This window comes from Muntiacus reevesi, chromosome 2, assembly GCF_963930625.1.
Source record: "Muntiacus reevesi chromosome 2, mMunRee1.1, whole genome shotgun sequence".
In the NCBI taxonomy this organism is placed as follows: Eukaryota; Metazoa; Chordata; class Mammalia; order Artiodactyla; family Cervidae; genus Muntiacus; species Muntiacus reevesi.
In genome coordinates, this window is record NC_089250.1 from 53456032 (window position 1) to 53525639 (window position 69608).

The 69608-nt window shown below is 54.4% G+C and overlaps 3 protein-coding genes across 7 annotated transcripts in view; 1 reads left to right on the top strand and 2 right to left on the bottom strand.

Annotated features, from left to right (window-relative positions):
• Nucleotides 1–2259: 2259 nt before the first annotated feature.
• Nucleotides 2260–39140, bottom strand: OSBPL2 (oxysterol binding protein like 2). Of its 2 annotated transcripts, XM_065921662.1 has the most exons (14): nt 39037–39140; nt 20568–20738; nt 17171–17315; nt 15433–15508; nt 15150–15284; nt 14445–14542; nt 11931–12113; nt 10296–10403; nt 9443–9532; nt 7949–8072; nt 6575–6703; nt 5189–5312; nt 4530–4620; nt 2260–4302 (listed from the first exon to the last, which is right to left on the bottom strand). In XM_065921662.1, exons 2-14 carry the CDS (start codon nt 20602–20604, stop codon nt 4200–4202), a joined length of 1443 nt encoding a protein of 480 aa, XP_065777734.1. In that variant the 5' UTR covers nt 20605–20738; nt 39037–39140; the 3' UTR covers nt 2260–4199. The 2 variants fall into 2 exon arrangements, with proteins under 2 accessions (XP_065777734.1, XP_065777735.1); XM_065921663.1 differs by lacking the exon at nt 15150–15284.
• A 15941-nt stretch (nt 39141–55081) lies between these two features.
• HRH3 (histamine receptor H3) lies at nt 55082–58514 on the top strand. The gene is made up of 3 exons (XM_065919691.1): nt 55082–55337; nt 56370–56536; nt 57585–58514. Exons 1-3 carry the CDS (start codon nt 55082–55084, stop codon nt 58512–58514), a joined length of 1353 nt encoding a protein of 450 aa, XP_065775763.1.
• A 10122-nt stretch (nt 58515–68636) lies between these two features.
• The window catches only part of MTG2 (mitochondrial ribosome associated GTPase 2), a 6797-nt gene continuing 5825 nt past the window's right edge, over nt 68637–69608 (bottom strand). For all 4 annotated transcript variants that reach the window (XM_065921665.1, XM_065921667.1, XM_065921664.1 and 1 more), the window contains exon 7: nt 68637–69262. In XM_065921665.1, the coding sequence (XP_065777737.1) occupies nt 68868–69262 (395 nt within the window). In that variant the 3' untranslated portion in view covers nt 68637–68867. The remainder of the gene's footprint in view (nt 69263–69608) is intronic.

Sequence of the window (69608 nt, forward strand, 5' to 3'; positions counted from 1 at the left end):
CCTTCTGGAAAACACACAGCCAGTGGGCACCTAGAGCAGCGGTCGGGCACAGGGGCCGCCAAGTCAAGCTGGCTGACACCGTGTTCTGGGTATTTCACTGCTTCTGGCAATGGGCTCCAGTCCCCGGAGAACCCAGACCCCTTCCTTCATCTTGCGTGCCTGAGCCCCCTCTTCACTTTAACAAGCAGTTTTCTGAAACAATCTGTTTGCTGGGCCAGTCCTACAGGACTACAGTCCAAATGTCTGTCGCCTGGTCTCCAGGACACGTCCACAGCCAATTTGCAGTCCTTTCCAGAGAGGCCAGAGCAGCAGACAGTGAAGAAGTGTTCAGTCCAAAACAAATGTCAGCTGCCGCCCTTTGCTATGAATCTCTACTCAAAACCAGGGTTTAACATCTATCTCCACTGACCTGTCCAGTCCTCCCCCAAATCTGCGAATGACTGATTCCATCTACGTGGACGAACACTGACAGTTACTACATATTATAAAATTATGACAATAAAGCCACCTCATTATGTGTTTCTTGCCTGACCTTTTCCTGCTGCACGGATAGGATGAACTGTTCCTGCAGTGATGGAGGGAGGACCCTGTCTGCGTGTTGTCACCTTCTGCAGAGACCAGGGAGCCCTTCGCCATGCCTCTGGTCCAGGACAGCCAGTTCAGAGAGGGAGAGGAACAGGGCCTCCAGTCAAGGGCTGACTGTCCAGGAAACTTGTGCCAGGAAATTTTGAAATGGTGTCTTCACTTTGTGAAACCCTCATGCTGAGAACACACAGGATAGTGAAGCCCAAATGTGACGAGGATTGAGGGAAAGGCTGCCTGATGTCCTGCAGGGGGTTACAGGCCCTTCTGTCAAGGGACCTGATCTTCATGCTCACTTTGGACACAGGAAGGTCCTTCGGAAGATGAAACCAGATCCTGCAGGGACTTTCTGTTGACTAGACTCTCCTGTGGCGTTGACAGTTCCCCACAGGGCACAAGGCTTCACTGAGCCGCTCCTCCCCTCCTGGCACAAGGGTCGACAGGATGCGAGGGCTATCCTCGCTTCTGATTTTTGGAAGCTTGTTAGCATTGTAAATGGCAACCCACGGCTCCTGCGTCCACAAAGTGTCAGACAGGACTGAAGTGACTTAACATTAAAATTGTAAATGATGTCTTCTTGGTGGATGCTCGAGGCAAACTTGTTCTCCTCCCAGGAGCAGGTGTCCTGAAAGAAAGCCACCTGCTGCAGCAACCTGAGGGGCTGCCTGGCTGGAAGATTCTGGGCCTTTCTCTCATTCTGTTCTGATTTCCTAGCCACGGGGCCTGACAAGGACCCAGCAGCAGATGGCGATGCCTTTGGCTGGACACCTCCACACTCACTGCAACAGCTGGCCAGCATCATCAGCAAGGGCTGTCTGGACACCCAAAGGCCATCAGCGCTGGGCTCGGTGCTTCTCCCCAAGTGCTGAGCAGGAGGTTCCTTCCAGGAGCCCCAGCATCATCTCTGGGGACAAGGTCTGAAAGGGAGATGCTGCTAAGAACACGGTCAGAGCTGATCCTCGGGGCCCTGCTGGTGCCATTGCCAGCTCCGTTTACTTGGGGAGGCTGTGATGACACCTGGTCATGTGTGGCCAATGCCCTGCACAGACCTGTGAGCCTATGAAGGAGCAGAGGTCAGTCTGCCACCTTAGTTTTCCCCTCACAGAGCCACCATGCTGTGGGGTGGAGGGGCCTGGCCTTCACGGAAGCCTGCAGTGCCTATGAGGGTTGGGCCTGCTTCTCTGACGCCTTCTTGTGACTGGGGGGCCACACCTGGTGAGGAGCCTGCCAGTGCTGGGGCGGCCCTGACCCTTGACCCCACCAGGGAGAGCAGCACCCCACCTGGAGGGGACCAGCCTGTGTGGCGCAGGGACGCAGACACTGCATTGGCCCCAGCCCTAGATGGCCTGTGAAGTCCGGCCAGCTCCAGTGTGCATGCAGCAGGTCCATTGGCCACATGTTGCCTGTGTGGCTGGCTCCCCAGTGGCTCTCAGAACCTTTCATTAAATCAACAGACACAGAACTGAACCTTCAGAGGCAGCAGAATCAAAGCCTGAAGGTCTTTGGGTGAAGTGGGTCCTACTTTTCATCCCACAAGGACATTCCAAGTTACAAGGTTGCTCTGAAAACCACTCAGGCCCTCCATCCAAGCTACAATCACCCACTGGGGGCCCACGACAAGGTCATGCCCTCCACACACCGGTCATGGGGGGGGGGGTCGTCTCTTAAAAGCAAATCCCACGGAAACACTCTTTTATTAAAAAGAGACCCCTGATGTCCCAGTGCATCACAGTGACCAAGCTGAGGGGCAGCTCTGGTGCATGTTGAAAACTTGTGCTGCCCGCGCTTTGGAGTCCCAGGCCATCCTGCCCATTCTCCTTCCACTCGAATCGGGCTTGAAGGAAGCAGCAATGTGGACTACACTGTGGGATCTAACGTTGGGGAGGACCCAGGGATGCAGATTAAAGTGTTGGTCACTCAGTCATGTCCAACTCTGTGCGACCCCACAGACTGTGTAGCCTGCCAGGCTCCTCTGTCCATGGGATTCTCCAGGCAAGAATACCGAAGTGGGTTGCCATTCTCTTCTCCAGAGGATCCTCCTGACCCAGGGACTGAACCTGGGTCTCCTACATTGCAGGCAGATTCTTTGCCATCTGAGTCTGCAGGGAAGTCCCCAGAGATGCAAACCTTGCAGCAAATTACTGGAGTGGTAAGAAACAGAACAATCCGTGAAAGCTGTCAAACTGCCCTAAACACCATTGCTCTAAATGTGTCCCGGGTCCCCCAACCTCACATTCCCCAGAAAAGCAGTTTGTTTTAGTTGCCGGCCCCCACCAGGGATACAGGGCTCCCGATGCTAATGACCAGGTATGTCAGCACCTCCTCTCTGCAAAACTCTGAGACCACACATGCTTGGGGCCTCTGTGTGGTCTGGGGGCCTCTGCATGCTCCAGGGACCTGGCTTGGGTCCCACCAGGCAGATGCCCTGGAATTCGACCGTGGCATCACGCCTCCGGTTTCCAAAGCTACAGAATCAAGCCTTCAGAACAAGGGTTCACTTTTAAAAGTGTTTTAATTACAAATGTGGTTTTGAAGCCAGGACACACAATGCCGACACCCTCTTGCTGAGAACCCACACTGTGTACAGCTGCGTGTGTGTGCATGTATGCACTTGTGCATGTATGCACACGGCAGATTGTCTTCGATTCAAAGAGCTCTGCCACGGCCGGTGGTGTTGGCATCTCTACAGAAAGTAAACAGTCACAGGGTGTAGATGTGTGCGGAGGTGGACACGCACAGCGGTGAGGACACCCCCGAGGCGGGTCACACATGCATGACAGGAACACGAGTGCTGCAGGGACAGGTCGACTGTCGTGCGTGCGGGACTCACTCTGTGTGACGGCATGGCCTGCAGCGAGGGGGAGCCTCAGGGACCAGAGGGCTAGGAGCCATCTGGGAACTACTGGTCAGAGTTTCTGGCCACCCTCGTTGTCATGGTAATACTTCATTTTGGACAGTGTAAAGTGGTGATTAATGCCTATCTTGCTCTTCAGCAAAGTACTATTCAAGTAGTTTGAACTTAAATATTTTCAAAGTAATCTTTACATTATCGAAGATTGATAAAAAATACAAACTCTGACAATTTTTCATTTCATTCAATCGGCTGCTTTGAAAACCTCCACTTCTGTGTTACCGTGATCTAAAAAGCAATTCCTGGCCTGTATAAGGCTCCTGGTGGGACTTTTCTCAAGATCCATCTTTTCCTGTTATTGGTTCAGATTTAAAATACTTTTAGAAACCCTTTGCCGCTGCATTACGAGGAGGAATATGGACCCTTCCCATCAATTCCTTTATTTATAACTTTTTGTAATGAAGAGGGTACTGTACTCTACGCCAGCCCAGCTCGTCCTGTCACATAAAGGGAACTGTAAAGACTGTTCCTTCTCAAACCTTAATGGAAACATGATGATCCCAAGGGAAGTTTTATGAAGAGGCTGCAACAGTAGTAAAATGTTTGGCAATCAAAAGTTAATTAGAATTAAATCCTCAACCAGGGATGGTGCGATCTCCATGAACAGTCATGAGAAAAGCTGGTTTCTGCCGTGGCGGAAGCTCAGAGCAGCCGCTTGACGGAGTCCAGCCTCCGGGTCTCCGGGTCTGGGGGCTGGTCCGGCCTCTCAGTAGATGTCGGGGCAGCCTGAGAAATCCCGCTCGAAGTAGCCCCCCGCGTACAGCCAGTCTGGGGTCCCAGTGTACGGGTTACTGCCTCGGTGAAACCACCTGTGACACAGAGCGAGTGGTCAGGAGGCCGGTGGCCTTTTCTCCGCGTGGGATCATGGCCCCTCCAGTTAGCGCCGTCACCTGACATGTCATCTCACGTGCAGCCCAGGCTGCAAGCCGCAGTCTCATGGGACACGGGGTAGCTTCGCTCAGCCCCTCCTCACTGCCCCCAGGTGGGTTGGTCTATGCCTCCCCCGCCCCATCCCTGTGGCCGCCGGGTGCCTCACCGCGTCTGCCACTCAGCCTCCTCCCGGGCCCGCTCCCTCCGGGCCTCCCTCTGCTTCTCCTCCAGCCGCTCCTTCTCCTGGCTTGCCAGATCTAGGTGCAAGCACGGGGCAGGTCAGGGACCAGGGCAATGGGCAGAGGTGAGGCTGAGAAAGTGGATGAGGGACACCCTCACACCCCTCACCCAACCCCATCCAGGTGGGAAGCCACACACAGGGAACCATAGGCAGTAAGTGTGCGGGAAACCAGACCCAGACACAAGCCCACAGCTAGCCCCAGGCCCCAGGGCAGCCAACGCCCCACAGAGGGGCCGTGGGGTAGGACAGGCATGGGGGGGACCCTCCACACCAGAGACTTTCAAATAACAACTTCTGAAATGTAACCTTACTGTCTGTTGAACCTAGTAAGAAAATAAGGGACTTGTATAATATTTTGTATATATTCTCTTTCATTTCCTTTTTCTAGTAACTTAATCTTATTTTATTTATAAAAGAAGAGGCCTGCAGCAAACTAGTAGCTTTACAACTCTTCCCCCCAGACGGTTTGAGAAGCACGTCGAGAAGATGTGACGTGTGTTCAGTTAATGGGGATGCGTTCCTTTTCCGCACCACCCACGTGGCCAGGGCTGGGTGATCGGTCAGCCCCCCACGCGAACACGCACCCATGTTGCCGTTCTCCATGCCTCGGATGTCAGGGCGTAGCCGGCAGTCGGTGGGGGCCAGGATCTTCTCCATGCCTGTCTCCAGTTCGTTGAGACTCACCGTGAAGCTGGTGAAGTTGTACATCTGGGGGGTAGGCACAGAGTCGTTACTATAAACGATACTCTTTTCCTCACTTGCCTGGGTCTCCTCGGGGGCTCATCCTCCCCACCCCCACAGGAGGCACCCAGACTCTCACTGTGACATCTGACCTGCACGTCTGTCTCCTCATGCCCCAGGGTCCGAGAGGAATCTCTATCTCAACCCCTCCGCGGTGGGGTCTGCCGCCTCCTGACACCCAGACCTGGGGACTTGCCTCCCTCCACCCCCTTCTGCTCTGGCCCCGAAGCCTATCCCCACAAGTGGCTGGAGGGGCCCCTGGCCCCTCAAATGACCCCATGGTTCCCCACGTCATGTACAGTAAGAGAGGAGATTGGACCCTGGCCGCTCCCCTGCCCGAATGCGGTCCTCTGGCCAATGGCCCGAGCTCCCTAGTCCTTGCTCCATGTACCCGTGTCCCCAGGAGGCCCACCTCCAGCCCATCAGACCAATCACTCTGCTGTGTGGGGCCAGGGTCCTCGCCCATCTGTCCTCGGGCTCTACTCCAAGGGACCTGGACCCACCTACTCCAACCCAGTAAACGTTCACTGAACCAAAGAAACGGGTGTGATTTCTAGTTTTTACTGGTTTTGTGTGTGTGTGTGTGTGTGTGTGTGTGTGTGTGTGTGTATGATCCTAAAACAGAAGCTTTTTCTCTATTATTTTATAATTTGTATTCCACTGAAACTGCAGTAATGGCTGTGCTGAGATCATCTATTTATCACTGAATGTTTGTTTCTTTTATTTTGCACAGGTTGTGGCTTTACTTAAAGGATGTGACAAAAAATTTTTCAAAAATCTATGGTACACTGTATATATAAATAATATAAAATTTATAATATATTAAAATGAATTTTAATATACATTTATCATATAATTATTTTTATATATTAAACATTACTGTATGTAATATAATCATTTTACCATAGGTAACAAAATTATAAGTGCAATTTTCCAATTTTATCATAGGTAACAGAATTACAAGTGCAACTTTCCAAAATAAATATCAAAAATGCATTTAAGGACTTAAATTGACAAGTCAGACAAGTTTCTCTTGAAACCAGTTTGGAAACGCTTGTGGTCAGACACAGCCGGCGTAGACACTGAGGGTTCGCAGTGTAGCCGGGTCCTGAGGTGTGTGTGGATGTCTGAGCTGAGTGCTGACGGGTGGGGGTCATAGGGCTCGGAGGGCAGGGAGTCCCGGGGGTGACAGGATGGCGGGGGGCCTGGCTAGGGCCGGGTGCACAGACCTGAGCGGAGTTGGGGGGCCGGGTATTGACTCTCCAGAGTAGCTTGCTGCCTGGAATGACCTGCACCGTTTCCTGAGACTCGGGCACAGTGTCCGCCACATCGCCATCAGCCTTCTCGGGGCCATCGTCCTGAAAGACACAGCACCCACTGCCCCCGGAGCCCTGGCAGACCCTCCCAAGCCCCCGAGAGGGCAGCAGGCACCACGCTCCTGGTAGGGGAGCCCGTGTGGCCTCCTGAGCGTGACTGGATGGGGTGACACCTCCTCAGGCAGCCGAGGGCGCCCCCAAGTGGTCCTCTCCCCACACGCTGCCCTTCTGCACACGTGGTGACTTCAGGTGTCTCAGCATCTCTAGACTAAGCCCTAACTGGGGGTCACATCGCAATAGAAAAGTACAACTGGTACTTCCTTTTCAAAAGCAGTGAGACCTGGAGAAGAAGAGTGGCTTTCAGTTAGCTGTGAGGGAGATACTTAATTATAACGAGCACAGCCTGGCAGTCTTCCCCGCCTGCGGGTTACATGGTGTGGTGCCAGAAGCTAAGTGAAGACACACAGCAGTGGTTTGCACCCCCATGAAATGCTCCCTCCTTGTGACGTCACCCCAAGCGGCAACACAGCCAAGCAAATGCACTAAACATGTCAGTAAACAGATTTAACATCTGCTGTGTGGTCTTCAAACGGAACTTTATTTTTTTTTTTTAGTTTAAAGGAGTATTTTTTAGAAAAGATGTCTAATAGCATCTGTGAAATATTACAATATAAAAAACCAACAGGGATGTCCCAGGCAGTCCAGTGGCTAAGACTCTGAGCTTCCCCTATAGGGGGGACAGGTGTGACCCCTGATTAGGGAACTAAGTTCCCAGACGCCACATGCCTCGTGCCTTGGCCAAAAACAAAACAAGAAACACTAACAATCTCAGCAGAAGTTGAAGATTCTGTTAAATAGATATTGAACACCTCGGGTTTGGTACATTCTAATTTATCATCTAGAAAAACGTTGACACCTCTTTTGAACTACTGCCTCTAGTTTTAGTCTCAAGAAGAACTAGTCTTAAGATAATCAGTATTGGGTTTTATCACCTGGAACTCAGAACTAGAAACGCACTTGCTTGTATACTGGGTCTCAGGTAACAAGGTGCGGGGACAGGAGACGTATCAAGAAATATCCAGAAGGAAATGGAAGCACCTTCTGATCCTGTTGGTAGGGGGGTGGGCAGGGGCACCCCAGCACCCGGCTGCCCAGAAATCAGGCGGACAAGCACTTTCGCTCTGAGAGACAGATTCTGTAATCCATCCCCTCCAGCTGGATCACAAAGGCACTGCCTGGCCAGGCCCCCACACCCTCGCTGGGGACTCCCCCACGGCAGCCCCGTACCGGTTTCGTCTTCCGCAGGGAGTCCCCTCTTCTCTCCTGCTTCCTGAAGGACTCGTACGTGACAGGGTCTATGCCCCACAAGCACTCCGTCCACTTGCCATAGATCATGAAAAGCTTCTTTTTGCTGGAGGGAAAGGGAATTTTTAAAAGCAAGTAACAGTGATCAGCAACCATTCATCCAGACACGCAGCACCCTAACTTGACCCCAAATCAATCCTCATTGTCAGTCTTTTTGTAAACCCCAGGATACTGCTGGTACAAACATGCAGATGGAAAGTTCCATTTCAGTATTGCCACTCACAGCTTTTAGACTAACTCTTCACACTGCTTTGCCAAAGCAGGGAAGAGAAAACAAGGGTACAAGAACCTGAAGGGCTGTGGGAGGCAGCTGGGGTGAGATCAAGTGTGTAACGTAACACCCTATGAGCCTGATTGTCATTTTTTAAATACACTACATCTTTAAGTACCATGTGTCCTGCAGCCCCTTCTCTATATGTTCTATAAACAACCCTCCCCACATTCAGCTGCCGCTGCCTCTTCAGCTCCATAACCTGGAGTCAGACCCCCATCACTTCTGCCCACAGCCTCCAGAGAGGGCGCGCTGCCTGATTCCCAAGGAACGATGCACGCTGTGCCCTGTTCTCCTTTCCCACATCTTCCTGGGTGAGCAGGGAGTTGACCATGTGCTCCTGGAAGGCCGTGCTGGCAGCCGAGGGCCATGCTGGGAGGGCACCTGTGCCTCAGAGGCTGTGCTTGGAGGGTGGCCGGCGGGGACACACGGCTGGTCCTCTCTGTCCAGTTTGGGATGGAAAACCAGAAACTCGGAGCTGGGCTGGTGCAGGTGGGTGTCCACTGCTGCAGTCTGTGTCTGTAGGCCAGCTGACCGTGGTCTCTCTCTGGGCTGACTCTGCAGGGCTGGCCGATGCCAGTGCCCCGAACAGGACTGCTGTCCTGTGAAGCCACACGCCAAGTCCCAACAGATTTCAAGGGGCGAAGTGGTCAGAGTCCTAAGTCTAAAGGTACTTAATGGATTTGAACAGGTGAACGTCTGACACCCAACAGAGTGGGATAGACTTTTACCCACTGCTTTACACTAGGAACTATTTCTACCTGAAAATGTACATATTTTAGGAGCTGAAAGGAGTCTTATGGCTGTTATGTGATCCAAGTTACTTGATGGAAAAAAAAGAGAGAAACTGAGACTCAACACATAGCGTAACTAACCCAAAGCAGGGAAGAATCCCCCAAACTTGTTAAAATACTACTGGTCATTTCTCTGCTCACAGAAACTTGAACAAGTCCCAGATTTCCTGACAGGAACGAAAAAATCATGTGGGAAAGGATGCCCGTAAATGAGTGTTTGGGTTTCGCCTGACAACCATACTGAGCCCAGCAGAGAGAGTGAAACGCGAGGTCAGATTCTAAAACCGTGACTTTTGCAGAAGACGCAGGCACCAACTGGGCCCCTGTGACCCGACCCGCGCAGGAATCTACCTTTTGTCTTGAATGTACCCCTCCACTTTGTGAAGTTCTTTCCCAAACAGTCCACAGGGTTTAAAGTGAAGCACGCACTTATCTCCAGTCCTGCAGGGAAGACAAACACAGGCTTCTGTTGTGGATGGGAAATGTCCAGAAAAGGTGAATCGAGGGGGTAGCGAAAGAGAGAAGGAGAGAGAGATGGAGGTAGAGATAGAGAGGGAGAAACCAAGAGTGAGGGGAAGATGGGGAGATAGCAAGGGAGAGAGGGGAGCAAGCGGAGCTCGTACGAGGGGCTCCCCAGGGCGGGGCAGCATCAGGACTGCATGGACGCCCCAGGGACCTTTCGAGGGGACAGAAAGCTCCAAGTACTGCCTGGTGCTGATGGTTACACAATTCAGTAGATTTACTAAAAATCATTTACATGTCTACTTTAAATGGGTGGATTTTTATGACATGTAAATTGTATCTTAAGAAAGCTGTTAAAAAACAAAGCAAACCAGCCATGAACTTCCAAGAATAAGGCCTGACAGACTGGACAGTGGTCACTGTTTTCACCAAGAAATCACACCATTCTTGAGTGTAGTTTAAAACTTCAAACTAAATCAACCACTGTGACTAAGAACACAGAAGTAACAACACGAGCACTAACGATGACTCTGACCAGTGCCGACCAGAATCAGCTCCAACTGCACCACGTGTGGGTGCCTCGCGGCCAGTGTGGCCCGTCTGGAAGCCGAGCGCACTGGGGACCAGGGAGGGCCCTGGGGAGCTGAGGGCGGCATGAATACACAGCTGAACGCCAGCGGCCGGTGCTCTGGGCGCCCCATCGCCACCCTGACTCGCAGCGTCTCAGCACTGGGCCCATTACCTGTGGTTTAAAATCTCCACTGTCCCATACTGCTCTATCCAGAGCTTGCCGATAATCACGTTGTGGACACAGCACGTAGGGTTGGTCCAGGTGTATGCCTCCTTATGTCTGAAATACGCCAGAGAGCAGAGACACTGCATGACCCCAGAAGCCAAGTCCCAGACAGAATCACACCATAATTGACTGAAAGCTGCAGAAGGGCACAGCACAGCTTTGAACTCCTGAGCAGGGGCTACTTCTTTAGCATTCGTTTGAAATGTCCTTTGTAGTATCAACAAAGCTTTCTATTTAAACGTGGAGACAAGTTAATCAGCAATAAAAGGCTTCGACAAAGGCAAGAGGTTTCCTGTGAAGTCGTCAACAGAACAGCCCCCCTACCCATGCCCGCCCTGCCCTGAAGGAATCACGAGGTCCCTAGCGAGCCTGGGCCTTGGCCTTCTGGGGCCAACTTGAGGTGGGGTGGGTCCTGCGGTGCAAATGCCTTTCCCATCAGTCAGGCCTCTTGCTCCCCAGCTGGGCTTCCCCCAGGAGAAAAGAAACCTCATAAACGGGCAGAGAGTGGAGGGCCAGAGGCTGTGTCAGAGCCACAGTTGAGGGCAAAAACCAGGCCAGGGCACAAGTATTTCATGAGGAACACTGGGAACTTCTTGAATGTCCTGGGAACCCAAAGCGTTCATTGAGCAGGCTTGCAACTCTGCAGCTCCCGGTGCCCCACCCCAGAAAGCCAAGAGCAGGTGACCAGGAGGGGCTGCCCTGGTCTGCCCTGAGATGCAGGGGTCTGGGGTGGAGACCACGCTCCTCTGGCCAGGTGGGGCTCACAGGAAACACAAATGACATCCAAAGCTCCCACGGAGCTGCAGGCAACGAGGCCCGTGCTTCAGGGAGTCAGCTGTGCCTCTTGGCCTGGATCGTCCACAACAGGTTTGCAGTGCCAGGGGGCTGCTAGAGACTCAGTTTCTGCCTGGAGGGTCTTTGATCAATGTCAGATTGGGCATGTCTGGATTTAAAGGTATGCAGTGCATCCTTGAAGACGGCCTCTCCATTCTCCTCCCCTCCTGGAGTTCAGACCCTCGACCACGGCTGGTCTGTGTGACCACAGCACGTGCATGTAGGCTGCGGTCACTTCTGAGGTCAGGTGATAAAGGACACTTCTATCCTGGGGCAACCCTCCTTGGCCCCTAGTTCTGGGGGGTGCCAGCGTCCGGCTGCACAGGTGTACGGAGCAGGGGGGCGGCAAGTAACCCAGGTCTCCACCAGTGGCCGGGGAAGGGACTGCGGGAGCAGAGGCTCGGCCTGGTTGTCTTCAGGGGTTCGTCCAGCCCGCAGCCCGGCTGCACCAGCACAGAACCCCAACAGAGCCCCCACATCATCCCCAAGAGCACGTGAGGACAGGACTGTTTCAGGTTCTGAGCTAGGCTGTCACACAGCAGGGGATGACGACCACGACCAGAGACTGAACTGCAGAGTCCAGGGGAGAACAAACAGGACCCAACCCAATCCTGTAAGGAGCACACCCCCTGCCCAGGAACCACCGCCCCAACGAGGCCTCCAGGCTCCCTGGAGGAGGGCCTGTGCTGCAAGGCTGCCTGCCTGGCAGAACACCATGGCCCCTGCACCGCACAGCTCCCCACTCACTTGAGCAGCTCCAGTGTGATGGTGCCACGGGGCTCTGCCTCCACGCTCTTCCCCCAGAACTTGAGCTTTGGATAGATGGAGCCATGAAACAGGAAGTCCTGGTGGAGGCCCTCCGAGTAGAATGCACTGATTGGGGGGTGGTGGCTGACCTGCTCAGATATGAACCTGAACCCTAAGTCTTCCCTGGGAGCAAAAATGAGGAAAAGAAAGAAAGGGGCGGGAGAGACAGCCAAAGGGCCTTGTGAGTGACAGCAAAGCCCATAAAGTCGGCCCCAAACTCCCGTCCCCAGGGAAGCCCGTAGCTCAGCACCCGCATGTGGGGTGGAGGACCCACAGAGCCCCTGACCCCCACATCTGGGAGGGATGCTGGGATAAGGGGACCACACATGCTGTCACAAGTGGCAGAAACATCCTACACGGCTCTCCAGTGTCACACCTGGCCTAAGGCTGACCACACACATACACGGTGCCCCTGGGGCGATCATCCACACACAGAACAAGCAACTGTGCAGAGAGGCCTCCCGCCCTGGCCCCCTGCCCACCCCGGTGCTCTTAGGACCAGCGACTCAGAGGCCTGACAGCAAACTGTCACCGGAGTTCTCGAGGGATGCCCACTGCCCAGGAAACCCGGAGTAGGACTGTCCAGCCTCCTTTCAAGGCTCCCAGGATGTTTGTGATGAAATGTCTTATGCCCCAAGATATTCCTGGCCAGGAAACAGGATTTTCAGTACACTCTCTTTTTCAATAAAAATGTCAGTTTTTAATTGTTCCAGAACTCTGAATACACCTACAGCTGTAGTCATTAAAAATTATAAAAGCTCAACCACATAATTACTAACTTAACTGGAACCAGAATTTCCAATCATTACAGAGGAAAGAAAGTTGAAAAATTAGATTTTAAAAGGTTGCCTACCAAGGTATGTAATTTACAAAATGAATACTTGTCTAAGAACAGAAAGTGTTATTTTTAGTTATCCATGAGCAAGCTCTAGGGACAAAATGATACTGGTGAGTGGCCAGTTTAGTTACATTGCCCAAACAGGAAGATGGCTGTCTCACACGCGTGGCGCGCGGCAGACACCGGAAGCGTGACTGGGAAGTTGTGGCCTGACACGAGTGTAGAGAGTGTGTCAGTGTTCCCTACCAGTTTGTGAGGCTAGTTCAGCCCTGAACTATGCTCTGAAAGAGACGGACACTGGGCTGTCACTACATTCAGCACCTTGGAGGGCTTGCATGCTTTTAATCCCCCTGCTTACTTTCTGTTGTCTGGAACTCTTAATGTACTATTCTTTGATTTATCTTTTCAGATATTTCAATGATGCTCTTAATATGCACAAATGCCTAAAACTATCTAATGGCTACATAAGGGCAGAGTCTCGAATACTGGACTAGAGTATGCTGACCAGAGGGAGGAAGCTCTTGCTCAAGAGGAATATCTAAGGAACATCTACACGAATTCCAGATACAAGGGTCCCCCTGAGACTGACCCTCAGGCCAGCCTTCCCCTGCCTGGGCTTCAGCTTCCCTATTTCTCCAAGGAGAGGGCTGTGCCTTACAGTCCCTCTAGCTGTGACCTGCCACAGCCCCAGGCCACCTGCTGCACTCCTGTTGTTTACAAGCCTCCTGGCAGCACACAGCATGCCTTCTCCTAACTCATCCAGCTTTCTCGAAGAAAAGGAGATGTGGAGAAGGGGTCCTCCAGCACCCAGAGCCAGCCAGCCTCTAAAGCATACTAAAACCCGGGAGGATCCCCACACAGGTCCTGTGTGCGGAGGGGCCACTGCTGAGCCATCCAGGACGAGCCAGAAACAGTGGAATCTGAAACTGGCATGAATGCTGCCTCCCCACCTGGGAGATGTATGTGCAGGCTGCCTGCGTCACTAAGATGACAACTCCTCCCCGGACGGTCTGAAAGCAGTGCTGTCACACACACCTCCGCACACACAGTAAACTCTGACACATCTGAAGGGCCCATTCTCAGCCGCCTAGCATCCCCACACCCCAGCATCATCTACTCACCGCTGGAAAGACTCAACCATTAACAACACATATGCAGACAAGGACTCAAGAACTACAGCCAGAAGTTTGTGGTTCTTTGAATCCAAGATTAGTCACACAATATACCACTGTTTTATAAAGATGCTGCAAATTACAGTAGGCCTCACAGACATGCCCACACACACAAGCACCCAGCAGCCCTGTACCCCGCCATCCCCTCTCTGTCCCTGAACCTAACCTAAACTACACATTTAGGTTAGGTCCTGAGCCTAAACCACACATCCCGGCCATCCCCTCTCCATTCCTGAACCTAATGCAGTCTTCAGCTTTCAATGCGGTTTCTCACAAGGGTTCTGTTATGCCATTAACACAACACCTCTCTAATGTGAACCATCTTTCCACCCGCAGGAAGCCCCTCAATTCAGTCGCCTGGAGACGTCCATACTGCACAAGGACCCGCCTCACCCGTCACCAGAGTCCTGTTCCCAAGACACGACGAGGGCCCCGTCCGCTTACCTGATGAGCTCATACGTCTCCCCCAGGAGCGGGTTGAAGGGCTTGCCGGTCCTCTCCCACTGAGAAGCCACAGCCGAAACCGCAAAGGCCGCCACAGACTGAAAGCAACCAGAGGCCAGTGAGGGGGTGGTGACCACGAGGACGTGTGAGCCGAGAGCTGGGGTGGCGCCCAGACATAGGCTCGGGGTGACTTCTCGTCTCCCACTGGTAATGCGTGTGAAACCACAGAACTTCTGAGGAAATGCTGTTTATCACCCACCGCTTCCTCAAAGCCACAGAAAGCAGGAACTCTGCCGTCTCCCACCCCAGGTGGGGCCTGCCCTGCAGGCTGTCTATCACACATGTGTGCACACACACACACGCATGCACATGCACACACCTGCATGGGACAGTGGTGCTGAAAGGACCCAAGAGGGGCCAACTGCCAGCCCCACACCCCCCTGCAGCCCCGCATGCCCAACCGACAGGAGGCCAAGACCACACCCATGGAGAATGTGCCTGTGGCAAATGCCTAGGCCGTTGGGCAGGACAGTTCTCCAAAGTCAGTGTAAGCCGCTCCGGCCCTGCTCCCAGATGTCCCACTGCTGAGGGCCTGGGTCCCTGCCCCCACGTGGCCAGTCAGATCAAATCACGTTCTTAACTGCTATGGTCTGCACGCAACCAAGCACAGTGCCAGGTGCCCCCCGAAGTGAGCTTGCCACCCACCTGCATCCTTTCCAGGGACTGGGGCTGGCGGGAGGCTCTGTGAATTAGGTACACATGTTCCATGTACTCTGTGATCCGCTGCAGGAAACTCAGGGGCTCATTGAAGGCTATGGGCATTGTGATCTTGGACAGTTCCTAGGAGGAGCCGGAGAGGACCCGCTCCATTAGCAGCAGGCTCTCCCCACACCGGCCCCTGCTCCGAGCACCACTTCTTGGATTCACAGCCGCCTGCGCCAGAAAAGATGGTGGAGGCCCCGCGGGAAGTCTGGCTGTCTGAACTTACCAAGCCGATGCACTTCTTCAATATGCTCCACACGCTGAAGTCGCTTCTGGTAAACATCGGGGCAGGCAGAGATGTCCTGCAGAGGAGCAACCAGAGCAACACGTGTGTTTCAACAACGTTAGAGTCACTTACAGTGACTTACACTTACACTTTCACCTTTTTTAAGCATTAGGGTTTCTCTATGCTGGCTCACTAGTGGAGGAAAAAAAGACCAGACTGCTGCGGAATTCCCAGGGAAAGCTTTCTGCACTGAATACTGGAGGGCCTCCTATGAAATGATCACGGCCACATGGACGACCTTCCCCCATGGAGCTGGGGAGTCAGGTCACCACACCCCCACCCCAGGGCAGCCGGGCACCAACAGCCAGGAGCAGCTGCAGGACCATGGACAGAGGTCAGACAGGAAGGAGTCCCACTCAGAAAATATCTCAGAAACCAGATCTTAAACCCCTTTGAAGCCTGTGTTTGTCTTTCCTGAGGACCTGTGTGGCCACAACATGACAAGCCCTGGCTGTGAGGGGCCACGAGGAGGGTGGGCAGGGCCCAAGGATGGCCCTGCATGTAGACAGGAGTGAGGGCAGAAGCTGACAAGATGGAGGAGAAGAGGGCCTGGGGCTGAGGCTGGGGCACAGAGCAGACAGAGCCCTAACGAGGGAAAAGTTGGGGCACCTAGGACCCCATGAGGCTGGGACCTCCGACAATGGGCGGGGCTGCCCCCGGGAAGAGGCACAGGTGCAGGTGTCGTCCTTAGAGGAGACCCTTACAGTTCATGGTCCAAACTAACACACTGGAGAAACGGCTGCTGGCACCCTCACTCAGGGCTGTGTGTCTACTGCCTGGGAGCTTTAAGAAGGGGGCAGACCTGTCCAGAAACGGTGGAATCTGGGTGAGAAGCAGGCACAGGAGGTGCCCACAGGAGGCCCGGTGTGGCAGGGACAGGCTGGGACACAGGAGCTGGCAGAGCTGAGGGCATCCAAGACACATCTCCAGAGACCAGCAAGGCAGGCTGGGGGACGGATATGGGAGGAAGAGGGGTGCGGTACCAGGGCCAGCTTGAGCCAGATTCCGGGGTATGGGAGATGGCGGGGGGCTGATGGCTGAGCCCAGGCCATGAGACCAGGCAGGAGGTGCTCTGGCAGCTCAGGTTCCCGCTGGGTCCAGTGCAGGACAGAGACTGGGGTGAAGGTGGGCTCCCTGGGTGGACAGAGGCCACTGCCACCATCCCGGGGGCTCCACATGCTTCTTGTCTGTCCCACCTGAGTCCTCCCTTCTGTTGGTGAACTCGGGTCACTGTCACTGGAGTCTGCTCACGTGAGAACCCAGTGGTGGTTGAGAGAGAATGGAATGTGGTCTCGCTGCACCAAACCACCCTCAGAAACTCTCGGGGTCAGAGGTCAGTGTGTGGAAAGAGAACGCAGGCAGATCTGCATGAAGCCAGCAGGATGGTCTGGTAACAGTGAGGGCAGGCTGTGTGCAAACACCAGGGCGCTCTGGAGCTCAGTCCCGCAACCCGGAGCAGGCACAGCCGCCCCGTCAGCTTATGGATGGGGCTCAAGTTGAAGAAGCACCATCACTGATCTGCAGGGGCCACCCAGAGGCTGGCTGAACAGGCCCTGGATCTGCCCAGTGACACTGGACAGGACGTTTTCAGCTCACAACCTGCACCCGCAGCATATCTGGAGCACGTTGAGTACAGGTGTGCTGGGAGATACTAAGATGTACCCATGGGACAACCTACCTGTGCTTCTGAATCCCATTCTCCTGAGGAGGCCTGTCCCCAACTTTTCCGATCCCATTACTTTTGCTGGTGTCCACATGAATCACGCCAGTGAGTCTCTGATTTGCCTCTGAAAATTCCCCGGAAGAGTTATCAGAGTCAAAGCCTGCGTGAGACAAGCAGAGGGTGACATGGCAGGACGTCACCTCTAAGGATTCTCACTGAAAGCAGAAAACCTGAAGCTCTAAAGTGTTTCTAATGGACACAGTCAGAGAAATTAACTCCACTTGCCAAGAGCTGCAGACAGAGGTGGAGAACGAGGACTGCTCCCGGGGGGCTCCCCAAGGAGGACCCCACCCTGCCACCCACATTGCACGCTCCATGGTCCTTTCCATGTGGGGCAGCCCCAGGGCAATAGGACGGTTTTCCCCCGTGGTCATCAATGACTCATGTCCTCTGGGGTGGTCACACCTAACTCAGGCCACAACATCCTCCTCCCCTGTCCATGTTTGAGGTCAAACTGCATCATGTTCTGAAACACATCTGCTGTAGTATTTCTAAGACTAAGCACCACGCCAACGAACCAGCAGAACCTAGTCAACCTATGAACAATAACCCAAACCGTGGAGGATGGATGTGAACCCAGAGAGTACACGGTACACAGAAAACTTGGAGAAAGTGACCCATGAGGACTAATGTGAAACACAGGTAGCCGTCTCCTGGCCTGTCCAGTCCCCAAGGAAGGAGGTCAAAACCCTGGGCAGACCTCTGGGTCTTCTCCACCAGGAAGGCTTTTTCCGAAGTGATCAGTGACCAGGGACAAGGGAAGTGTGTTTCCTTTTGCTCCAGGGCAAGGGCAAGCCTGGAGGGAGTTGTGGCTTCCAGGTGAGTCATTCCAGCTGGAGCAGGGGCTCCTGACTGCTGACCCCCAGCAGTGAGCCCATGAGGAGCATACGGTGGGCTCCCATAACAGCCCCTCATTTCTGAGTGGAAAGTGGGGCCCAGCATGAAACACCCGGGGGGCTACTGCCACACACAAAATGTAAACCACCTTGCCACTAATAAGCTTCCTTGAGAAAATGCAAAAATACCTTCTTTCACATTCTTCTCTATTGACAGATCCACAAAATGTAGTAGCACTGAAACCAATGACACAATGAATTTGAAAGGATATATTAAAAATGATCAATGCCTTCTGAAATAACCTGTCACCTCTAGTTTTTGCTAACCATCCCCAAAGTGACACCTGCTGATTCCCAGCATAAACGTGGGTCTAAACATAGCCTGAAATGGTTCCAGCTTAGGGATGCTGAGTACACAGGTATCCCTGTATCCCTCAGGGCTGAGAATCTAGGCCACCGTTAAGCAGAAAGTTCATTTAGATCACAGCCCTGGGGTAGGCCCCGGAAAACAAGGCAGCTTCTCCCTCACAAGTGCCTGAAGTCTTGTCTCTGGTGAAGCCAAAGCTCTGTAACAGCTTAATCATCTTAATACACAACGTTTCTTGTTATTACACAAAGAGAAAATATAGAACAGCCAAGGAGCAAGCTGAAAGCATCTATAATCTGGTCACTTAGAGATACCTGTCTTTGACAGGTCAGTCTGACTTTTTAAACAGCCCTTCATCTGTACATATTCTCATGTGCTTTATTTAAAACCTTTCAATTGAAAGGTACTGATTCTTATAGGGAATACCTACCCATTGAAGTCATCCATTCAGTAACTGCTGGGTTTAAATATGTTTTAAACTAGAGTCACAAAAGTTAACACCGACTCTATGACAGGCAAGTACTCACTGGGCATTTCACTGCATTGGGAGACTTCAGATTTTTCATCTTCCTGTTGCTTGTTTGGGAACCAAAGGACTGAGGTGAGAAACTGTTTTCACCGAGAAACCTGCTTCCTCCGCCTCCATCTCACGGACTTGTGGAAGGTCCCGCCGTGCGGAGAGGTGGGGATGGAGTCATACACACATGGCACCCCACACAGCTCAGGGCCTCTCCAGGGAAAGCCCTCAGGAGAGCCAGTTACACTGGTCCCAGTAAGAGGGCACCTCCAGGAGGCTCCTGGGTGAGAGGGCCTCACTGAGGTCAGGCTCTTTTGGTTTCAGACGTGGTGCCTCTGCCAGGGCCAGGCGGACCAAGGGCATGATTCCCCGACAACCAGCCGCTAGGTGGAATGCAGCTGCTAACAATCACTGATAAGCGGGTGGTTGAGCAGACAATACGCTTCCCAGGAAAACCTGTCTACAGGGAACATAATAGCTGTGAAATCTCGGGAGATGACTCAGTGGTTCAGCCTTTAAGGACAGCAAAGGGAGCACAATGCCAGCTCCTCCTGGGGCTTCGGACGAGAGTAAGTCCATCACCTGGGGCTGCTGGCCCGCAACTGCTCCAGCCCTCCCTCAGGAGAAGTACGGCCAATGAACTCAGGCAGCATGGGGCCAGGGCTCCACCAGGGCTCCAGGTGTCCCGGCGGGGACGGCACAGGTGTCTGGGGACAGTGACCACCACCAGGCAAGAGCCTCCCGCCGTGCTGGGTGCCACGCTCTCTCGACACCAACCATGGGGGGCCCCTCTGACAGCACTGCGGAGATTATCACTGAAGGACCTGGAGGTAGTAACATTTCAGAGCTGCTGTTTCTATGTCCCCACATCCGAGAACAGGCCATGGACTAGAAGAGTCCCCTGAAGTCCGTCTCCACCAGTAAGAACCCTCAGCAAGAAAAGCAAAGTGATGCTCCCAGTGCTGACAAGTGGGTGGAGGGCAGTGGGGGCATCTTGAACTTGAATTTGGGGTCCCCTCAGATGACAAGAGGAGGAGGGGCTGCTCTAAGCAAATGTGGCCTGACCCAGCCTGGCCTCTCCTGCCCCCCCAGTCACTCACACACACACACAGAACACCCATTCCCACCATACACTCCTCCCCACTAGCCTGGGTACCAGTGTTCACAATGGTGTTTGAAATGCGAAACAGAACTGAACTTTTTTTTTAGAACTGAACTTTTAACACAGCAAGAGTTGCTGTGGAAGCAGATGATCTACTATTCTTTGGTAGACTTTAAGTGGTACAAAACAAGATACAGTTATAAGACAGGACAGTAAGATTTTGATCATTATAAACAATATAAGGATGCTGACCAACACATTCAGGAGCCAAATAAAAATATTTACATTCCAGGGCAACCTTTTCAAAGACTGAAACACACAGTTGCCCTTTCATGTTATCTCCTGTGGTCCAAAGTGGATGTTTTCCTCCAAATCTGGGCCAGGACAAGTGCTTTTCCTGGGAACATGTCACCCTTTTCTCCACGTGGCTCTCCCAGGCCATCCTCATGTCCCCAGGCTATGTCTGAGGCCGAGGTCTGAGGGCTTCGCACTCATGACCTGGCCTCTGCGCTGGCACCCCCTCTGCTTACCTGTGACGGCATCGAAGAACTCCTCCTCTCCGTTCATCCTTCAGCAGCCAGGCGCCCGCCGCCTGATCTGGAGGGTCCTCTACTCAATCATTGTACTGAATCTACATCTACAGTATAAGAAACTTCACGCTGTGAACTTTTTAAGGTAAAAATCCAACAGACACTGGAGACCTACAGGGGAAAAAATTTTTTTTTGGTGTATTTAGCTTTCAAAGGTTGTATAGTTTAGAAACATTTAAAAATACCCATTCACTATCCTTGAGTTCATCTCGATTACATCTGAGCAAAGTAGTAAAAGGAATGACCTCACACAAGAGGAAACAGTCACATCTGTGTCCATCAGAGGGCACCACTATCTGAAGTTACTTTAAAAGCCACTGTCCGCAGCTGTATAAGGAGCACTGACATGACTAATCTGGGGTCACGTGGACAGTTCGAAAGGCCAATTAGTGAAAGTGAGGCATCCACACATCAAGGCCCCAACACACCTCTGCCACTGCATATCTTCACCAGAAGCTGGAACAAGTGGTTATAAATAATGCAAAGTTCTGTTAAAACATTTATTCCACATTAACCTGAAACCAACTTTCAACTCTGGGGAATTAAGACTGCTGTGTAAGTTCGCTGTCCTCAGCATAAACTGTAATCAACTTAAATTTTTCCAGAATTATTTTAGCTCAATATTTTAGGAGAACTCATGCATATTAACTTCTCCCTTATGAAGGAGTGTTTCATCAATGGCAAGAGACTGTCCCCACAGGTTTGACGTTCTAGGAAAATCAGCAGAGACCCACGGTTCATTCACTGTGTGAGGTGGGCACAGGACAGAGCGCTCCCCTCCAGTTCTGAGAGCAGTTCCAAAGGAACAGACGGTCCCCAGGCCTTGGAGCGGCCACATGGCACCTGGTGTCACCACCAAAGGGTTCATCTCGGGCTCCATCCTGAGCACAGGTGAGCGTCTATGTCATACAACCAACTGAGGTTGGGTTTTCCATCCTTCCTCCGCCCAAAAAGCTCTTTCAGAATTTCCTTTCCTTCCCCACCTTCCTAACCTGCAGGTAGAACCACACCCGGGCAGCTTCAGGAAACACCCATTCCAAGCCTCACTCAGTCATCCATGCTGGTTCTGTTTTCCTTTTGGCAAATTAGAGAAGTTATTGCTCACTTCTGACTCTTCTCTGATGTGACAGGCCCAATCTACAACATCCAGCATCACACTCGGGCTCCAGAAGCCACGAAGCAGAACCAGGGTTCCCTGGAGGAGAAATGGCTGAGTACAGAAGTGGGGTCCCTCTAGAGGCAGCAGGAAGCTGGCAAGACTACTTGAGTCAGGTCAAAAGGTTCAGACGAACCTGCAGAGGCTCCACTGAGACAGCAAGTTCCTGTGAGCCCTGAGAACAGCCAGAGTAGTCACCTCACACATTTAAGTCCCCGGGTTCACCGAGATGCTAAAAAAGAAATCGACTGGTCACTACTGGATGGATGATGACAATACGTTCTTTGAAAACTAGGACATGCAGGAAAGCACAAGCCTTTGAGTTGCCTTCCTGTGCAGGCTCTCTGTCCCACTTTTTAAAGGCGTTCCTGCTGATCCATGAAGGACCGGGCTATGTCCATTCTGTGTGCAATCCTGATGAATTCCCATGTCTGAGGCCATTCCATCACAGACCCACATGGGCTACCTGCCTCCTTCTCGGGGGTCCTGCTAAGAGAATGGACCCTCCTCCAACCTTAACTACCAACAAAAGGAACACAGAGAAGACAGGAACATACCAAACTCCACCAAAGGGACACTGTGGGCAAAATCCAGACCCTGGGAAAGTATACAGGGTGAAACTCAGCTTCTTCAACCAATAAATCACACACACACAAAGTGGCAGGTAAAGGGACACTTCCCTATCTCGAGTGAGATGACAGTTTCATGGGTACAGACAGATGTCAGAACTCATCGTACGCTTTCAATATGTGCAATTTAGGGAACTCCTAGTGGTCCAGTGGTTACTACTCCACACTTGCACGGCTGAGGGTGCGAGTTTATCCCTGCTGGGGGAACTAATATCCTGCAAGCTGTGTAGCGGGGCCAAAAATAAACAAATACTTGCAATTTACTGTATGTTAACTATACCCCCTAGTTCAGTTTAGTTCAGTTTAGTCCCTCAGTCATGTCCGACTCTTTGTGACCCCATGGACTGCCGCACGCTAGGCCTCCCTGTCCATCACTAGCTCCTGGAGTCTACCCAAACTCATGTCCATTGAGTCGGCGATACCATCCAACCATCTTATCCTCTGTCATCCCCTTCTCCTCCTGGCCTTCAGTCTTTCCCAGAACCAGAGTCTTTTCAAATGAGTCAGCTCTTCGCATCAGGTGGCCAAAGTACTGGAGTACTTCAACATCAGTCTTTCCGATGAACACCCAGGACTAATCTCCTTTAGGATGGACTGGTGGGATCTCCTTGCAGTTCAAAGGACTCTCAAGAGTCTTCTCCAACACCACAGTTCAAAAGCATCAATTCTTCGACGCTCAGCTTTCTTTACAGTCCAACTCTCACATCTATACATGACTACTGGAAAAACAACAGCCTTAACTAGACGGACCTTTGTTGACAAAGTAATGTCTCTGTTTTTTAATATGCTGTCTAGGTTGGTCATAACTTTCCTTCCAAGGAGTAAGCGTCTTTTAATTTCATGGCTGCAGTCACCATCTGCAGTGATTTTGGAGCCCAAAAAGTAAAGTCAGCCACTGTTTCCACTGTTTCCCATCTATTTGCCATGAAGTGATGGGACCAGATGCCATGATCTTAGTTTTCTGAATGTTGAGCTTTAAGCCAACTCTTTCACTCTCCTCCTTCACTTTCATCAAGAGGCTCTTTAGTTCTTCTTCACTTTCTGCCATAAGGGTGGTGTCATCTGCATATCTGAGGTTACTGATACTTCTCCCAGCAATCTTGATTTCAGCTTGTCCTTCACCCAGCCCAGCGTTTCTTGTGATGTACTCTGCATATAAGTTAAATAAGCAGGGTGACAATATATAGCCTTGACATACTCCTTTTCGTATTTGGAACCAGTCTGTTGTTCCATGTCCAGTTCTAACTGTTGCTTCCTGACCTGCATACAGATTTCTCAAGAGGCAGGTCAGGTGATCTGGTATTCCCATCTCTTTCAGAATTTTCCACAGTTTATTGTGATCCACACAGTCAAAGGCTTTGGCATAGTCAATAAAGCAGAAATTGATGTTTTTCTGGAACTCTCTTGCTTCTTCGGTGATCCAGAGGATGTTGGCAATTTGATCTCTGGTTCCTCTGTCTTTTCTGAAACCAGCTTGAACATCTGGAAATTCACGGTTCACATATTGCTAAAGCCTGGTTTGGAGAATTTTGAGCATTACTTTTCTAGCATGTGAGATGAGTGCAATTGTGCGGTACTTTGAGCTTTCTTTGGCATTGCCTTTCTATGGGACTGGAATGAAAACTGACCTTTTCCAGTCCTGTGGCCACTGCTGAAGTTTTCCAAACTTGCTGGCATGTTGACTACAGCACTTTCACAGCATCATGTTTTAGGATTTGAAATAGCTCAGCTGGAATTCCATCACCTCCACTAGCTTTGTTGGTAGTGATGCTTCATAAGGCCCACTTGACTTCGCATTCCAGGATGTCTGGCTCTAGGTGAGTGATCACACCATTGCGGTTATCTGGGTCATTAAGATCTTTTTCGTATAGTTCTTCGGTGTATTCTTGTCACCTCTTCTTAATATCTTCTGCTTCTGTTAGGTCCATACCATTTCTGTCCTTTGTTGAGCCCATCTTTGCATGAAATGTTCCCTTAGTATCTCTGATTTTCTTGAAGAGATCTCTAGTCTTTCCCATTCTATTATTTTCCTCTATTTCTTTGCACTGATCACTGAGGAAGGCTTTCTTATCTCTCCTTGCTATTCTTTGGAACTCTGCATTCAAGTGGGTATATCTTTCCTTTTCTCCTTTGCTTTATGCTTCTCTTCTTTTTACAGCTATCTGTAAGGCCTCCTCAGACAGCCATTTTGATTTTTTGCATTTCTTTTTCTTGGGGATGGTCTTGCTCCCTGCCTTCTGTACAATGTCACGAACCTCTGTCCATAGTTCATCAGGCACTCTGTCTATCAGATCTAGTCCCTTAAATCTATTTCTCACTTCCACTGTAATCATAAGGGATTTGGTTTAGGTCATACCTGAATGGTCTAGTGGTTTTCCCTACTTTCTTCAATTTAAGTCTGAATTTGGCAGTAAGGAGTTCATGATCTGAGAGCCACAGTCAGTTCCTGGTCTTGTTTTTGCTGACTGTAGAGAGCTTCTCTATCTTTGGCTGCAAAGAATATAATCAATCTGATTTCAGTGTTGGCCATCTAGTGATGTCCATGTGTAGAGTCTTCTCTTCTGTTGTTGGAAGAGGGTGTTTGCTATGACCAGTGCGTTCTCTTGGCAAAACTCTATTAGCCTTTGCCCTGCTTCATTCTGTACTCTAAGGCCAAATTTGCCTGTTACTCCAGGTGTTTCTTGACTTCCTACTTTTGCATTCCAGTCCCCTATAATGAAAAGGACAGCTTTTTTGGGTGTTAGTTCTAAAAGGTCTTGTAGGTCTTCATAGAACTGTTCAATTTCAGCTTCTTCACACTCCCCCCCAAAAGATACTTAAAGGCACAGATGTCATAACTGCATCTTTTAAACTGCTCTTATCTTTTCAAGCTATGCACTGAAACACATCAGATAGAATAACAGCATGTCTGGGAGTTTCTTCAAAATGACTTGGGGAGAGGCCGGGGTGGTTAAGGGGACGAGATGGGCCAGGAGCTGGTGAACTGCTGGGTATGGGGACAGGCTCACAGGGGACCATGGTGCTGTGCTTCCTGCTTCTCTGTACCTTTAATATCTCCCATAATAGAAGGCATGTTCAAAGCCAAGATATTTTCTTTTTATGTGCTTCCTTGCCCATAACAAAAGTCCCAATGTTCAAAGTAAATCAATCAAAACTCATGGAAAGTCTTTAAAATGAAGGTAAGGCTTAAAGTAAGATGTCAGGCTGGACAAACAGTGAAGACAGGAGCTGAGCCAAACAGCTGGGACCGTGACGTGGCTGCAGCCCTGTGACCCTGCCATGCAGATCTGTGGTCCAACCACTACCAGGTACCCAAGCCCCATGGAGAATGCTCCACAAGTCCAGGCCAGAAGCCTCGCAGCCACCTCAGACCTGCACACACCTGCCGGGTACACAGTTAATCCCGCCCAGTGTCCAGGCCATGCCTGGGGGAGTCATCCTAAAAGTCACACACCTTGTATGGTCTTCACTGTGCCAGCAGAAACCAACCACCACTATGGGATCAACATAAGATGGCAGTGATCTACCTCCTTCTCCCTGAGTTTGGGGGGGGGGGGGCAGAGGCAGGGAGAGTGGGGCCGCAGAGGCATGGGGGCAGGGCATCCTTGGTCCTACCTCGGTTTGGCCGCCCACCTGACCTCTTCTTGAAAGCCTTATGGCTGTGGGACCCTCCATACTCAGTCCCCTGCTGAGTGGCCTCTGACCCCAAGGTGGTCCTTGCCTCCAATCCAGCCCACACCCATGGAGGGACCCTAAAGTGGGCAGGGAGCAGAAAGCCTCCTCTCCGGTGTGTCTGCTGGGCCTCAGAGAAGACCGGGTTTCAGAAAAAGACTTTCTTTTTTCAAATCAGCTGCTTCCTTTTCTAAGTCCAGAGAAAAACGCAGAACAGTAAGCTTGTGCTGGACATCTTTGTGGGCCTCCAGGGGCTCCCCCTCTGCAGTCCCTCCTCAAGCCCCACAGTGAGCACTCCCTCTAGGTCCCGTCAAGGGCCAGCAGCCAGGGCGCCCCACTGCTTTCAGGTCCCCACAAGGTGCCTGCCCCTCCACAGAGCTCCTCACCTCTCTTCAAGGTGCCCACCCCCAGAGTGCTGCCCCATGCTCCCAGGACCCGGCTCCAAATGCGGACTGTCCACCACCACATATATGAATACCCGCACTCAGGTCTTACAAATCCATCTTTACATTTTCTTAGAAAAACAGACCTAAGTCACTGAGGAATAAGTGGCTGGCTTAGGGACCTGGTGGTTAATCTCCAAGGTCGACTCACTAAAGAATCAAACTGTGTATTACTTCTCTGCTCAAAAATGAGCAAGGCAACCTAGATGCAATCTTCACAAAGAAAGCAAAGCTCACCAATAATTTGAAAATTCTAAAGCTACTTTTGCAGTTAAATGTCAATTCTGAATTTAAATTGTCCAAAATAATATAAATTTTATTTAGTAATTTAAAAATACATTAGCAAGCATCAACCAGATGGAAGATAAGAAACAGAAGACTTGAACAACACCATCAACCAATTAGATCTAACAGATGTATCCAGAACACCCCACCCAACAACAGGACACACCTTCTCAAGTGCACGTGGGATGTTCTCCAGGACAGACCATATGTTAGGCTACAGACTATGTCTCAGTAGATTTTAAATGATCTGTATCATACAAAGCATCTTCTCTGACTATAAAAGAATGAGTTAGAAATCACTAACAGAAGGAAAACTAGAAAATTCACAACGTTCTGGAAATTAAATAACATTCTTTTAGGAATTCCCTGGTGGTCCAGTGGCTAGGACTCAGCTTTCACTCTCAGGAGACTGAGTTCAATCTCTGATCAGGGAACTAAGATCCCACAAGCTGCCCGGTACTGCCAAAACAAAAAGAAAAACTATCTTAAACAACCAACAGATCAGAGGGAAAAACTACAAGGGAAAAGTAGGAAATCCTTATAAACAAATGAAAATGAAAACACAACACACCAAAGTTTATGGGACTCAGTGACAGCAGAGCTAAGTGGAAATTTTATAGCAACCAATACTCATGTTAGAAAATAAGACATCAAATCAATAACCTAACCTCACAACCTAAGGAAGGAGAACAACAAATGCCAAAGCTAGTAGAAGGAAGAAAATAATAAGAATAGAAAAATAGAGGAAATCAGTGAAACCAAAAGTCAGTTCTTTGAAAAGATTAACAAAATCGATTAATCTTCAGTTAGACAGACCAATAAGAAAGAATACTTAAAAAACTAAAATCATAAATTAAAATAGGGACATTACTCATTCTACAGAAATAAAAGGATTATAAGAAAGGGCTATGAACCCTGCAAAACTGGATAACCTGGATGAAATGACAAATTCCTAGAAACACAAAACATACTAAGCTCAAATCAAACAGAAAATCTGAGCAAGCCAATCAGTAATCAAAAATCTCCCAACAGAAAGCAAAACAAAACAAAACAAAAATCTCCCAACAAAGAAAAACCCTGGATCTGACAACTTCACTGGTGAATTCTACAAAACATTTAAAAAAGAACTAACATGAATTCCTCTCAAACTTTCCCCAAAATTAAGAAGAATAGACACTTTCTAACCCCATCTATGCAATCAGGCAAAGACCCTCCGAAAAAAACTACAAACCAATACCCCTTACAAACACAGATGCAAAACTCCTCAACATAATACTAACAGATAGAACACACTGACACACATTTAGCAACATATTAAAGAGGATTACATGTCATGACCAAATGGGATTTACTCCTGGAACGAAAGGATGATTCAATACATGAAACTCAATTGATGTAATATATCACATTAATAGAATGAAGCGGGGGGAGGGGGGCGGGGGGAACCACATGATCATCCCAACTGATGCAGAAAAATCATTTGGCAAAGCTCAACACCTTTTCATGATAGAAACACTTGATAAACTGCAATGGAAGGACAACATCATAAGGGCCAGATGTGAAAAAACAACAGTAAATATCATACTCAGTGGTGAAACTTTTCCTCTAAGATCAGGAAACCACTGATGCCCACTTTCACCAGTTATAGTCACCACAGTACTGAAAGTTCTAGGCTGAATAATTAGGCAAGAAGAAGAAATAAAAGTCATCCAAATTGGAAAAGAAGAAGTGAAATTATGTTTGCAGATGATGTGATCTTATATAGAGAAAACACTAAAGATTCCACAAACACACACAAAAAAACTATTAGGATAAACTAATTCAGCAAGGTAGCAGGATACAAACTCGACATGGAAGAATCAGTTGTATTTTTACACACTTAGAGTGAACCATCTGAAAAGGGAATCCCCAAAACAATCCCTTTTACAATGTTATCTAAAAGGATAAAGTTCTTAGGAATTAACCAAGGAGGTTAAAGACCATACAATGAAAACTATAAAACACTGCCAAAAGAAATGAAAAACATAAGCAAATGGAAACATATCCCATGTTCATGGATTGGAAGACTGAATATTAAGATGTTGATACAATTCAAATCAATCTATAGATTCAATACAATCCCTATCAAGCATCAATGATGTTTTCTGCAGAGACAGAAGAATCCATTCTAAAACTCATATGGAATGTCAAGTGACCTTCAATAGCCAAAACAAACTGAAGAAAGGAGAACAAAGCCAGAAGACCACACTTCCTGATTTCACAACTTACTACAAAACTACAGTATAATCAAAACAATGTGGTATTAGCCCAGAGACCAAAGGAAAAGAAGAGAGTCCAGGAATAAATCCTCACATATACAGTCAATTGACTTCTGACAAGCAAGTGTGCTAAGACCATTCAAGAAGGAAAGGACTGTCTTTTCAACAAACGGTGCTGGGAAACTGGATATCCACAGGCAAAGGAATGAAGCTGGACCCTATCTTATACCATATACAAAAATTAACTCAAAATGGATCAAGGACCTAAATGTAAGATCTAAAACTAAAAAACTCTTAAAAGGAAGATACAGGGCAAAACCTTCATAACTTTGGATTTGGCAATGATTTATTGGATAAGATACCAAAGTGAAAGTGAAAGTGGCTCAGTCATGTCCAACTCTTTGTGATCCCATGGACAACACAGCTCATGGAATTCTCCAGGCCAGAATATACTGGAGTGGGTAGCCTTTCCCTTCTCCAGGGGATCTTCCCAACCCAGGGATCAAACCTAGGTGTCCTGCAACTGCACCAAAGGCAGAGACAAAGAAAAATTAGACAAACGGGACTTCATGAAAAAATTTTAAAATTTGTGCATTATATACTATCAGAGTATAGAGGCAACCCCAGAATGGGAGAAAATATTTGCAAATCATACATCTGAAAACAGATTAATATCATGACTATATAGAGAACTCCTAAAACTCAATAACAAAAAGCAAACAACCTGATTCAAAAATGGGCAAAAGAGCTGAACAAACATCTCACCAGAGGACACATACGAATGGCCAATAAGCATATGAAAAGATGCTCAGCTCACTAATCATCAGGGAAATGCAATCAAAGTTACAATGAGACACAACCTCACACCCTTTAGGATGGTTACTATCAGAAACAACAGAAACTGACAAGTCTTGGTGAGGGTGTGGAGAAACAGGAACCCGTGCGCATGGTTGGTAAGAACATAAAATAGTACAGCCGCTGTGGCAAACAGGAGGGCAGTTCCTCAAAAAATTAAAAATAGAATTACCACGTGATCCAACAATTCCACTTCTGGGTATGTACCCAAAAGCACTGAAAGCAATTCTTTCAATTTTTTGCGCGCCCATGTTCACAGCAGCTAAAATGTGGAAGCAACCCAAGTGTCCATCCACAGACAAAAGGAAAAGCAAGATGGGGTCCAGACACATGACAGAATATTATTCAGCCTTAAAAAGGAAGGAAACCCTGCCGCATGCTACAGCACTGATGAACCTTGAGGACATTATGACCAATGAAATAAGCCAGACACGGAAAGACAATTACTGCGTGATTCCACTTACACGAGGATTGTAGAGGAGTCAAATTCATAGAGACAGAAAGAAGAAGGTGGTTGTCAGGGGCTGGCGGAGGGGAAACGGGGAACTGATGCTTAATGGGTCTTTACCATTTCACAGGCTGAAAAGAGCTTTGGGGTGGATGGTGGTGATGGCTGTATACACGACCACTGAACTGCACACTTAAAAATGGTCAGGATGGTAATTTTTATGCTATGTGTATTTTACTGCAACTTTCTAAATTGGAAAAAAAAAATACATTAGCAAGTAGGACAAACAAGAAACAAACAACTGTGCACAGAGCTCCACGCGCTGGGTGCCAGGCTCTGAAGCACTGCCCTGGAAAGGGAGAATTCCCCTGGGAACTCTGACAGATTCTCATGCGAGGTTCTCGCTAAAAAGGGTCCCAAACCCCAACCACACTCCAACCTCAGGGTGTGCTGCTCCTTGTAACGGCTCAAACGAATGCAGCCAAAACCTTCCATCCCCATTCCCACTGGGAGAGACCAGGGAACTAGAGCACCGGTGCTGGCGTGGGGGAGCGGATTTGGGAATTGAAGAACTGGCCAGAAGGTACAGGACTAGCCAGAAGGCCCTCAGAGTGGACTCCACGAGGCCTGGTCCCACCCCCCACCCCCACCTCCTGCTCCCCAGAGCTCACACTCAGAGGGTGGTCACGGAGTAGGTGACCCCAAAGGAATCGCTGGTGAGACCCGGCCAGGGCCTCAGCCGGGGGGCACGCTTCCCTGATAGGACATGTGCTCAACCCATCAGATGCAAAAAACAAGATTTCCGTCAAGAATGAGTCAGCGACAGAAGCAAGGCAGCAGCAGCCAGCAAGAGCCCAGTCTGTCCATAAGTCTCTCACTGTCCCACAGCTATCAAGGTCAAGGTCAAACTCTTCCTGGAGACAGACAAGCCCATGCAAAGTGCAGAGGGCAGCAGTCACTCTCGGGCCAGTGATGGAACAGACCAGAGGTCCCAGCATTGCCCTAGGGCCTCCCCTTCCCGGGGGCCATCTGGCTGCGACCAACCTGGCCACACCCCCGAGGCTGTCCTGTCAGACCCCAGAGAGATGCTACAGAGACGCTTCCATGTTACCGGAGCACACAGGCTGGGATGACCACCAAGAACGTGGAAGCAGCATCTCTTCTGAGTGTGAAAACCAGAGTTCAGCACATAATGGACACCATCAGTATCTGGAGGAACTGAAGAGCCGTAAGATGAGGATAGGAAAATCAAATCTGGAAAAGGGGAACCGAGACTGCTGGATGATGCCAACTCATCCTGGGGTGGGGCAAGCGTGCCCACAGGCTCTCCTGATCCGGCCGCCCCCCAAGGAAGGAACAAGGCCCAGGGACACCACCAGTCCCAGGGCCTCCCAAGGCCTCACCCCTCCACGTGGCAGTGTCACTGTGGGGGAACAGTGACCTTTGTGGTCACTGACTGTTTCAGTTTTGAGATGTCCACTTTGTCAAGGAAACCCCCCTGTCACCTGGATGCCTGACGACTCCTACCTATCCTCCTCCTGCCACCATGCCACAGAGCCCAGTTTCTTTCTTCTGTAAAATAACAAGACTTAATGGACACAAGCACTCAATTTGCACCCATCCCAGTGCCGCACTAGACGTACTCTCTCTAACCTGCTCTGTCTGGAGCAGTGGCCACAGGGCCACAGGTGACTCTGAGCTCATGCAGAGAGGAAGCCAATGCTTATTTCTCTATGACGCTACCCGGCTGAATCCCTTCTGCTCCAGTGGCCAACATGGCGGGTGGTGTCCATCCCAGAAAGAGCACTGCAGGGCCTCGCTGGGCTGGGACAACACGGGGACCCAGGAAGCTCCGGTGGCCCTGCTTGGCCTTTGCACACAAGTCAGGCAGCGGCAGCAGAGCTGGCCTGGTCCCTGCAGCCTTCCCAACCAGCCACAGATGGAGTGCAGAGAAGAGCATCAGGCCAAGCCTGCCCTTTGTTCTTATTTCCAAAGCTGACCAGGTTTTCACATCTTGAACTCACTGAAATGCGCACTTCACTACCTGCTGAAGAATGATCAGATCTTCATGCTCCTGAGGCTGGAAATCAGGTAAACACCCCCATTCTGCTCCCAGCAAGGCCTCTCAAAAGGCTGGCCGTCATCTGCAGAGCACCTATCCACATGCACCTCAGGGACCACAGGAAGGAACCGAGAGTGGCCTTTTGGACACTGGTTCCTTACACTCAATGGAATCCGGTTGAGTCTAGTTGTGCCGGAGGCTCCATCAGGGTGCTCTTTTAGGGCAAAACAAGTACGTGTATATTTTCTGACTGTGGACTTTCCACAGCCCCAGCCTTCTGCAAGGCAGTGTGATCTTCATCACAGATGAAGATACTGCAGGGACCTCAAAATGTCTTCACTGAGGGGTGGATGTTAGGGCGGGGGGCCAGGGCAGCCTAGCCCCAGAGGCTCCCGTGTTATCCAAGCCAGCGAGCAGTTTATAGTCAGCACATGACTAGTCAAGGTTGTTAGGGGTTCAGGCAAGAAACTGAAAGTTTCCAGACTCAGGAAGGTAAGCAAACCTCTCTGCTGTGTAAACAGCTCCATTAATCACCCACTGTTTACCATTCTCCACCCCACAGGGCAAACCAGCCCGGTCCCAGGAGCCACACTTCCTGCTGGGCCTCAGCAGCAGCTGAGACCCCCCCCGTCCACCTACTTGTCCACGACAGACTCAGTTTAGACCTATGTGCCCCCCCACCCCCACCCCTGGGATCCAACCGCTCCCTGTGCAGTGGCAAGCACCAAGACTTGGTACCACTTTGAGGACAACTTTGATGACCCAGCACACAGTACTGTAGGCAAGGACTGCACGGGATGAATGGATGCTCTTCTGTGCAAATGCATTTGTTTAAATCAACACAGAGTAAAGCAGAGTGGTGTGAATGCAGCCTGGGGTGTGGGTGAGACAGCTCTAGACAGGGAGCCCGTTCACAGCCTCCGGGGCTGTGTTCATACAAAACCACAAGAGCCGCAGCCACCGTGGAGGCGGCGCACTGAGGGCCGGGAGAAATCAGGCCATGGGAATGCCCCTCCTGCGGCGGGTCCATCTCTCATGAGCAGGAGCACAGCCTGGACATGTTGCGGGGGACTGCTCCAGATGCCACATCCATCATGGGGTAGGGACCGGTCTGACAGCCTCGCCCTTTCGCCTGCTCCCTCTCCCACTCCAGGTCCTTCCCCATCAGCTCCCACCCAAGTAGGACACACTTGCTTGCTCGCTCCCCTGACCGGTTTCACCTGCTAAGAAATTCACCATCCGAGTCACGCCTGCCCCAGGCACTTCCTCAGGGTGAACCAAGGTCAGGGAACTCCACCAATTTCTAACCACCCCACCCCAAGAAAAAAGAGAGAGAAACAAAAAGGGAAAAATTGCAAAGTTCTGTTTGCGTTCATTCTTTTCCCCAGGAACCTAACTCAGACTCTTCATTCAGTTCTCAAAGCAAGGGGCAGCAGGGGTGGGGGGTGGAAGTGGTCCCTGATCCTGATCCAAAATGGGTTAGGACCCTGTAGTAGACCCTAACCCCTGACAAGAGCACCAGCCCCACTGGAGTCACAGGAGTGGGGCGCACACACGACCCAGGCCTCCCGCCGAGGAACCCGCTCCCAGGAGGTGAGGTCTGGGCCTGGAACTTCCACTTTTTACAGACTTGCACAAGGGCTTCTGGTAAGAAGCCCTGCCATTGAACCCACAGCATCCTACCTCCAAGACGGACTTCATGGCGGCCCTGGGCCCTCCAGCCCTCACGTGTCGGAACATGCCCCATGGTTAATGCGTCTTCAGAACACAGACACTGGTGCCCAACTGGTACCAAGATGGGGACAAGATGCCCTGGCCCTCCCTGGTCATGGCCCCAGTTCACACCTGCCACTGCTGGAGCTCTCTCTGAGGTGCTCCTTTTCACCCACAAAGCTGCCCGCTTTGGCCGTCAGAGCACACACTTCCCTGGTTTGAGGCAACAGTGGAACTCACCTTTCAGCCAAGCACAGTGGCACAGGTGCCAGGTCACAGCTGATCTTTTCTCACGACCAGCGTTTCATTTGTTCAGTAAAATACACACCCACCCCTGCCCCCCCCCCCCCTTGGCTGCCGTCGTCTTTTCTAGGATCTGGGTTCAGGAAGACTTTGCACAAGACCATTTCTCATGCCAGGCTCTCACCCAGCCTGGAAGGCACGTGTCCCGGGCACCTGTCAAGGCCAGTGGGTCCACCGCTCTGATAAAGATATGAGCTCAAAGTCAGACAGGTCTGCCTCACCCAGAGCCACAAAGACCATTCCTCCTGCCATGACCCCAGTGCCCAGGGGTGAGCAGACTTCCTTCCCCCCCAGGCCCCCAGGCTACGGGCCGGGCTGGTGCAGGGCCAACCAGGCCAGCATTGACTCGGAGTTTGCATCTCAAAAGAAATCCTGCAAGAACTCCACTGATGAAATGAGAAAGCAAAGAGACAAATAAACACCAGGCAAAGAGGTCTCCACACCTCCACGTCTCTAAACACAGTCCTTTCTGAAGGCTGACCTCCACTGTCCAGCTCATCGCACAGGTACGAGTGTTTACATCACTGGGAAAGCCAGTTGAAAGATGGTGATGCTTTGAAATGCTGCCCGATGACCCCAAGTGCTTTTCTGAATTTGGAAAAAAGAGGAAATGAGAGCCACAGAGATCCCGGATAGGTTACAGTGACCATTTCATTACATGTTTGTTAAGGAGAGATGCCGGGCTGGGCCAGTATTCCACACACGCTTCCAGCCAGAGGGCAATACGGCTGCAACGCCAATGCCTGTGATTTATCAGCAAAAATGCTTTGACAAGTACACACTGCAACAGAGACACAGATTAATCATGGTGCACAGAAACTGCATTGAAAGTCCCAAACTAAGACCTAAACTACTAACGATTCTTAGGATTTAAGTATTTGTAAATAATTATGTTCAAATGCTAACTTCCTCTCAGGATCCATATCAATTCAATCTTAAAGTGCACCAAGTTTCTGTCTGTGAGCCTGAGCCCCAGAAGAGATAATGCTTGGGTCCAGGGGTCTTCCTACAAGACAACTCCTCCTGAATAGTCATATCTTAAAAGTGTTACTGTATATACTAACACATATATACGGAATTTAGAAAGATGGTAACGATGGCCCTATATGCAGGGCAGAAGAAGAGACGCAGAAGTACAGAACAGACTTTTGAACTCTGTGGGAGAAGGGGAGGGTGGGATGTTTCGAGAGAACAGCATGTGTATTATCTGTGGTGAAACAGACCACCAGCCCAGGTGGGAGGCATGAGTCAAGTGCTCGGGCCTGTTGGGCTGGGAAGATCCAGAGGAATCGGGTGGAGAGGGAGGTGGGATGGGAGACCGGGATGGGGAATTCATGTAACTCTATGGCTGATTCACATCAATGTATGACAAAACCCACTGAAAAATAAAAAAAAAAAGAAAAAGAAAAAAAAAAAAAAAGTGTTACTGTAAAAAAAAAAAAAGGTGTTACTGTAGCTCATTTCAGTAGAACTGCAAATCTACCTACCAAAGATTTCCCTGGCTTCCCTTCACTGATAAGTTGCATTTGTCTGTCTATGTCAGTGTCGGGAGAGGTAAATTTCAGGGCTCTCAGGTCTGTGACTGAAAGTCTACTGAGAATCTATGACAGTGCCAGGTCCACTCAGTTACATTTTCACATATAACCTACGCAATAGCCCACTTTACAGGTCAGCACCCTTGAGGCAAGAGCAGATGAGTAACTTTCCTCCCATCAAAGAGAACCAAGGGGCCAGAACTGGAGAGCCTCAGGCCACTTCCGGGAAGATTCCTAACCTCTCAGATAGAGCACTTCAGCCACCTGAGGACCAGCATCACAGCCCTAGATCAAAGATGCAAGCCTCGAATACCTTATACCCACACAGCCAAACTCCTAGGAAAAGATGGGCATTGGCTTTTCACAGGAATACTAAAGAAATCATTTGAAGACAGTATAAGAATATATAAAATGTTTCCAACCTTTCATAATTAGTTGAAGATTTTACCAAGATTTGTACCAAGATCTCTAAAGTCAGGCTGGTTTTAAGTATTTACCCAAGACTCATTTGCCAGCACTTCCTGGAAGGCCTAGATAAGATGCAGTGGGATGAAGGTCAAGTGGCACTTTTTAAACACTAAAATGACACTGCTTCTGAAAATGGTAAGCCAGAGCCAGACCCTCTGAATACACCTAGGAGGAGAAAGAAAAGCCCCCAGTGCACGGTTTACAGCCTTAAGTTCACTGATCAGGCTTGCACAGAAATGAATTCAAAACCACAGGCTTGGGCCCAATAGCATATCCATCCATGTCACCCTTGCCCCCTCAACTTGCCCTCTCACACAGTGAACAATAGCGGCTTCCCCACTGACTGCAGAACTGGGCAGCAGGCAGGATATTTCAGCAAAATCCTGGATAGCCAGATAGAGAATTACTACTTTATTTCAGAAGAAATTAAACGGTTTCATAAACATTCACGCTCACCCCAAATGAAAAGCTATCAGTTATGTGTGCTGCAAGAAACAAAGTTCTGACACACAGTCATGAGGCAATTAAACATTCCACAGAAAAATGCTGAAGGGACCTTGAAAAAGAAAATGTTGGTTTTAAAAGGCAGTATAGAGAGGTATTTAAGGATGTGCACCCTGGAGCCAGACTGCCTCGGTTCAAATCCTTGCTCTATAACTTACTCCTATGTGCTTAGAGTAAGTCACTTAACCTCTCTACTTCGCTGGTGGCTCAGACAGTAAAGAATCCGCCTGCAAGGCGAGAGACGTGGGTTTGGTCTTTGGGTTGGGAAGATCCCCTGGAGGAGGGCATGGCAACCCACTCCAGTATTCTTGCCTGGAGAATCCCCAAGGAAAGAGGAGCCTGGCGGGCTGCAGTCCATGGGGTTTCAAAGAGTCAGACACGACTGAGCCGACTAAGTACACACACTTAACCTCTCTGTTCCTCAGCTTTCTCATGACTAGACATAGGATAATGGAACTAAGGAAGAGTCTTGGAGGCTGTTGTGAAAACCACATGAATCAAGTGAATATAATATGCTTACAGCAGTCCTGGACAACCTTTGTCAGGTATTACTGGCATCTTAGGTAAGACCTTATTAACAGAAGGACAGGTGAAGCAAACAGAAAAAGTAAGCTCTAAGGAGATTTCAGTTGTCCCTAGACTGAACAACAGCAACCTGCCAGGCGCTGCGTGGACAAGGAGCAAGTGCAGCCCATAAGGTTCCTGTCCACAACCAAGGGGCAGAGAGTTAACAACCGTGTACCTGCCACATGTCAGAGCTGCTGCAGACAAGCGCTGCATCTGCTGTCTTATCAGCCCTGCCAGGAACATGGCTATGTGTCACAGAGGAAGGAACTGAGGCCAGGAGTGCTGGGCAAACACTGCCCAGGGCACAGTCAGGAAGGGCCTTCGCTCTGCCACCAGGACAAGGAGCCACAATGACAGGGGTCCCGGGACACCTCCGCTCCCCAGTCCCACTGGACGGACAGGGCCTGCAGCTCACAGCCAGGCATGCAGCGGGCACCCCAGAGACATCTGCTGAACTGCAGGGTGAGACCACGTTTCCAAATGTGCATAGGCCGCCCCAGCAAAGGGACTAAGGCACAGGATGCTGCTGCTGGGAGGTCCAGAGTTTGTCCTAGACTGACCCCAAGGACAGGAACCCTGGGAGGCGATATTTACACTCAAGAGTGCCAGGGACAGCCTAACACCATCCAGCTGCTTCTCCCAGAAAAACCTGGGAAGATTGCTGATTACCCAATAGTCTTGCCCTTAATAAGTCTTGGATTTATCAAGTTTCAAGATTTATTCTGCTGATTACTGAAATGTAACTGCAGAAAGAAGGAAGCTTTTAAAATCAGATTACATATCTAACTTATCGAACATGTGTTAGGCGGAGTGCTCTCTGCAGTACGTACAGTCTGCTAAGTAGACAAATTAAAAACAAAAGGAAGAGCAGGGGAGGGGGTGGACATGGGCACAAAACCTCGCAGGGCACAGACAAACCCACAGGTGGTCGCAGGGCAGGGGAAGGGAGGGCAGGAGAGGGAGGGCTACACCACGAGCGGGGACACTGGCTCTTCACCGCCTGCCCTTGCAGACTGGTTGACCGCGGACGCGGCTACCTTAGACACAAGGGAAAGTCGGGGGTCCCGCCACCCCTGCCCAACGCGCCCCTCGGCTCATCCCTGCCGCTGAGAGGGGCTGGAGGGCTCCCGGGCCCGCTCTCCAGTCCACTTCCGGGTGCGGCGGCCGGCTGTCCAGCACCGGAGCCGCAGTTGCCCGGAGACGCGGGGTCTGGGCGGCCGCCCGGGACCCAGGCCCGCCGCCCCCGCCCGCGGGCCGTCCCAGCCGCCGGCCGCCAACTTTACTCCCAAGTTTTCTCGGACCCGGGACACGGCCAGCGGGCAGGCTGGCGGCGGGAGACCGGGCGGGCCGGGGCTGGGGTCGAGGCCTGGCCAGGGGCCGGGGGGCGCGAGGCTCTGGCTCCCCCCTAGCCGGGCCCGGCATCCCTGCCGCCCGAGGCCCAGGCCCGCCCGCCCGATGCTGGGCGTGGTTCCCGGGAGACGTAGTGTCGGGGTCCCGACCGGGTCACTCACCTGGACTGCTGTCCCTCCGCCGCCCGCCGAGTCCCGCTGCCCGCCCCGCCCCCGCCCCGCAGGCCCGGGACCCACTGACACCGAGGCGGAAGTGCGGCCGGCCGCCCCGCCGACTGACAGCCCACGTTCGCCACTCGCTGCGCCCGGCGCCGTCGCGTCGGCCACCGCCGGTCCAATCAACGCTCGACCTGAGGGCGATGCTGGGAGGCGGGACTATGCTAATTACGTTGTCAGATAGGCCCCGCCTTCCGCCCCTCTGGAGTCCAGCCCTTGCGGAGGAGTGACGATGCGGAAGACCAATCAAAGAGGGGAAAGGCGGGATTATGCAGATATAGACGCGAAAAGGGTGGGCGAGAGGAAGGAAGGGGCGTGGCTGGGTGAGCTGAGTTTACAAACAGCGAGTCAGGTGGCCGGGTCGCTGATGCTGCGCGCTTGGGGGCCTCTGCGCCTGCCGCTCCCAAACCCTGGGGACGCGCGGAACCCGGAGTCACCCTTCAAAAAACTGCCTTCCTCAGCAGCATGCAGGGCTTCTCACCGTCCACCCTCCGTGCCATACCTTTCACCACTCACCAAAACCCGGCGCCAGTTTACCCTCCTGACCGTTCCCTCCTTTGTTTAAAACCTTGCAGGGAAAAAAAAAAAACAAAACCTTGCAGGGCTCTTACTGACTGTAGTGGCTCCACGGTTAAGCCCAGAAGCTCTGGAGTCAGATCCGAGCTTGCATCCTTACCAGCTGTATGACTGTGGGCAAGTAAACTAACGTCTCTGAGCCTAAGAGTACCAAGATTTCCTTTGCAAACCAGGTTTCTCCTACCCAATTCCATCTAAGTCTTAGGTCTGATTTGGGGTGAGTGGAGTAACATGAATCAGGCTGACTGCTGAGAGTTACAGCAAGTGGTTCAGGGGTGAGCAGGTGACCCTGTGCTGGCCAGTGAGGGTCAGTACTGGGACTTTCACTGAGGAACAGATAGCTCAGGCCAGAGGGAAAGCTGAGGTCAAATGACTCTCCCATCTACCCACAGACCTCCACAGAACTAGGCTAGGTGAGAGAAAGATGTAAGTCTGGGGCTACTGATGGGCATCTTGTCACTGTGAGGGGAGGGGCCACCTGAGGACGAGACTAATCCAGAGGAAAGCAAGAGCAAACACCCCTGGCTCGCCTGGAACCAGCTGCCACCTCGGCAAGCTCTATCTAGACTTTTCAGGCATGTGCGTGCTAAGTTGCTTCAGTTGTGTCTGACTCTTTGCCATGCTATGGACTGTAGCCCACCAGGCTCCTCTGTCCATGGGAATCTCTAGGCAAGAATTCAGGCAAGTGAGTCACCATATTTTCCTTTCTGCTTAAGCCAGTTTGAGGTGGGACCCTGGAGCCACAAGAGTGCTGACAGACCTCCCCAATCACAGAGCACGTGCTGGGCTTCTGCTCCTCACCATCTCCTCCTCAGCACCAGCCCCCTGGGCCTTTGCTCTCCCTCCTCAGAACACTTCCCCACTTCCAGCTGGGGTGCCTTGAGGGCAGACCTTAGCTGCCTCTGCAGCCCCGTGCATATGAAGGTGCTGCCTGTAAATAGTGGGGCGCAAGCAAGTGCAGGACGACCAGGGCCTGAACTGCGTTTCTGAGCCCAGAAAACCAGTCATCCCCATGCCAGGGTCTGGCCCTGGCTCACCGGTGGGCCCACTGTCAGTGGGTGCTGGAGACGTGCGGGGACTGAAAAGGAGCTCTCCCAGCCTCTGCTGAAGAGAAAAGCTGGGAGGGAGGCGGGGCTCAGCCTCGGAAACAAAGGGATTGCCATGGTTACCTCTGAAAAAAACGACTCCAGCAGGAGAGGGAAGGGTGCAGTGTGCAGGCTCCCAAGCCAGGACAAGGACAAGGCCGGTTGCCACGGAGATGCTCCGCAGTTTCCCTCCTGGGCCTGGCCTGAGTTCAGCACAGGGTCTGTTACTCTGACAAGCCTCTAAGACTCTGACCCCCAGGTGAAGGACATGCTCCTGAGGGTTTCGACCAACCAGCCCACCCCTCAGCCATGAACTCCAGAGGTGAGTGCACAAGGGTGTGCTCAGGCCAGGAGACAGGCTGGGGTTGAATGATCCTCCGTCTGCCCATGGACCACACTAAGCATCGCCATCTCCGCCCTGGCCTTAGGGGTAGGGGTGGGCTCCAATCCCAGGTGGGTCCCGTGGCTGGGGTGGGTGTTCATCCCCTTCAAACAAATGCAGCAAACTGGGTTCTGAGTGTCAGCTGTTGCTTCCTCTTTCCTGTGCTTGTGGGTTGGACAGGAATCCTCCCCCAGCTAGAAGCTGCAAGGAGAGTGCCTTGGGACCGGTCAGGAACATTTCTTATGACCTTCACTAGGTCAGGAGGCCAATTCCAGAGGCAGAATTCTCCAGGAATGGGCTGAAAACTAGGAGCTGGAAAGCAGACAAAGAGGGTGTGGGGCCAGACAATGATGATGAAAGCTGACATTAGCTAGTTTCATGTTTGCAACAGTCAATCCAATAGATACTGTGGGTCATCATTCCCACTTCACAGATGAGCAAACTGAGCCTCAATCAGGGAAGTGACTCACCCAGGACCTGCAATGAGGAAGTGGCCTGATCTGGTGTGTTCTTGCCTGGCCCAGCCCCAGAGCTTGCCAGAAAGACAAAGCCTTGTCCAGACCTCCTGGACCAGGATCTGCATCTGAAATAGGTGCCCAGGTGTTCCTGGAACCTGGAGGGCATGGCTCGTGGCCAGAACATCAGCTGATTCCTGTCCCATGGTTGCAGGGGTCATTGTAGTGTCCCCCTTCATCCTGAGCACTCGGGCCTAGCTTGGTCCCAGAGTCCCTTCAGGACCCCAGGGTCCATCCTGTGTGTGCTCTCAGAGTTTGAGAAGTGCTGGGTGTCTGGTCCCACTGCAACTGCTCTCAGATCTGACGAAAATCAGACCAGCCCTGCAGTCATGTCTGCCTGTGACCTTCCCCTGACCCCAAGTGAGCATGACTAGAGCCTCCCTGTCCCAGCTCCTTCTGAATCAGGATCAGGTGATATTGTGGCCCACAACTCCTCTCCCCTCAGTCGCCAACTGAACTCGTGGGCGAAACCCTGCATCCTGGGCTCCAGAGGCCCCAGCGTGGGGGAGCACATGTCCTCACTTTGCCCTCAGGAGGCACATTCACGTGCATCATCCCCCTTCCTTCCGTCACTTCAGGAGGCAGAACAGAGATCATCACTCCCCCTTCAGAGATGAAACTGAGGCTCAGAGGCCACGAGCCATGCCCCCCAGGCTCCAGGAACACCTGGGCACCTATTTCAGATGCAGATCTGAAGGTCCAGGAGGTCTGGGTCAGTGGTGACGCTGCCAAGTGGGCCAGTGGTGCCAGCCCTGCCTGCAGCCCACTGCTCTGTCCCCAGCTTCATACTGGGTGAATCTTTTTATCTCTATCTGTGGCCAGAGCAGCAACAGAGCTAGGCATCCAAGGATGCCAGGTGCCTGGGATTGCTGACCTGGCCTTTGAACCTGGGGAGGCCCCCTTGAGGTCACTCCTCTCCCTGCCCATTCTCCTGCTCCACGGAATGGAAATTTCCCTCTCCCCTTCTGTGGAATGCTAGGAAATCTTCTGTCCAGCTGCATCCTGGGTGAGCAGAGGGTGACTGGTCACTGCAGGGGGCCCCAGCCCTCATGTGGCCCACGAGGTACCTTCCCCACACAGCTTTCAACTCTCCTCTGCAACGTGACAGCGCTCGGCTTCCCCGCCGTCGGAGAAGAGTATTTTTAGTTTTGAACCCACCACGTGGAGAGACAAGTTATCAATAGCAGCGGCAAAGGGCTTTTTCTTTTTTTTCTCCGTGGCTTTGGGACCTGAGCAATCTGCACCCATTAAATTCTGCCAAAACAGAGAAAAAATGTATTCCTCTGATAAACTTTTTACCCCGTGCCTTCCTCGCTGCTGCAGCTTTGCAAACCAACTCTTCCCCAGGTGGATGCCACCCAATTCCGCAGTGCTCTGCCCCCAGCCCCTGGGCCTCTACAGGGGGCCACCTTGCCCCACAGAAACAGGAGAAAGGGCAGGGCAAGGGTGCTGGCCTGGAACAGGCAGGAATGAGGGGCCAGGTGGGGTTGGGGTGACTTCCGTGCTGAGAGTTGACGTGGGCCCCACTTCCAGCTTCAATAGGAGCCCTAGCACTTACTGAGCACATACTATGTGCCCAGCTGTGGGCCAAGTACCTTTGAGTGTGCTGTCTCAGTTAAATGCCCTATTCACCCTTTGAAAGGTTTCCCAAATGAGGTGCCATGAAATCCCAATTCTGGCTGCTATTAGATGATTCGAGAGGAAAGTGTTCCTTCGTCAAGCAGGTTTGGGAATGCTATTTAAACAAAGCCAACAAGTGTCCCTCTTCTCAGGGCCCTTCCCACTCTGTTGGGTATGGATCCCCCAGGACTCAGAAGGGCCTGTGACAGACCCAGGATTTTCTTGAACTGAACTTTTTTCCCCTATGGAATGCCCTATATGACTCTGAAGTGGCCTTCTACCTTGTTGGGGGGACATTTGGGCCCACTTGGCTCCTGCTTTTTAAGATTAGTTAGAGCTGCATATGTGAGAAAACCCAGAATAGCAGAGGTGCTAACAAAACAGAAATGTACTTCTTTTTCACATGCCACAAGCCTAGGCCATCCAGGTTTGGCAGGTACTAAGTTCCTATCTTATTGTGTGCTGTGTGCTATGTTAAGATGCTTCAGTCGTGTTTGACTCTTCTGCAACCCCATGGACTGTAGCCCAGCAGGCTCCTCTGTCAATGGGATTTCCCAGGCAAGAATACTGGAGTGGGTTGCCATGCCCTCCTCCAGGGGATTTTTCCCACCCAGGGATCAAACCTGCATCTCTTACATCTCCTGCATTGGCAGGTGTGTTCTTTACCACCAGCACCACCTGGGAAAGCCCTTATTGTATCACTTTTCTAATACTGGCTTCTAGCCTCAGTGTCACCTCAAAACACAAGATGGCTGCTGATGCTCCAGCCATCACATGCATATTTGACCAGGAGGAAGAAGTGAGGGAAAGAACTAGGGCCCCACCAAGTGAATCAGCTCCCTTTGAGAACCTATTCCTGAAGATAACACCAGGTACTTCTGTTCACATCTCACGAGCCAGAAATTTACCCTATGCCACTTGGTGGAGCAGTAACATTTTAGCTAAGTGCATTTCCAGTCTGAATAAAACAAAGGGGCTGGGGAAGAATATTATGTGTGGTCTCAGAGGACCTCTCTACTGGCCTTTCCTGACAGACACCCCTGAGAATACCCAGAGGATCATGTGTGGTCAGGCCTAACTGTGGCCTGCAGGTCTCCCCCAGCATCCTCTGCAGGCTCAGAAATGCAGTCATCAGATACCTGGCATGGTGTGGGCTCACAAAAGCTGCCTGGAAAGAAGGGTCAGTGCCAGCTGCAAAGAGGCACTCTCAGCTCACAGCCTGTGTGCCTGCTGCATGCCCAGCCTGGTGCCAGGCAGGAGCCTCAGCGTTGTCCCTGGACTGAGCCCTGATTTCTCTCTTCCTGGCTGTGCCCTGACTGCTGAGCACTGCCTGCACTGCTGGCCCTGCGCTGGGTGTTGGGTGCCATCGTGAACAAGCATGGGCCTAGGGACCATGGGGGACCTGCAGGCAGGCAGGGTTGCTCAGGTCCTACTCTCCCCACCCCTCCCAGGGGCTCACGTGGAGTGGGAAAGGTGGAGGCGCATCTGTGTGCAGGGGACCAGTGGGGCGGGTGGAAGGGAGAGGAAGACAGCTTGGGCTGGGTTAAATTTAACTTGTTGGAGCGGCTGGCCCGGCCAGGGGAGCTCCAGGCGTGGAGGTGGGAGGGGGCAAAGTGTAAACCTGCCCAGGAGCAGGAATAGGGGTGAATCATTCTTCTGCCTGGGAGCAGCCAAGGCCAGTGGGGAGGGGGCAGGTGGCAGCCGCCCTGCCTCCCTTCCTGGCAGCTGGCGGTGGGTGGGGATGAAGGCCTTGCATTAGGGCATTTGGGGACTTTTGGAGGTTTAGGGATGCTGCCCCCTATTCCATCCCTGGAGAGGAAGACAAGGAAGGGGAGAGGAAGGAGCAGCTAGCAGTCTGTGCCAGGCGGTCACAGTGAGGGTGGGGGCCTGCCCTTGAGGGTCACAGCTGGAGGCAGGGGCAGAGGTGCCCACTCTGGTGGGGGCTCCGTGCTCAGTTTCCTGCTAGCTTCTAAGGAGGGGCCCACACTATAGTCTTGCACTGGGACCCACATATTCTGTAGCCATCCTGGGCAAGATTCGGTGCAAGAATTGGGGCCCATGGGCCCTTCCTCTGTCCATCTGGAAAGGTGCTACCTTTCCACTTCTGGGGGCCACAGGACTTAGAAGCAGCCGGCCTGGTGGCTCCGTGCCCTCCAGGCAAGGGGGCTGGCTGGGCAAGCAGGCCAGGTTTGTTCTGGGCAAGAGGCAAAGGGGCTGATGATAGGCTTCATGCTGGGCAATTATCCAGCCCTGCCCCAGCCACTGGAAGGCGGTCTATCCAAGAGCCCCATGGCCTGGAGCTTCAGCTTTCAGGACTGGGTCCCCCCTGAGGCATCCCAGAAGACAAAGTTAACCTGGCACCTCCCGCTATTCATGATCTCGGGAACCCATGCTGCCTTCTGGGCTCCTAGCTGAGCTGCACATAGCAGATGCTCCATAGATGCTCTGGAGGCCAGCAGGCAGTTGTGGGAGTGGGTTTGGCACACAGCAGTGGCCTGGGGTTGGGGAGGAACCTGCAGCCCCCAAGTTAAGGCTCAGCCACTTGCTCACACAAAACCTCGCCAAACAGCCTGTTACCCCAGTGGTCAGGCCCTTGGAGGACCTGAGGGCATGGGCGTGGACCCCTGTGATGAGCATCCAGTGCTCCCAACCCTGTATTCTAGCAAAGACCCCAGAACCTCCCACAGCCTGACCCCATCTCTGGGCCTATCAGTAGTAAGAGTCTGGAACTGCAGACCTCACTACCTCATTTTGAGATAAGTAGTTAGGCCATGGTCTTGGGCAAGGGGCCCCCTCATCTGCTGCCAGGGCTGTGAGTGATGGGATGTCAGCCCGGAGGGGCCACACCAAAGGGAGAGCTGGGCTGGGAGACACAGGCTCATGAGAGTCGTGTTCCTGGATCCAGCCAGGCCTGAAGGAGGCCCACCACCAGAGAACCATCAGATGCATGCCCTATTGGGCCAAGATTTCTCCATGCTTGTCAGGGAGACCTCTGGACCCTTCCTCTGTCCATCTGGGCTTCCCAGTGAAGAGCCTTCCAGTGAACTTAACTACTTGTTACATGAGCATTTCCAGCTCTGCATGAATCAGCTAGACAAATTTAGAAAATGTGAGAGGATTATGCAATGCCAGGAAAAGGTGGACCCAAACTGAGGTCTGCCAGGGGCGTGTGAGAGGGGGCAGGGGTGTGAGGGAGTGGGGAGGGGTGTAAGGGAGTTGGCAGAGGTGGGAAGGTGGGCAGGGACTGGGGCAGTGGGCAGGAGTCCCACTGGGGTAACCAGCATCCAGGGCCGTGGGGAGGGCGCAGGTGGTCCCACTGTGCTGTCTATAGACATCAAGGCTCTAGTCGGGGGCTGGGACTTTGTGGTTCTGAGTCACAGCCCAACGTGGCCACTTTCCATTTGTGGCCCAAGTCAGGCCAGCCTCCCAGCGCAGCCACTGACCAGCCGGGCCTAAGAAAAGCCAATGGCTTCTGATCAAAAGCCCCCAGCTCCCAGGGCAAGACCCACAAGGTGCTGCTCCTGGGACCCCATCCTGTGACCCCACCGGCCCCTCTGTCTGCTGAGCTCACTCCCCACCCCCTACCCCTGGCCTGGTAGAGGCTGTCTACTTGTTTCTATGTTGCAATCTCTAACTGTGGGTGAGTGTGTGCAGAAGTGTGTGTTTGTGTGTGTGTGTGTGTGTGCAGCCAGTGAGCAACTGAGACTTGTACCCAGGCTAGAAGAAGGGGCTGATTCTGGAGCAATCTCTTGACCCCATGACCCCTACCCTGGCCCGGGACCTGGTCCCACAGTCAGGACCACTGTGGAGGGAAGAGGACATTCCTCTGACCTGGCCTGTACCTACAGGTGGGATGGAGGAGCCCCACCCCCGCTGAAGTCAGAAACACACCCACAGACACACACCTATACACGTGTGTGCTCAGACACATGCACTGACTCATAGACACATAGCCAGGCCCCCATGCACACACACACACTGAAAGCACCCAGACACCTGTGTACAGAGACACATACACATATATAGTCACGAACACACACAGGCATACACAAATGTACTTACACACACATATAGACACACGTGTACACACCTCCTCGAGGACTCGGGGGACGTCTTCATTAACTGCACCCCCCAGCACTGAGCCGGTCGGTCAGTTATTTTCCTGACAGGCACAGGCTCCCCAAAGGGCTACTGAAGCATCCGGGACTCAGGGAGTAAACAGAGGTTCTGCTCCAGGACTGGGATTGTCTCCTGCGGGAAGCAGCTCCCAATGTGGGCCTCGTCTTCTGAATCCCCTGAAGGCTGCCTCGTGAGGAAGAGAGACCCAGGGCTTCCTGCCCCCCGTCCCCCCACAGGGTCAGGGCACTATGTGTGTGCCTTGGGGCTTGCACCAAGCATGCATGACATAGCCACACATGCATGCACACATACACACATGCTCTCTGGACCCCAGTACACGGCAGTCGGGCCAGATGGGGAGAACTAGAGTAACCCTGTGGGCTTCTGGGAGGGGAAGGCGGCATGGCGGGAGCAGGGGTGCCTGTGCTGGAAAGAGAAGGAGGTGGTCTATGGTTCCAGGGCAGGGTCTGGGGGACCCTGACGGGCCCTGAGGAGGGGGCTGTCGGCCTTTCAGCCTCAACCCCAGAGCAGAGTAGGGCAACAGCCAGGCAGGTGGTGCCTGCATAGGAATCAGACCCCCACGATGGCTCCCAGTGTGCCCAGCCCAGCGGCCACCCAGCCCCCACCCCGGACCAACTACCCTACCCTTACTGTGACCATCCACAGGGAGGGCGTCGCTGGCCCATGAAAGGGCGTGCTGCCCCAGCCCAGCCCGCCCAGCCTCAGCCCCAGGCATGGGGCTGCAGAATGGACTGGGGTCACCTGGCCCAGGTCATCTCATCGGCATTGTCACCAGGGCCACCCCATCTGGTCACCCTAGGAGAGGCCCAGACTAGGGCAGGAACCCAACATGGCAGGCAAGCCAGAGTAAGGTCAGGCAGGACAATGCCTTTGGGCTCTGGCCTGCTGTGACAGCGGCGCTGCTGGGCGCAGGGTGCAGCGCGGGGACATGCTCTGCGGGGGCTGGGCCTCCGGGGGCAGGCAGATGGCAGCCAGCCAGGCGTCCAGACAAAGACGTGGCTCAGCGCCCACCCCCAGCCCTTGCCTCACACTCAAGACTGCGGGGCTGAGACCACAGCAGGAAGCTTTGGGGTTGGGGTGCAGCTGCAGCATGGGAGAGGACCTGGGGGTCATGCTGGGCAGAGTCAGGCATCCCCTACTGCTTACACAGGTGGACCCACACTCACCCACTGACACAGCCCCTCATCAGAGCAGCGGTGTCCACCCTGGCCTGGCTCGGTGACCCCAGGGGGGTTGACACTTACTGCCAAGTCTGAACAGGATATAGTCTGCAGGCCCTGGAGAGTCTTGGCGGGATGCACGGCCTATGCTTAGCTCAGGCCCCCAGTCCCGGTGATACATGATGCTGCTGATCAGGGCCATGGGCGGCCCCACCAAACACTCCTGGGGCTGCAGTGGAAGTTCCCAGGCTGAGACCAGCCCCCACAGCTGGATCTGGGGACCTCCTGAAGCCACATGCCAGCCCACACCCAGCCCCACCCAAGGCTCTGGAGAAGGCACCCCAGAGAAAGGTTCCCCTTTGCTCTTCTTTCCTGTTTTCTCCTTGGTTTATGCATTTTTAGTGCTTGGAGAGAACCTGCAGAGAGGCAACTGGTTTCATCCACTCCCTCAGCAAAGACTGGACGGCCAACCCTGGGGAGAGGGCACGTCCAGAGCCACAGGCCGAATCTCAGAGGGACTTCAGAGGCACAGCACCTTGTCCTCGGAGAAGAGCGTTGCTCCTCTCTGCCTCCCCCTGCACCTCCCCTGGCAGCTGTTCACATGCCCATAGATCACACCTCCTCCAGAGAGTCTTCCTGAGCTCCCTGCTCTTGTGCTAACATCTCCTCGGGTGGGCACTGTCTGTAGGAGGAAAGGGCAGTGGGTGAGAAAATTCAGACTCAGGATCCGGTCCCCACTCCGATCAGCTCCCCAGGCTCTCCATGCCCCCTCCAGCCTGAGCCCTCTCCCCGCCCACCACGTGGACACCAAGGCCCCAGAGCTTTGTTTTCTGGGGCCATTGATGGGAGATCCTGCCTCTGAGCTGGCAGCAGCGGCTACAGGAGGGCTGGGCACAGACTGGGTGGAGAGGGCTGTCAGCCTCCTTCCTGCAACCACCGCTGGGGAGGACCCCAGCCCCTTCGGGCCCAGGCCCTGCAGTCCTATGCAGAGAGCTGCCCCTCCTCCCTCAGTCCCTTGCCTCACTACCCTCACCCTCTCAGCTCACTCTCACAGAGAACTTTGCACTCACAGCAACCAGGCACAAGAAGACACAGAGGACCAGGGAGAGCCATCACTGCATTCCTTGGCCCAGCTACCTCAACTAATCCCCATTCAAGAACTTCATCTCACGGGTCTCCCACTGGGGTCTCAGTGTCCAGGTACGCTGTCCCCCCAGGACCAGGCATGGGCTCCCTGGGCACTGCCAACAAAGGTGCTGTCTGGGGAAGTGGCGGAGGCACATGGGACCCACAGGGGACCGCCTGGGATGGGGTTCCAGTAACACTGACTACATTGCTGTAAACGCAAACAGTGCTGCCGCAGCTGGCCACCAATACTGTCCATGCCAAGCCAATGGGGCTAATTCTGGGGCTCTGTTGTCACCCCATCTTCCTTCAGGGGAATAGACGAGAGCATAGGAGAGCAGCCTGGAGTTGCAGGGAAGAGATCTCAGGGGAACGCTCACTCCTAGGAATGAGGTGAACACAGGAGAAAGACGGTATTTGAGCTCCTGGATGCAGCTCTGTCTGAAACCCAGTCCTGGACTTTTCAGCCTTGGCCAACAATAAATATGCCTTTTCCTCTGGCTTTTTTGAGTTGATTTGTGTCATTTGCAGCCAAACCAAAACTATTTCCTCGTTCTCCTGTCCTCTCCTCCTTCCTGCCACCAGGGCCCTAGGCCCAGTTCAGTCTTGTCCCGGAAGACAGAACACTCAGTTTTTCTTTCAAAGCGGTGGCCTCAGGAGTCATCCTGAACACACCCGGGCCCTGAGCTCATCAGGACGCAGCCTGAGCTGGCTCAGAATGTCACCAGTAGAAAAAAAAAAAAAAAAGACAAGGAGCAAAAAAAGAAAAATCTGCATTCCCATATTCAGATGAGCTTCTGCAGAATGAGTGAAAGTGAAGAGGAGTCACAGCACTCGGCCCCAGAGTGCTGACAAGCACCCTGGCAAATGCGCCCTGGCTGGAGAGCAGGACAGTTGCCCGCAGCGGGTCGCTGGCGGCTCCGCTGTCCTCATTATTTCTCATTAGTGGGCTGTGTCACCACACAGCAAGGCAAGGCTCTGTGGGCACCAGCCCAGGGCAGGCGGTCCCGTGGAGAAAGGTCTTCCAGTGGGGCAGCTGGAAGCAGAGCCGCTGTCCGGGGACAGCGCGGGACGGCCAGCACAGTGAGCCTCAGAGCAGACACACAGAAGTCTGCACCACGGCCACTGGGGAGATGCCCGAAAAGAGGCTGGTCTGGGTGGGGGCATCACCTGCCCTTCTTTCAGCAACATCCCTGTGGATGGGCCTCTGAGCAGCTCAGCTCTGTGCGGTGGTGGGGAGGCAGACAGCCCTGTGCTGCGGCTGGTCTCGGGGCCTCAGCTGGTGCTCAGCCCCTCCAACCTCCGCTCACCAGTCCACATGCTCCTTGCTGTCACCTCTGCAGGTCTCAGAGGCCTTCCTGTGAGAGTTACCACAGTGCCAGGAGAGCCCTGATCCCGCATATGTCCTGGCCACTCTGTGTACCAGCAGCGCCACCTCCCCTTGCAGACTGGGGCTAATTAGCCCTAACAGAACTGAAAGCCCTCCTCTTGACCATTGATCCCTGGGTCCAAGGGGCTCAAAATGCCAGGGAGGCAGTGGTGGCCCCCAAACCCCCTGTCCTGGCACCCTCCACCCCTGCCTGGGGTCTTTTCTCTCCCTGGAGTGCACGGCTATCTGACACGCTCATTGCTTAACTCCTGTGTTACGCTTGCCTCCCTGCATCAGAATGCTTGATACACTGATATTCTGTTGATGTTTAGTCACTCAGTCGTGTCTGACTCTTTGCAACCCTATGGACTGTAGCCCGCCAGGCTCCTTTGTCCATGAGATTCTTCAGGCAAGAATACTGGAGTGGGTTGCCATTTCCTTCTCCTGGGGGATCTTCAACTGAGGGATCAAACCCACGTCTCCTGCATCTCCTGCATCAGCAGGTGGATTCTTTACCACTGAGCCATCAGGGAAGTTCCCTGATATTTAGTAGGAGCTCAGTAAAGCTTGGGCTTCCTCGGTGGCTCAGCTGGTAAAGAATCTGCCTGTGATGCAGGAGACCCGGGTTCAATTCCTGGGTTGGGAAGATCTCCTGGAGAAGGGAACAGCTACCCACTCAAGTATTCTTGCCTGGAGAATTCCATGAGGGGTCGCAAAGTGTCAGACATGACTGAGCAACTTTCATGGAGAAGGAAATGGCAACCCACTCCCGTATTCTTGCATGGAGAATTCCATGGACAGAGAAGCCTGGTGGGCTACAGTCCATGGGATCACAAAGAGTCTGACACGTTGGAGTGACTAACACTTTCACTTTCAATTAAACCTTGTTGGGTGGATGAATGAATGAATCAGTCAGTTAGTGAACAGGCCTCTCCTCTGTGAGGGCTTGCAGGGGGCCTGATTTCTCTAATCTAGGGCTTATATGGTCACGACATTGCTTCCTTGTTGGACTGGACATTTTGAATCCCAAATGCTGGCTGTTTTGATAAATGGAGAAACTCAAGCTGCAGGCCATAATCTCCGAGGATGTCCTGGTGAGCTGAGAAGAGGGGCTTATGTTTCCTACCCTCAGCCAGCCTTTCCCGGTGTCTTGGGGGGGGAGGTTTCTTGCCATCCTGGGGTTTGAATACCCCTCCTTGGGACAGAGATCTCAAGGCAGGAGGCTCTGTAGGCAGCCACATGGGGTCCTGCCTCATTCATCCCTAATTCTAATTGCCTTGGCCAAGTTGGGCCCAGCACAGAGGACTCTAGGTTCCCGTCCACCCAAAGTCAAGGCCCCAAGAGTTGGTACCTTTGGTGACCTCAGAGGCCTTGATCTCAGGACTGGGCCAGGAGTGTGGCCCTCAAGAGAAGGGCCCCTGTCCTTTTGTGACTTGGGCTGGTGGCTTCCTGGGCTCCGTACAGGCTACTGGTCCTATCACCTTGTAGGGTGAACGCGGGGCCTCATGAGGTCATGAGTGCATGTGCCGATAGGGGGCGCTCGCCGCCCACAGCCATTGCCTCCCTCAAACCTCTGGGCCAGCTGTGGCTTTCCTTCTTCTGATGGCTTCCATTCCAGGTCTCCACACTCTGAGTAACTCCCCCAAGGCACACAGCTGGGTCCCCAGTGCCCCAGGTCCCCTGAGCTGAGTCCACCTCCCCCCATCACATCCCTGCTCCAGCTGCTGTGGTGTGAGACCACCAGGGAAAGCTGGAGAACACGGACGCCACATGGAGCCTGACTTAGCCTGTAAAGGGGTTGCCCTCCGCTCAGACACCCCCCGACTCAGCCCTCCACCCAGGACAGCAGCTGAGGCTGGGGAACAGGCTCCCAGCCAGTGAGGAAAGGGCTAGAGCCCCTCTCCAAAACCCCATCCAACTCCATCTCTGGAGACCCGGGGAAGGGGTGCGGGCGTGCCCACGAAGCACGACTGGCCAGAGCCAGCCCTGGGATGGCCACGGCTGAGCACAGGGATGCGAGGCCCTCACCCAGCACCGGTGATGCAGGAAGGCTTGGACCGCGGGAGCGCCTGGCTGCCCACTCCATGAGCTCTCTGCCTCGGCTTGTCTACCCATCAGCTTGCTCCTGGGACAGCCTGGTGCACCATGCAAGTTGGGGTGCAGTCAGGGGGAGCTGAGGGAGCCTGTAAGAGGAGCAAGACTTAAAAAAAAAAGAGGAGCAAGACTGCTGGTAGTGGGGAGGTATTGAGAGAGGGCTTGGGTGCCAGGTGGTGAGCTGGAGTCTCAACAGCTCTCCCCCAGCGCAAGCTGCAAGAAGTCATAGAATCATCACGCATCCTCTGGGACTGGGGTGAGGGGCTAGGGTCTCCTCCCTGCAGTTAGCCCTGGGGAAGGAGGACAGGGAGCCCAGCACCCCTCATTCCCCAAAGTTTCTAAAGCACCTCAGGGCTAGAGGAGGAATATGTCCCAGCTTGATCAGGAAGCTGATGTAAACGTGGGGGTGCCCGTGTGTGCCAGCACTTGGGGTCCCTCTGCAGCCCCTCCCCCAGCCTCCCGTCCCTACCCCCATGCGCAGACGCGCCCTTCTGTTCTGAGGCTTCCGCGGATGTGCGCCGCTGGCGACTGAGCGGAGTCGCTGCTTCCCTCTCCCTCGGGCTGTGCTCCCTCGCTGTCTGCTGTCTGATGTGTGTGTGTCTAACTGCCGTTCGTGGGTCCCCAGCCTGACGCTGGGTGACTGTTTCCCTGGTCTGTGGGTGTCTGTGTGTCTGCCTACGGGCGTGTCTGTCTGTCTCGCTGTGTGTGTCTCGTCCTTGACCCAGTCTATCCGAGCGCTTATGCCTGGGGGAGGGGGCGCTCCCTCCTGCCGCTCTCCCCCCAGCCCCTCCCGCAGGCGCTAACGCAGCGCGCCGCCTTAGCTGCGCCGGGAGGGCAGTGACCTCGTCTGTCCCCGCAGCAGCGACCTCCCGACTGCGCTGTCCACCGGGGGGACCCCGAGACTGGGTGCCAGGCCGACGGGCGCTTTCCCCCAGCCTACGGCCCCCTGAGCTCAGGATGGGCACGCTCCCTTCCCGGCTGGGTTCGCTGGTTCCCCATCTTCCCTTATGTAACTCCACATCTGTCTGCGCCTTGCAGGTCACCCTGGACCCTGCCCTGGGTCCTGCCCAAGGGAGAGTGAGACCCAGAGTCCCACGCATATGGGGGTTGGAGCGAACCCCTGACCAGGGCACCGGCTCTCTAGACCCCTCCCATCTTTTCTCCTTGGGAGATTCCTTTCTCCGAGTCCTGCTTGCTCGAAGGGTGAAACGAGGAGGGGGTCCCTTGGGGGCAAGTTCCCCTGAGCGCGGATGCAGGAGTTTCCCCTCACCCCAACTCCGGACCCCCTTAGGCGCCCCAGATCCCGATGAGAGCCAGCCAGGGGTCACTGGGACGGAGGGCACGGGGCATGTCAAGCGGCCCAGAGACTGGCTCCTGTGTGCGCGGGCGGCTGACCGCAGGCGAGCCCCCAGCTCGGGCGCCCGCCGTGCCAGGCTCTTAGCCAGCCGGCGTGCGCACTTGGGCTGGGGCTCCGGCGGCCCGGCGGGCACGCGGCGCTGTCCGTGGTGCTGCCGGCGCCGGGCGGGGCGGGGGCGGGGCGAGGGCGGCAGCCAATGGCGGGGGCGCTGAGCGGGGCGCGGGGGGCCGCAGGCTGGGCGCGGGGCTCACTCCGCTGCGCTCGGCACTCCGGGCGCACGGACGCTCAGGCAGCGGCTCGGGCTCCAGCTCCGCCCCGGGTCCGCTCAGGCTGCAGCGGTCGTGCCGCTGGCCCGGTTCGGCTCAGGTTGCGGGCCGGGCCCCCTGGGCGCGGCCCGCCCCAGCCCCGATCTCGGCGCCCGCGGACCATGCGCCCGGCATCCAACGGGGAACCCGGCCGGGCCGAGAGCCCGCAAAGACCAGGCTCCAGGACCGGGGCCCCTCCTGGCCGCCCGGCCGGCGGTCCGCACCCTGCCCCGCGCTCCGGCGCCGCGTGAGCCGGCGGGGCCATGGAGCGCTCACCGCCCGACGGGCCGCTGAACGCGTCGGGGGCGCTGGCGGGCGAGGCGGCGGCGGCGGCGGCGGGCGGGGCGCGCGGCTTCTCCGCCGCCTGGACCGCGGTGCTGGCGGCGCTCATGGCGCTGCTCATCGTGGCCACGGTGCTGGGCAACGCGCTGGTCATGCTCGCCTTCGTGGCGGATTCGAGCCTCCGCACGCAAAACAACTTCTTTCTGCTCAACCTCGCCATCTCCGACTTCCTCGTGGGTAAAGCCCCCAGCCCCCGCCCGAGTCAGGGGCGCCCAGCTGGGTCGGGTCAGCGGGGGCTGGAACGTGGACCTAGGGTGCTTTTTCTCGGGGACACACCCCGCTAGGGAGCCAGGCCTGAGTAAGGGGTGTCCAGGACTTTGGGGAGGTGGGCACAGGAGAAGTTCCTTGCCTCTCGGGCCGCGGGACTCGGGCTGGGGAAGGACGTCCCCGGGGAAGGGGTCCGAGCAAGTGGGCGCTCAGCAAGGCGCAAGGCGCTGCGGCCACGGTGCAGCGCGGGCTCCTGCGCCGTAGCCAAACAAAGGCTGCAGCGGACTCAGGACGCGGGGAGGGTGCTGGGGGGAGGCTGGGGGGAGGGGACGTGGAAGGGAGATTTTTAAAGCCGTGTTGGGGGAGGAGGCCGCGGGGAAGGGAGGGCTGGGGACATGCTCTGAAGCGCGCGCTCTCACGTGTCCGTGCGCTGCTGCCGGTTGCGGGGGGGGCGGGGGGGGCGGGGCGGGGCGCAAGGAGGGGGCCGGAGCGCCAGACACCTGTTGGGGCTGAGAGGAGCGTCTGCCAGCTGCTCAGAGCGGGGCTTGGCGGTGGGAGCCGCCCGCGTGGCAGCAGTGAAGTGCCCTTTGAGTCCGGAGAAATGTTTTCTCGGCTTCTGAGCCGATGAGGAGGAGCTATCCAAAGGCCAGGATAGGAGCTGGGGTGCAGCGGGGCGGAGAGGAAAGAAATTCTCCTTCCTTCCTTCAGGCGCTGGGAGGACTAGCGAAAGGCCAGGAATGACGCTTTGGGTCTTCTTGTGCCCAGTGGGCCCTACCGCTGGAGCTTTATCCTGCTTCCAAGTCCAGGAACACAGTGGGGCTGGGAGTGGGGCAAGGGTTGGAGGCCAGGTGCAGGGCTCAGAGCATGCCTAGGAAGGAGGCGGAGGGGGGATTGCTGGTCCCAGAAAGGGGCCCATTATGTGACCCCAGGTCCTGCTTTTCTCCCAGCTGTGGGGGGTCTGACCCCAGGGCCCTGCCCAGCCATGGCCCTCCTCTCCCACAGGGGCATTCTGCATCCCACTCTATGTGCCCTACGTGCTGACCGGTCGCTGGCCCTTCGGCCGGGGCCTCTGCAAGCTGTGGTTGGTGGTGGACTACCTGCTCTGCACCTCCTCTGTCTTCAATATCGTGCTCATCAGCTATGACCGCTTCCTGTCGGTCACCCGAGCCGTGAGTCTGGGATGGGTGCCCATGTTCGCTCCCAGGGGGCAGGGTGGCCAGAGGCGGCCAGGAGACCCACCAGGCAGGGGGTATGGCCACTTCTGAATGGGCGGTGCTGGGTGGGCTTGGGGTCTGCTCACCTCAGGCATTCTGTAACCACCTGCCTGCTCATTAGCCATCTGCTGCCCGAGGCCCAGCCCTCTCCACCGCCTGCCGTACCCAGCTGCTGGGGATGCTGGCAGAAAGGGTCTGGGTTTGGGCAGAAGGGGCCGTCTAGACCTGAAAGAGGGGATCACTCCAGCCTCCACCCTGGAGCATGTCCAAAGTCCCTGGAACTAAGGGACTATCTGGGGCCAAGGGCCCCAGGTGGAACCTCCCCGCGGGGGTGTGTGCCTCAGAAAGACAGGCTCCACGAGCTGCCCTGGGTGTGGGTGGCCACACTCAGGGACCCTGGACTGCCTACACTTCCCGTGTCGGAATCGCACAGGCACACGGCTGGCAACAGCACTGCAGCAGAGGTCAGTCTGGTGCCGTCTCCTCTGACGGCTCTACCAGGCTCCCTCTGCTGGGGCTGTGTGTGTCCTGGTCTAGGGAAGCAGTGGGTCAGGGTGCAGAGAGCATGGGTTTGGAGCCAGCTCTGCCCGTGCAGCCCCTCCACCTGGGGTCTTCCCTGCCTGACCTGAACCATCAAGAATGTGGGAACCAGGGTGGAGCAGTTGTGAAGATTAAATGAGATGATATCAAAGGTGCCGGGCACAGAGCAGGGCACACAGCGGGTCCTCCAAGGACTGGACAGTGACGTGACTCCTGGGGAGTGCACAGCTGGCGGGGGGATGGCTGACAGGCAGCCTGGCACAAAATTAGGATTCTGAGGGGCGGTTCTGAGCCCATGGGAGAGTCACAGACCTCATCCTACCGGGGGTTCATGGAGGAGAAGGGAAGGCATCTTTGCCGAGGAGGGCCCTGCACAGAGGCCTGGAGGCTGCCCGGAGCCCTGGGCGGCACTGTGCCCTGGACTCAGTCCCCTTGCCTCCTGACCCAGCGTGTCCCACTGCAGGTCTCTTACCGGGCCCAGCAGGGTGACACGCGGCGGGCGGTGCAGAAGATGGTGCTGGTGTGGGTGCTGGCCTTCCTGCTCTATGGACCTGCCATCCTCAGTTGGGAGTACCTGTCTGGTGGCAGCTCCATCCCCGAGGGCCACTGCTACGCCGAGTTCTTCTACAACTGGTACTTCCTCATCACGGCCTCCACCCTTGAGTTCTTCACCCCTTTCCTCAGCGTCACCTTCTTCAACCTCAGCATCTACCTGAACATCCAGAGGCGCACCCGTGTCCGGCTGGATGGAGTGCGCGAGGCGGCCACCACCGAGCTTCCACCCGAGGCCCAGCCCTCTCCACCGCCTGCCGCACCCAGCTGCTGGGGATGCTGGCAGAAAGGGTGTGGGGAGGCCGTGCCGCTGCACAGGTACGGGGTGGGGGTCAGCGAGGTGACCCCGGGCCCTGAGGCCGGGGAGGTGGCCCTCGGGGGTGGTAGTGGTGGGGGTGCCGCGGCCTCGCCCACCTCCAGCTCCGGCAGCTCCTCAAGAGGCACCGAGAGGCCTCGCTCACTCAAGCGCGGCTCCAAGCCGTCCGCATCCTCGGCGTCCCTGGAGAAGCGCATGAAGATGGTATCCCAGAGCATCACCCAGCGCTTCCGGCTCTCACGGGACAAGAAGGTGGCCAAGTCGCTGGCCGTCATCGTGAGCATCTTTGGGCTCTGCTGGGCCCCCTACACTCTCCTGATGATCATTCGGGCTGCCTGCCACGGCCACTGCATCCCCGACTACTGGTACGAGACGTCCTTTTGGCTGCTGTGGGCCAACTCGGCCGTCAACCCCGTCCTCTACCCGCTGTGCCACTATAGCTTCCGCCGGGCCTTCACCAAGCTGCTCTGCCCCCAGAAGCTCAAGATCCAGCCCCACAGCTCCCTGGAGCACTGCTGGAAGTGAGCTGGCCTTCCATGGCACCCGGGATGCTTGAGGCCACTGCCACACCCTCGAGGCCCTGGGTTCCTGGGCAGTTGGGCCTTCACGTCCACCTGGCCGCCCTGCAGGCGTGTGCTCTGCCTTGTCTCTGGCCCACCCTAAATGCCATGGCAGCCTCTCAGACCATCCGCTGGCAGTGGAGGCAGCTTGGTGGGCGGCTAGAAGGGCCCCTGCTGCGTGAGGCAGGATGATGCCACCCAAGTCCTGCTGTAGCCCAGGAGGGACAACCCAGGGCTCCCAGTATTCTGTCCACCCCCACGGACAGTGTGATGGCTGGTCACGTCCTTGCTTCTCACAGTTACTGCTCAGTGTTCTTCCCAAAGCGAGTGCTTGGCGTGTGCTCCAGGCCTCTGGGGCCAGCGCTCGGCCCCTGCACGCACACACACCTGCACATGCCTGCACACCTGCCCTGTTCCAGACAAGCCCTGGCTGCTGGCTTTGCTGCTGTCCATCCCCTGCTTGAGGCCAGACCCGGTCCTTCATCCCTTCTCCCTCCAACTTTATCTGCTCCCAAAGTGCCAGGCGCTCCCCAGGAATCTTGCTCGCAGCAGGTCTCTGCGTCTCCATTCTGAGTGTTTCAGGAAGACGGAGAAGAAGAAAACACGTCCATGAACTCGATGTTCCCTAGATGTTTAATCAAAAGAGACAAAATTGCTGAGGCGCTCGGGGCTGGATTGACAGGTGTGGGCTCCCACGCCCTCCTTCCTTGTGTGCCGCTTCTGGCTGAGCCGAGCCAGCTGCTCTGCCCACCCCGCCCCCAGCTCAGGTACTGGGCCCCGACTGGAGGTTCTGAGGGTGGCCGGAGACCCGAACGCCTGATTGTCCAGAAGGCTGCCCCTCCCGCTCCATCTGCTCAACCAGAGTTTCCTGGTTGGGGAGAGGGAAACAGCCGAGCCCTGAGAGTCCTCTCAGGGCAGTCAGAGGAGCCCAGCGGCCAGGGGCCAAGCCCAGCAGAGAGGCCGCTTCGCTGCATCCCGTGCACTGGCTGGCGCGCTGCATGCTTTGCTCCCCACACACCTGCCGTGCTGCCCCTGCAGACCCTGAAGTCCACACAGTAAAGTGTATTTTTTTATTGGTGCTGATTCCTGAGGACTTCATGGGGGTGGCCGAGCATCAGTTGGAACCCACGGGGACACAGGAGCACCCAGGCGGGCGTGAGATGCAGGCCTGCCCCTCCGCCTGGCCGCAGTGTCTCTTCAAGCGAGGGAGGGGGCATTGTGATGGAAGAGAAGAAGAGCCGGCAGTCACACGAGGGTTTAACCCCAGTAAGGGACATGGCGCCCCAGCAGCGCCCCACCCGCCACTCCCTCTCACTTCAGGTTTGAAAATACACGGCACAGCTCCCACCTGCTGCAGCCTGCCCGCCCCAGGACAGGGGTTCTCACTGTTCTCAGCCATGGGGAGCTTTCAGGGGTGTGGGGGGCTGGAGCCAAGCTCAAGAGGATGACAGCCCAAGGTGGGGAGGCACCTCTGGCAGTGTGGCTTCCTGGCCACGGCCTGGAGGCGGGACCGAGTGTGATGGATGGGGACAGGGAGAAGGAGATGAGGAGGATGGTGCTGGGTGAGCCTGAGTCCATTGGGCTCCACAGAGGGGCAGACACTGGCCCAACTGCCCAGAGTCCACTTGGAAAGAGGGCAAGACCATCCCAACCTAGGGGTGACATAAACATGGGTGGGTCAGATGCCACTGCCTCCAGGAAGTTTCCCCTCCGTTCCAGCCACGAGGACCCTCCCTGCCCTGACTTCACGGACACTGCTTGCTGTGCCGGCACAGCATCCACAGTCCTGACCACATCCTCTCTTCCTCTGGCTGAGAGACACTCGGGCGGCCTCAGTGCTTTATGGCTGGGTGCCGTGGCTCCCAAATCCAGCAGTGAGGTCCAGACAGTGCTGACTCCCACTACAGCAGGGGCGCAGCTATTCACAATGTTTAAAACCCACAACCTTCCTCTTCCAAACATTTTTTTCACCAAACTGGTCCCCCTTTCCCTCCATGATCTCCGCCAACCAGAGAGACCCCTCTGCTCCAGGCAGGGCAACAGCCTTGTTAGTGGCCCAAGGGAGGGCCAAGCCTCGGGTCCACTTTGGGCCTGGGCACTGTCGGGAGCTGAGCACTGGGAGCAGGGAAGTGAGGCAGGATCGGCAGAGGCCACCCACTGCCTATGGCTGGAGCTTGGGGAAGCCCTCGCAGCTCTGGGCCCTGGGGTGAGGCTGGCCACTGACTTTCCCTGCGGCCCTGCAGACCCGCCTGGCCCCCGGTCTGTGGGCGTCATCTCACAGCCCAGAGCTGTCTGGAGAAGGACAAAGAACCCATTCTCTGCAGCAGTGGGCGCCTCTGTGCTGCCCGCACAGCCAGAGCCCGCGCTGCCCCTCAGCCCGGCCCTGCTAAATGGCTACAAATTGGAGGATAAAAGTGCAGGCTTTCAAGCAATTTTGCCTTCAATCTCTGGCAACTGCAGCTCCCCAAGCTCCCTTGCAGGGGTGGAGGAGGAGAGAAGAAAGACACAGAGTCTATTGGGTCGTGTCCTGCCACAAACAAACCCGCCAAGGGGGCCTTTCTCCGCGGATCCACTGCTGGGAGCAGAGACAAAGCCCAGAGGCAGGAGCTGCCACCCCCGTGGGTGCCACCCACATCAGCAGCTGCTGTTTACTGAACACCTACTGTGTGCTGGGCTCTGAGCCGGCCATGGGCTGGTGGGAGGCAGGTAGACAAACAACTGGCCCATAAGCAGGGCCGTTCCCACGGGGGTGGAAGACGGGGTTGGGGGGACCAAGAGGAGGGGGTGCCTGACTCATCAGCCATGTGGACAGGGAGCCTGTCTGCAGAGCTGTTGTTTCATTCCTTCATTCCACAAACCTCCACTGACCCTAATGGGGGTTTGAGCCCATGGGCTGAAAGAAGGGCATGTAAGTGAAAGGGACCCAGATGGACAGCAGTGATGCTACAGGGCCTGGAGGCAGAGATGAGGAGGGTGGCCTTGCTTCTGAGGACAACGAGGCCACCAGAGAGTGAGCCTGAGGCCCTAGGATGGCGCGCAGTCAGGGTGGCCTGCCTGTGTCAGCCCAGCCCTAATAGTGGGTACCTGGGGGATTTGGGAGGACAAGTGCAGAGACTGGCAGAGGCAGAGGCACACAGCTGAAGAACTGGGCAAAGGCCTGAGGCAGGGTTCTGCCCTGGGCACTCATGGGTGACCTGGCTCCCCTCAGGGCCAGATGTTGGCCTTCAGGGAAGCAGGGCTCAGGGCCAACAGGTCTCCAGGGTCCCCCCTCCCGGGGCTGGCACTGGCTCCATCTGTCTGGTCACCCCTCCCACTGTGGTGCTGGCTCTGGGAGAGCTCCCTAGGAACTGGCTCTGTGCAACTGCTGGGTGTGGGTCCTTCCCACCCTGGGGTGAAGTTCCCAGGACACTGGCAGGCAGCTCCCATCCTTCTACAAAATGCTAAATTACTCAGCAGTCCTTTGGGGCATCAGGGTCATGATGGGAGAAGCCTGGGATCAGCTGGCAGGGCTTCTGGAGGTCTGAGCCATGGGGAGACCCACCCTATCTAGCCCCTGCCTCCACCTCCCATCCTGACACTCGTGGCTGGGCTCAGGGGGTGCAGGAACCTTTCCACCAACATTTATTGGAGCCTGTGTCCTCAGGGACTCCCCACAGAGAGGGGTGGCTCAGCTCTACACTCAGCAGGCCCTGACAGTTGGGGGCCTGGAGGCTGGGAGCTCATATCCCACACTCAGCAGCCAGTAGCGGCCAGGACTCCATCTTCCCATTTTCTGGGTCCCTTGGGGCACCACGGGGGATGTGGGGTGTGAGCGGGTCCCCCACCCCACTGTGTCCTCCTGGGACTCACCTGCGTCCCTGGATGACGAGTACAGTGGGAGACCTGCCTGGTGGTGCGTCTGGGAAGGGCTCCCATGAGCCTTGGGAATGAACTTGACTGTGCTGATCTTAACCCAAAGCACACAGTGGCGCCTGCTCTATGTTCTGTGTGTGGTGCACAGGAGCTGGAAGAAGTTGCCCTTTTGGAGCCAAGAAAGTGGGAGAGAGAAGGGAGAGGTAGGGAGGAGGGTGGAGGAACCTGGACCCAACCACCCAGGTCATGTGGAAAATGTGCTTCAGGGGAAACTGAGGCCAGGGCAGGGGGCTGCCCCACCAGAAGGCTAAGGGGACACCCTGCCCTCTCCCACCTTCTCTTCCTCTCCCGAGCCCTACTCTGGGCACCTGGAAACACAGACGCTCCTGAGCAAGCCCAAGGCCTCTCGCTGCCCAAGCCCAATACCTTCTTCTGGTGGCAGCAGCTCCTGCTTTTCCTTTGGGAACCATCCCCCTTTCACTCCAGTGGGTCCAGGGGCTGACACCGTCCCTGGGCTCCAGGATGGCTGTGAGTCCCAGGTGTGGCTGGTAAGAACCACCAGGGGAAAGTTGGGGCAGTGCACATCCCCAGTGTGGCCAGATAGCAGCTGTCCTGGGACTTTGGGGGTCCCCAGGAGGCCGATGCTCCCCTGCATCTGGGGTTGCTGGCCTGGTGGCCTCCAACACTGTTCTCTAGAGGCCTCTCCATGGAGGAAGCACCTGGTGCAGCCAAGGCAGAGGAGAGCCAGACTGAGAGCTGGCAGATGGCTTCCACCTGCTGCTCTCTGAGCGCCTGGATCCAGCCTGGCCTGAAGCTAGCACCTTTTGGTTTCATGAGTCACCAAATACCCCTCTTTTCCTAAAGCCGGCACAAAATAACATTTTGTAATGTGATGGCCCAGCTTGGCATCCCTCTGTCTTGGGGTGGGGGAGGGGAAGGAAACATTCCTGCTCATGAGAGGGCTCTGTCTTTAATAAAAAATGGGGAAGTGAGTTAATCATTTAGTAAATAAAAATTAGTTGTTTGTGATGATTGTGGGCTTCGCAGGTGGCGCAGTTGGTAAAGAACTCATCTGCCAATTCAGGAGACCCAAAAGACAAGAGTTCGATCCCTGGGTTGGGAAGATACTCTGGAGGAGGAAATGGTAACTCACTCCAGTATTTCTGCCTGGAGAATTCCATAGTCAGAGGAGCCTGGTGGGCTGCAGTCCCTAGGGTCACAAAGAGTCGGACATGACTAAGCACACAACACAACAGTTGATTTACAATGTTGTGTTAGTTTCAGGTGTATAACAAAGTGATTCAAAAATGTCATGATTGTTAGTAGGAAATAATGACTGTTGGGATGTTAAGTGTAACATACCGGCTCTAAGGAAGAAAGGGCAGGATGCCAGGCTTTTGGTCTGTGACATCCTTCCCATCCACAGGTCACCAGGCACTCTGCCTTGGCTTAGATTCCCTCTCCACTAAACAGGGCACCCCACACAGCACCTAGCGTCCGGCCCCCAGGGTGGCAGGCTCTGTGTCCAGAGGAGGTGCCTTGCTGTGAAGCTTGTCAGACACAAATCTCAGAGGGGCACAAAAATATCCTTCAAAAGAGAAAGAAGAAAGACAGGAGAGAAGGGAGGGGGAAGGAGGGTTTGGAGCAAAGGGAGGAGGGGGTGGTAGCGCCGGGCTAAAAATGCATCTGTGACATTCCAGAGTCACCGGCTTCCAAATTCAAACACGTCAAACTGGGTGATCTGTAAACGCTCTGCTTTAAATGCTGGACAGTCCTCAAAGAGCTCAGCAAGCCCTGGTTCTGAGCAGAGGTATAGGATAGGGACTGGACTGCCCTCTACCCTGGGCCCCAGTTTGGCAGAACCCCAGATTCTCGAGTAGCCACGGGGGTGGGCAGGTGGGTGGACTATTCCTTGCTGGCCCCTCCCTGATGCCCTTCAAGGTCCAGGGCTTCCTGTGTCAGTCGAGGCTCTGCTCTGCCAGGGAATTGTCTGCCCCTCATCCCAGCTCCTCAAACCTATTAATTCATGCTAAAGTGTGATGGGCTGACTACTCCAGAGAGGGGAGACGTGCACTTTAACAGAGGGCCGTCTTTGAATCGAAAGGAGTCAAATTCTAACCCAAGTGTTTCAGACTGCGAGACACCCCAGGTGGGGGAGGGCCGAGGATGGTGTCCGCACACTGTCCTGAGCTCCCGTGGTGGAAGCCCATGTCACTGAGGATCCCAGATCATTGATGGAAGTCAATATCCCTCAGTCCGAGCTCCTGGATGGAACCCCCATGCTGGGTCAGCAGCTCTGCGGGCCACACGGGATTCCTGGGACCAGGGCTGGGTGCTCCCCGGAGGCCATCTAATCAGCTATGGACTGCAGACAGCCCTCTATGGTCCTGCTGAGCCGGCTGGCCCGACCTCATCAGGGGAAAGCAGCCATGTGGGCCAGCGCCACCATCTGAGGGAGGGGGTCACTACTGCTGGGCCACCCAAGGACACCAGGGGGCAGCCGGCTGAAGGTAAGCACTTGGTGCTGCCCTGGCATGGGCCATTGGGGTGGGTCCTCTGCCCCTCCAGGGACGGGAAGAAGGCAGGACCCCGGTGGGGTGGAGCCTCTCCTCCAGGTGGCTCGGTTCCAAAGCCCTCCCTCCAGGGCCAGTGACAATAGGGAAGTGTTTGCACAACCTCCCCCTGCTTCACCCCTTCACGTCCGCCATCAGATAAAACGCAGGAGCTCAGTGCAACCTGGATTTCAGAGTCACAACAAATAATCTGGTGGCTAAGTACCGCATTCTTTGTTGCAAGTCTGAAATTCAAATCTCCCCAAGGTGGTGACCCTCCCTGTGTTCATGGACAATGTGGGGGAGGGGCTGAGCTCTGAGGATCCATCCAGCTCTTTGGAAGCTATGGGAAGGGCCTGGGGCTGGGAGGGTGAATGGCCGGTGGCTGCCTGTGGCCCGAACCCCTGGGCTTGGCCAGGGACGGTATGCTAGCATCTTGGGGGCATGGCCCTCTAGACTCCAAGGCTTGCTCTGTCCTTGGCCATGGGTCCTAGAAGATCCCACATGGGGAAGGGGCTGTGTATCCAGGGTGGGGCTGAAATGAGCAAGTTTTAAGACCCCAGGCCAGACCACGGGCACCCCTACTCTGCTGGACCTTATAGATGCGTCCCAGGTATATAGATGATAAAACCAGGCAATAGGGGTGGGTGACAGGCATATCCCAGTGCCTGCGATATCCCAGTGCCAAGTGTAGTGGGTTTCATGGGCTGGGCAGCCCATCCAGACCACAGTGAGGCTAAAAGCCTACCCCTCACCCCCACCTCCATTCCAAGACCATAGCAGAAAGTGGAGACATCTCCTGGCTCTGGAAAAACATGGACCCACTGGTGCCTGGCTACTTCTGACAAGGAAAAATTTTTTTTTCTCCAGAGAATTAAAGGTTTGCAAGACAGAGACCCCTCCAGATGCCCCTCTTTGGGTACTTACACTCCTATAGGCAGTTCTGGCTCCACCCAAGGCCTGTGTGTCCCCACTGCTCCGTCTGCCCTGTTGCCCTTTCACGAGAGGAGACACCCTGGCCATGGTGGGCCTGAGCATTAGAGCCACCCTGCAATGAGATCGATGGTGTCAGCAGTGCTTAGCGCTTGCTCACCTGCACGTGTGTGCATGTAACTGCATGTGTGCACACAAGTGCATGTGCTTTGTTTTGTGTTGTTTACTGTGGTCAAATATATGTAAAACTCACCCTAGCCATTTTAAGTGCACAGCTCAGTGGCCTTAGGCACACTCACAGTCGGGAAACCATCCCCAATATCCACCTCCAGAACTTTCTCGCCTTCCCAGACTCTGAGTCCACCCATCAAACCTCATGTTCTGTGCGACTTCGTCACGTGATGACATGACCAGGCACCTCACATGCTTTCAGAGCCACGGTCACCTCTCCACCCCCAAGCCTGACCACCACTAACCCGTCTGGACAGAACCCTCAGGGTTGGTGCCCGCCTCTCCGTGACCTTTGAATGCCTCCCCCCACCCCATCTGCAAACACACTGGTGTGTATCCCCACACACATGTATGTTTTACCCAAACTACTATGGGCCTAGCAAGTCTGTTCTGCTTCTAGTGTCCTGGCCCTGGGATGCAATGCAAACCAGTGAGCTGTGTCTCAAAGAGCCATGTGGCGGCTGATTAATATACCAGGGGCCACATGCCTGAGACAGGCCAGCACGGCCCAGGGTATGGCCATGTAGGTGAGGCTGACTTTGATCAGATGGTTGGGGGGCCACCAGCTGGGGGGCACTCATAGCGTGTCTGAGGAAGGGCATTGGCAGCTCGGAAGCCTGGTTTCCCAGAGGATCCTTACTGAAGGGTCCCTGATGTTGCAAGGAAACAACTGGAGTGGTGGGGCAGGGGGCCCAGGGGCCAGGGGGAGTCAGGCCAGGCACAGGAGAGGGTCGCCAAGTAGGGGTGGGGCAAGGATCTGTGCATGCAAGGATGGGGCCGCGTAGGCTGCTGCCTGGGGCGATGAGGGGGCGTCAGCTGGGTATGAAACAGGGTGCTGACGGGGCTGAAGAGGACCCCAAATTCACATCAGTTGGAAACTCACAATATGACCCAATTTGGAAACAGGGTCTTTGCAGATGAATTCAGAGTAAAACAAGGGAGAAGAGAACAGGGAGGCGGCAGCCACCCTGGCCCAGGAGGCGCTGAGCCCACTGTCATCCGTGGGGGAACAGAAGGCTGAGGAAGTGGAGAGAAGACCTCAGGGGAGGCTGGTGGCTGAGCTCCGGGGAGATGGAACCAGTGGGGAGGGATGACATCGAACAGACACCACCCGGAGGAGGGAGAAAGCCGAGGGAAAACCCAGGGCCCCACAGCCCACACCCTGATGGCCCGAGGCAGATCCAGAGAGGGAACAGGGAGTAAGCGTGAGAAAGCAAAAGTCCCCGTTCGGGGCCAGAGATCAACAGGTGATGCTCCAGGCTGATCAAGGTAGTTGGAGCTGCTCAGACTTCAGAGCAGATCACTCAGCAAAATGGCCAGAAGAGGCAGGTCTGGGGGAGCTGGGACGGGGGCTCTGGCTTGGTGTCCACCTGGTCTTTTAATGTCTTTAAAAGCAACCCAAATGCACTGGATGTCTGCCACCACACACTTGCTCATTCCACAAATGTATTGATACCCCTGAGGGTCAGGTCCTGAGGCTCTGGGGGACACAGCGAGAACTGGATGAGCCCCCGCCCCTGCAGTGGGGCCCCTGGCGGGTCAGTCACATGGGCATCTTGAGCGTCTCTGCCTCTGAAGAGTGAGCGTGGCAGGGGCCCTGTGAGCAAGATGAAAGGCCGTTGATAATTAAACACTACTCAGACCTGGCTTTACTCTTTGTGGTGGCCTGAGAGAACAAATAGATGCAAAATCCATCTCTGGTTTCCAGAACACAAGGACCTCTGAAATTACAAGACATTAAAATAAAGCTTCGGGTAAAGAACTCTTGTTCTTGTTGCAGATTTGATGTCAGATCAAAACAGAATTGCTCCTGAAAGCTGAGGCGCTGGCTTATTGTTTGAGGTCTACCCAGCCCCCATCATGCAGAAACAACACGGGTCTGAGTGATCCAGAGGCTCAGATGCCTTGAGACCCTGAGGGCAACTCCCAGAGGGCCTGTTCCCCTGCCCCCCCTCACCCCTCAGGGACACGTCAGGGGAATCAGACTTTAGCAGGGAAAACAGAAGTTTAAGACCACCTTGCTCAATGCATGGGCTTGTCTTCATTAGGGCATTTGCAGTTGGGGGACCCTGAGGTGTGGGTACAGCTCCCAGTGACACCTAGAAATACAGACCTGTCTCTGACCATCCAGGGGCTCAGGCTGCCGACACCCTGCCTGCAGACTGAAGTTAATAACCCACCGCGAGGCCCAGGTCGGATATTGGAAGCATTCAGTCGTGAAGCTCAGCTTCCACACAGCACAGCACCGTCTGGGATGACAGGGCGGACGTCACCCTCACTGAGTCCCTGTTCCTTCACAGCTGGGCACCTGTAAATGCTTCCCCCCCCCCCCCCCACGCAGCAGACGGAGCATTCCTGTGAAAGGGTGTCAACAGCTGTGGCATCAGAGGCCCACCTCTGCCTCAGCTGCCACCACCTACGAGTCAGCGCTGCTGACGCTGGCTCCTGTCCACGTGCCCATCTGGTGACGTCAACTAGCATGTAGTCCCTGCTATTAATAATTAGGGGCCAATTAATACAGATGAGCCCATTGCAGCGCGTCACTCACACACAGGCAGGCATGGAAGCACTGGGGACAGACTGGCGGGGGCAGGAGTGTCCGCTGCCCAAGGGGTCCTGTCCCGGGGCAGGGGGTGTGTTGGCTGGGAGCCCCAGGTTGGCAGGAGGCCCCTGCACCAAGGCCTCCTGATTCCTTGGGGTTCCTTCCTCATCTCCAGTCACAGCTGGCCTGCCAGGTGCTGCCTTCTCTGCTACCACCGCAGCGGCTGGCGGCCACGCTCCAGCTCGGTGGCCACGTGGCGGTCGTGCAGTTCCTTCAGACGCAGCAGCAGCTCCTCCAGGTTTTCCCCGGTGGCCGCCGAAAGGGCGATGGCCTCCTGGCCCAGGCGGGCCTGCAGCTGGGGCAGCCGGGCCCTGGCCTGCGGGAGGTCGATCTTGTTTGCCACGACGGCGTAGGGTCTCTTGGACAGGCCTTCGTCGTATTGCTCCAGCTCATACCTCAGGTCGTCCAGCTGAGTCCAGGGCTCTGGCACCGAGAGGTCTACCAGGAAGAGGAGGAAGGGGCAGCGCTCGATGTGCCTGAGGAAGGCCAGGCCCAGGCCCCGGTTTTGGTGGGTACCCCGGATGATGCCGGGGATGTCAGCCACTGTGGAGGAGACAAGCAGTCAGTCAGGAGGGGAGTCCGGGGCCTCTGAGCACTGAGACTTTCCTTCCAAAGAATATCTCATGAGTGAAGTCGTTCAATTTTCCGCCTTGCTGATTCACCAGGCCGATTCCATCTGAGGCAATGCAGCTTCCAGTCTTGCTAATGCTTTGAAATATTTGGGTGACTGGCATGACGACAGATCAGTCTAATAAGAACTACTTAACACATTCCAATCTCTCTGGCTTCAAAAGTGATTCAAAAATGGGGAAAACGGCTTCCTGTAATCTATTAATAATTTGATTACCGATAGAAATTATGATAGAGCCCTCTGCAAATATAAAGTGCT

Excerpts from the sequence above, each read along its gene's own strand:
- HRH3 (XM_065919691.1), top strand. The coding sequence starts at position 55,082 with ATGGAGCGCTCACCGCCCGACGGGCCGCTGAACGCGTCGGGGGCGCTG. Across the intron at positions 55,338-56,369 it reads CATCTCCGACTTCCTCGTGG|GGGCATTCTGCATCCCACTC; the intron begins GTAAAGCCCCCA and ends CCTCTCCCACAG. Across the intron at positions 56,537-57,584 it reads TCCTGTCGGTCACCCGAGCC|GTCTCTTACCGGGCCCAGCA; the intron begins GTGAGTCTGGGA and ends GTCCCACTGCAG.
- OSBPL2 (XM_065921662.1), bottom strand. The coding sequence starts at position 20,604 with ATGAACGGAGAGGAGGAGTTCTTCGATGCCGTCACAG. Across the intron at positions 12,114-14,444 it reads GAGACGTATGAGCTCATCAG|GGAAGACTTAGGGTTCAGGT; the intron begins GTAAGCGGACGG and ends TTTTGCTCCCAG. Across the intron at positions 9,533-10,295 it reads GTGGAGATTTTAAACCACAG|GACTGGAGATAAGTGCGTGC; the intron begins GTAATGGGCCCA and ends TCTTCCCTGCAG.